The sequence below is a fragment of the Monodon monoceros genome, unplaced genomic scaffold (assembly GCF_005190385.1).
Source record: "Monodon monoceros isolate NGI ecotype Baffin Bay Population unplaced genomic scaffold, NGI_Narwhal_1 Super_Scaffold_10, whole genome shotgun sequence".
NCBI lineage: Eukaryota > Metazoa > Chordata > Mammalia > Artiodactyla > Monodontidae > Monodon > Monodon monoceros.
The window spans coordinates 36,357,309-36,429,397 of record NW_021703766.1 but is presented as its reverse complement, the minus strand read 5'-3'; the positions used below and the strand labels follow the sequence as shown (position 1 = coordinate 36,429,397).

Sequence of the window (72,089 nt, the reverse complement as noted above, 5' to 3'; positions counted from 1 at the left end):
CCAAGTGTCCATCAATAGATGAATAAACAAAATGTGTTATATATATACAAGGGAATATTATTCAGCCTTAAGAAGAAATAAAATTCTCATTCATGCTACAATATGAACCTTAAGTATTATTCTAAGTGAAATAAGCCAGATACTAAAGGACAAATGTATGATTCCACTTATATGAGGTACCTATACTAGGCAAATTCATAAAGACAGAAAGTAGAATAAAGATCACCAGGAGGTGGGGGGAGGAGAGGATGGGGAGTTATTGTTTGATGCATACAGAGTCTCTTTGGGATGATGAAAGAGTTTCAGAAATAGATAGTGGTGATTGTTATACATCATTGTGAATGTACTTTATGACATTCACAAATTATACACTTAAAAATGGTTAAAATGGTAAATTTTGTTATATAGACTTTAACCACAATTTTAAAAAAACATAAATCCACCTCAACCCACATAAAACTAAAATAAGATGTCTAAAGTCCTTGGGCCATGTATAGTGCCACAAAAATGTTTGATAACTACATCTGGCAAGCAGCTCAGCCCAGGAATGTGATACCATAATAGCATAATAAATACCAAAAGGCTCTGAAGCAGATTTCTCTTACTGGTTAAAACAGATGGAATTTTTTCATTAAAAAAAAAGAAGAAAAATATTAGAGCTTTTTGATGGTTATGTTGTTAATAGATTCTGAACAAAGATTAGTTCAGAGACCAAATAGATGGCATGTGCTTTATCACACATCAGGAAAACATGTATAATCAGACTCTAAAGTGTTTTCTATTGATAGCAACTGGTTAAAACCAATATGTGGCCTTTTTGTACATTTTAAAACCTGAGAATAATTATGAGGTAAATAATAGAGGCAGAACACTCCTACTTTCAGCCAAGATGGAGTAAGGACTGGATTTACCCTACTATCAGTTTTTTTTTTTAATTTTAGTTGCGGCATGCGGTATCCTTTAGTTGAGGCATGCAGACTTCTTAGTTGTGGCATGCAGACTCTTAGTTGTGGCATGCATGCAGGATCTAGTTCCCCAACCAGGGATCGAACCCGGGCCCCCTGTAATGGGAGTACGAAGTCCCACCTACTGGACCACCAGGGAAGTCCCTACCCTACTATCTGAAACAACTAAAAATCAGGACAAAGCATATGAAAGAACAGTTCTCAAGACATTAGCCATCAGGCAATAAAGGACAGTGATGTATGAGAGATGGGGAGCAAACAAGGTGAACCCCATGATTGCTCCAGTTTCCAGAAACCTAGAGAAAAAGCAGAATGTATTAAGTAGAGACATGGAAGATATTAAAAAGTCTTAAAATGAAATTCTAGAAATAAAAACTTCAACATCTGAGATGATAGATACACTGGATGGAATTAAAGGCAGGTTAAATGTTGCAGAAGAAAAGATTAGTGAACTTGAAGACAAAGCAATGGAAACTATCCAAAAAGAAATACCAAAAAAAAAAAAAGAGAGAGAGAGAGAGACTAAAAAAGCAAAGAAAGAAAGAAAAGATGAGAGCAATAATGAGATATGGGACTTCAGGAGGCCTAATATGTGTATAATCAGTCTCCAAAGGAGAGGGAAAGAAATAATGGCCAAAAAGTTTCCAAATTTGATGAAAACTGTAAATCCACATATATGAGAAGCTTAATGAACACAAAGGATAAGAAAAATCACTCCTTGTCATTCAGGTTTCAGCTAAAATGGCACCATCTCAGAGAAGCCTTCCCTTACCACCAAACCTTAAGTAGCATTATGGAATTATCTTGTCTTAAAAATTGTTTACTTTTTATTGCATATCCCTAAATCCTCCCCTCAGTGTAAGCTCCACAAGGACAGGCCCTTTTCTGCATTCTTTACTAGAACAAACACATAGGCACTGTGTTCCCAGGACCTAGCAGAGCACCTAGCATTGAGAAGGTACTCAATACATATTTTATGAGTTAATGAATAATTTTATCCATTCCTAACCTTTAGTAAAGAATTCCTGTTTCAAAATCCTTCTCAAATGATCAAAACCATTCTTTTTGCATTCGCAACATTTCCTTTTGCTCCCAGATTAATATAATGTTGCCATTGAACAATAAGGCATTTATTAGTACTAACTGTCTTTCCCTAAAAGTAGTCACCTCACCATTTCTCGAGGAATGACCTATAAGAAAACAGTGCTTCCAGGCCAGATTGACTCCAGGCAAGGTTCTGGCAACACTGCTGCCAAGTTTGACATCCACCTTTCCAGAGAACATATTCTTAGTTCTCCAGTAGAACATCATTCCCATCAAAACAGCGGTTTACTGGACAGCTATTATAGGCAAACATTTTACACTTTATATATATTATTTATTTAATCTATGATGAGATTACAGATAAGGCAACTGAGGCCTAGGAAGGTGAAGTAATGTACCTAGTCACATGACTAGTAAGTAGCAGAATATAAACCTAAGTCTGTTTGACTCCAAAATGTTGTTCTTTATACAACACTGAGATGAAATTTAAAGTGTTACGAAATTGCGGCTAAGTATCAAACAGCATATATCTCTGTAGGAGGGATATAACTTTCAGCCTGCTTTCCATCTAATAAAATGAAAAAGACAAAATTAGTAGCTCAATCACAGAGCCTCTACTATTGTCTGAGATGATAATCAACAACAAACACTTGCCTCAGAGATGATAATCAACAACAAACACTTGCCTCAGCCTAGGTATTTTCTCTTAAAGCTAGGAAGATTTAAAGCTAGGAAGACCTGAAGTCTTGAATAGAGGGAAATTATTTTACAAAAATTCATGTATCAAAGATATGTGACTATACAAAGAAAATGAAGTTTCTACATTCTAGAAGATTGGTTGAAGGGAAACAGAATACCTTTCATTAACTCTAAGATGTACTTTCTCATTTTTCACATTTCAGCATCTCTGAAGTTCATGTGCATCTTACAATCAATAGTGTCTGACCATCACCCAGGCAGCAGTTTATGGTGTGGCTATCAATTTACGTGAGTGAATTCAGCCATAGCCATTCACATTATCATCGTTTCTATGTCTAAATAAGTCCAAAATAACTTTTTCAAAAAGTTGTTCAAAATATATTTTTCCTTTTTTATGGAGCTATAACTGACGTATAACATTGTACAGCTTAAGTTGTACAATGTGTTGGTTTGATTCATTTACATATTGCCATAGGGTTGCTACAGTAGTGCTAGCTAACACCTTTATCATGGCACATATTTATAATTTCTTTTTTTATAGTGAGAATAGTTAAGATTTAGTCTCTTAGCAATTTTGAAGTTTGTAATACAGTATTGTCGACTATAATCCCTATGTTGTGCATCAGATTTCCAGATCTTATTTATCCACTAGTTGTAAGTTGGTACCCTTAAACAGCATCTTCTCAGTGCCCCCACCCCCAGCCCCTGGTGACCACCATCCTCATCTCTGTCAAAATAACTTTTTTTTAACTTCATGCTGTTTTACCTTTATTGGGGTTTGTTTTCTAATAATAAGAACAATTTATATACTTTGTGAAGAAAAAAAAAACGCTTCAGAATATACAGTAAAGTGCAAAGAAGGAAATTGAGATAACACTGTTGATAGGTAATATTTTCCACAATTTTTGCACAGGTGCATATATATGTGTGTATATATATATACATATATATGTGTGTGTGTGTGTACACATAAAACTGGAAAACACATACATACATACACACTGTAATATTACATCTATATCAATTAACTAATCTATACTTTTCACAATATGATACTATCAGATGCAGGTTTGCATTATGCATTTCTAACCTGGCAACAAGTTGTGAACATTCTCTGCATCAGTAAATGGCTTTCCCCAGCGTGGTTTCTAACAATGACAGATTCACTCAACATGTGCTGCATCCCATTTAAGCAATTCCCGGTTATTGGGCATGTATAGGTTGTTCCGTTTCTCTGTCCCTGGCAATGTTGAGATGGGGCATACCTGATGGTCCCATGGTGTCGGATAAGGAAGTGGGGGAGTTGGAACCCTCCTTGCCCATCTGGTCTTGTCTTCTATGTCTGAGGTGGGTGGTCATGTAGCCCAATTTGCCCTGGTAGAGTAATGTCTGATCAGGGTATGAATGAGGAATGCACAGAAGAGGACACCGCCCACTGCTGTCACCATGATGAGAAATACCAGCAAGGATCCTGAGATAGTGAAACCTTTGCTAAAAGCAGTCCTGTGCCAGGGCACCTGGAGCTGGACTTCCTGATATCTGTATCTGCCCATCTGGTCCCAGATCAGATTCAGGAAGGTAATTTTTTCTCTGAGAAGTTCAGGAGGAAGCCGTTGCAGATCCACTGGTACTTGAATTCTGGTCTGGAATAGGAGATACACTCCATCTCCACCTGGGAGCCCATCTCAGCAGGCAGGATGCCATTGAAGTTACGGCGCTTACTCCTGATCAGCACACTGGGGGGACCATAGGTCAATGTCGGAAAGATTACTTCACTTCTCTCAATAATCTGTGGGAGGATTTCTATCCCACACTGAAGTGGTGAGTTGCAGCTACTGATCCTTTGGATGATGAGTGTCTTGTTGTCTGGGGAGACTGTCATGTGGTCATAGCTGGACACCTGTGTGTAACTCACATACCACTTGACGTTGGTGGCACTGGTATGGCAGACAGCAGCCACGGAATCCATGTTTTCTGCCCACGGAGCTAATGTTGACTGAGATGCCTGGGACTTCCAACTCTCGAATCTCAGGCCAGCCAGTTGCTCTCTGGGTCCCTTTGCGGGCTTCTACCCACACAGTGTAGCTCCCTGTGTCACTTAATTGAGACCCCCTGATCAGCAGTCACCTGTCACAAGGACCAGCTCCCCCCAGAGGCTGCATCTATGTCTGGAAAGGTCCATGAGCTGCATACGTCCTCCTGGTGGAGGGGTCTCTCTAGGGACCAGGAAGCCTCTTATGCCCCTTCACAGACCTGCATCAAAATAACTTTTAAATAAGTATAAAATTAAAATTCTAAAGGTTGCTTATTTCTTTCTTAGTATTACATAAAATAAGGGTGTGGCTCACAGTTGATGATGTCTTAGATTTAATGAAGTTCAATATTTCATTTGGGAAGACACTTTTATTGGCCTTTTGGTTATGAACAGGTTGGCACCCCTATCCCTTCAGGCCCCCACCCCCAATATGGAAGGCACAGCTCAACAAAACCACAGGAATTTTCCATTCTTCAACATACATTCAGGCAGCCAAAGGATTGGGGCTCCTGAGAAAGAAAGGTGATGGGACAAAGAGAAAGGGCTCTGTAGGCAAAGGCTTGATGTCAATGAAGAAACAAGCAAGTGCAAGTTTTAAAGCTGAAGTAGTCAGCAGTAGTAGCAACAGCATAATCACACTACCTCTAAGCACCTAAAACAAGTCAGGCACCAAGTGCTTTACGTTAACTCATTTAATCCTGTAACAACTATATGAATTAGGTACAATTATTATGTCCACCTCAGAAGTTCAGAAAGGCTAAGTAACTTGTTCAAGGTCACATGGCCAATAAGAATGACCTTGGTTAATTCCCTAGTCAGTTCCATGCAGTAGTGATGTCTAGAAAGCTTTACAGACCAAGATATATGTGGAGGGCATATTACAGCCAAGTGAAGGGTCTATCAGGTGAACACTCACTGTCAACTGCAAAAAATGTGGAGAGTTGAGTTAGGGACAATCCAGGAGCTTATGTCCCTAGCATAAGATTTAGAGAAGACTTAGGAAATTGTGGGTTACATAAGGAGTACAGTCAATTGATAGAGATAATGCCCAAACAAATGGGATTATCACTAGGGTGGAAGGCTGAATGGAAGTGAAGATATTCAAGCAAGGACCTTACCCCTCTAAGGATCTGATAGATTTTTCTCATTGGGATTCAAGCCTGTCCCAATCATCATACTGTTGTCTTAGGGAGATGAGAAAGGAGGATAAAACTTATATGGAAATAAAAAAGTCCCTGAATGTCCAAATAAGTGCTGAGAAAGAAGAACAAAGCAGGGGGCATCACATTTCCTGATTTTAAGCTATAATATAAAGCTATAGTAATCAAAACAGTATGGTACTGGCAAATGCCAGTGAGCCTATAATTGGCCCCAGCCCTTGCTACCTGCTTTGGCCCCCTCTGGCACTACATAGGCACCTGCAGCTGGCCCCTGCAGCCGAGTATGTGCACACCACTGGCTCCATCCACCACCACTGCCTGCCCTGCTACCAGTCTTGGAGGTGCCACTTAGGAGCCCAAAAGATCTTGAAGCCACAGAATTCCTGCAGTGCTTGCCAAGGACCACACAGTTGTCAATACTGTGGACCCCAATGTCCTGGAGCCAAAGAGACGTCATATACTATTGGACCCAGTGCCACCATGCACCTTTCCACATGGCACTCTGCATCACTAGATCAGGGTCATAGAATAACCAGTATGGGTCCCTATCAGCAGGTAGAAGGCTTCCCTTAACAAAATCAGTCGGTAAAGTCTGGAGGACGTGACTGCTTCTTCAAATGTGCAGACACCTATACAACACTACAGGGATCATGGAGAATCAGGGGAAACATGTCTCCATCAAAAGAATACAGTAAAATTCCAGTATCTGACTGCAAAGAAATGGAAATCCAGGAATTGCCTGACAAAGAATTCAAAAGAATTCTTCTATGAATACTCAGAGAGCTACAAGAGAACACAGATGAAAAATTTAATGCTATCAGGAAAACAATACAAGAACAAAATGAGAACCTCAAAAAAGAGATAGAAAACATAAAAAAAGAACCAAACAGAAAATCTGGAGCTGTAGAATACAATGACTGAAATAAAGAATTGAATAGAAAGCTTCAAGAGCAGACTTGAACAAGCAGAAGAGCGAATTGGTGATCCAGAGGACAGATTGATTGAAATTTTACAAACAGAAGAGCAAAAAGAAAAAAGAATGAAAAGGAGTGTAGAAAGCCTACAGAAGTTATGGGACACCATCAAAAGAAATAATGTGTACTAGGGGAGAAAGGAATAGAAAGCTTATTTCAATAAATAATGGCTGAGAAATTCTGAAATATGGGGAGAGATTAGGCCATCAAAGTTCATGAAGCAAATATGTTGCCTCAAACTCTCAATCCAAAACGTTTTTCTCTAAGACACATAGTAATAAAAGTGTCTAGGACTTCCCTGATGGTGCAGTGGTTAAGAATCCACCTGCCAATGCAGGGGACACGGGTGTGAGCCCTGGTCTGGGAAGATCCCACATGCTGCAGAGCAACTAAGCCCATGTGCCGCAACTACTGAGCCTGCCCTCTAAAGCCTGTGAGCCACAACTACTGAGCCCATGTGCCACAACTAATGAAGCCCACGTTCCTAGAACCCTGCTCTGCAAGGAGAAGCCACTGCAATGAGAAGCCCATACACCACAATGAAGAGTAGCCCCCACTCGCTGCAACTAGAGAAAGCCTGCACACAGCAATGAAGACCCAACACAGCCAAAAATTAATTAATTAATTACGTTTTTTTTAAGTGTCTAAAAACAAAGGCAAAGAGATAATTTTAAAAGAAGCAAGAGAGGGCTTCCCTGGCAGTCCAGCGGTTAAGACTTCCACTCCAGGGAGCACGGATTTGATCCCTGGTCAGGGAACTAAGACCTTGCATGCTGCACATCATGGCCAAAAAAAAAGAAACAAGAGAAAAAAATCTCTCTCATACAAAGGAACCCCCATAAGGCTATCAGTGGATGTCTCAGCAGAGACATTACAGCCCAGGAGAGAATGAGCTAATATATTCAAAGTGCTAAAAGAAATAAACTACCAAAGATTGTGGACTAGGAGGACGTGGAATTCGCGTCTCTGCACAACTAGGGCACCTACCAGGCACTGGTGGGGGACCACAGACACCTAAGGGGATGGGAGGAATCCCCAGCGACCGGGTAGGTTGTGGGGTGGGGAGTGACGGGGGAGGAGAAGTGGAGGGGGGACAGGACCAGTGCCCCTGAGGGGCGGCTGGGGGAGAGGAAGGGATCACACGCCCAGAGGGGGAAAGGGGGGCACCATTGGAAGGCCAGAGGATCAGAAGGGAGTGTAGCCAACGTTTCCCCTGTGCAGTTGGGCCCTGGGGAGCCTGCTGAGATCCCGTGCCTGATCCTCTGCCAACCAAGGTCCCCTCCAACAGCATGGGTTCTGAGGGAGTGGGAGGGAGGGAAGGGGGAGCAAAAGTAAAGGCCAGATGGACAGGACTGGCACCCCTGGGGGGCGGCGGGTGGAGAGTAGAAGTTCCCACACATGGTGGGACCCATCCACGCTTCAGCAGCAAGGGGAGATGCTTGGGAGAGTGGAGGAACGGAAGGGAGCATGGCCAACACTTTCCCTGCTGACTTGGGCACCAGGGAGCCTCTTGGTCTCCTGGGCTTAATACTGTGCCTTCAGAGGCTCCCTCCAGCATTGCAGACCCTAAGCCCTGCCCCTACACCCCCACTCAGAGCCCTACTTCTACAAGCGACACTCAGAGACCACCTCTGAGACCCGCTCCAACCACACTGGGCCTAAACCTCACCCACAAACGCTCACTCACAGCTTACCTCCAAACTCTGGAGCTCCACTCTCCAAGGCCCCCCTCAGAACTGCCTTTCCCCTGTCACCAGGTCCTAAGCCTAGGTCCCACCCCACTCTTGAATGTCGCCCCGCCTAGGCCCCGCCCCCAAGGCCTTTTCCAGCTCCATGGGTCTTGAGCCTAGTCCCCACGCCCACCCTAAACCCCACCTCGCCTAAGCTCTACCCCCCACAGCCAAGGCCTTTTCTGGCATTTTTTTTGCTTTCTTCTTTTAGGTTGTGGTTCTGTTTTAACCCATTGTTGCTGATTCATCTATATTATACTTTTTTCTAATAAATCTTTCATTTTTCTAATTTTATTTTATTATTTATAATTTGTTACTGTTCTGCTCCTTTGGGGATGTTCCCCCCTCTCTTGTTTTTTCTTTTTTTTCTTTCTCTTTTCTATTGTGGTTCTGTTATACCTTGTTGTAGTTCTTTCAATTATATTTTTATTTTTCCTAATATATTTTTTATCTTTCTAATTCCTAAAACTTAAAAATTTTTTTAATATTTATTTGTTTATTTTCTTATTGATCATCCATTTTATACACATCAGTGTACACATGTCAATCCCAACCTGCCAATTCATCACACCCCAACCCCAACCCCCTGCTGCTTTTCCCCCTTGGTGTCCATATGTTTGTTCTCTATTTCTGTGTCTCAATTTCTGCTCTGCCAACCGGTTCATCTGTACCATTTTCTAGGTTCCACATATATGTGTTAATATACGATATTTGCTTTTCTCTTTCTGACTTACGTCACTCTGTATGACAGTCTCTAGATGCATCCACGTCTCTACAAATGACCCAATTTCGTTCCTTTCTATGGCTGAGTAATATTCCACTGTATATATGTACCACATCTTCATTACCATTCGTCTGTCAATGGGCATTTAGGTTGCCTCCATGATCTGGCTATTGTAAATAGTGCTGCAATGAACATTGGGGTGCATGTGTCTTTTTGAATTATGGTTTTCTCTGGGTATATGCCCAGTAGTGGGATTGCTGGGTCATATGGCAATTCTATTTTTAGTTCTTTAAGGAAAGTCCATACTGTTCTCCATAGTGGCTGTATCAATTTACATTCCCACCAACAGTGCAAGAGGGTTCCCTTTTCTCAACACCCTCTCCAGCATTTGCTGTTTGCAGATTTCCTGATGATGCTCATTCTACCTGGTGTGAGGTGATACCTCATTGTAGTTTTGATTTGCATTTCTCTAATAATAAGTGATGTTGAGCAGCTTTTCATATGCTTCTTCACCATCTGTATGTCTTCTCTGGAGAAATGTCAATTTAGATCTTCTGCCCATTTTTGGATTGTGTTGTTTTTTTTAATATTGAGCTGCATGAGCTGCTTATATATTTTGGAGATAAATCCTTTGTCCGATGATTCGTTTGCAATTATTTTCTCCCATTCTGAGGGTTGTCTTTTCGTCTTGTTTATGGTTTCCTTTGCTGTGCAAAAGCGTTTAAGTTTCATTGGGTCCCGTTTGTTTATTTTTGTTTTTATTTCCATTACTCTAGGAGGTGGATCAAAATATTTCTTGCTGTGATTTATGTCAAAGAGTGTTCTTCCTAAGTTTTCCTCTAAGAGTTTTATACTGTCCTGTCTTACATTTAGGTCTCTAATCCATTTTGAGTTTATTTTTGTGTATGGTGTTAGGGAGTGTTCTAATTTCATTCTTTTACATGTAGCTGTCCAGTTTTCCCAGCACCACTTATTGAAGAGACTGTCTTTTCTCCATTGTATATCCTTGCCCCCTTTGTCATAGATTGTTGACCATAGGTGTGTGGGTTCATCTCTGGGCTTTCTATCCTGTTCTATTGATCTATATTTCTGTTTCTCTGCCAGTACCATATTGTCTTGATTACTGTAGCTTTGTAGTATAGTCTGAAGTCAGGGAGTCTGATTCCTCCAGCTCCGTTTTTTTCCCTCAAGACTGCTTTGGCTATTTGGGGTCTTTTGTGTCTCCATACAAATTTTAAGATTTTTTGTTCTGGTTCTGTAAAAAATGCCATTGGTAATTTGATAGGGATTGCATTGAATCTGTAGATTGCTTTCGGTAGTATAGTCATTTTCACCATATTGATTCTTCCAATCAAAGAACATGGTATATGTCTCCATCTCTTGGTACCATCTTTAATTTCTTTCATCAGTGTCTTATAGTTTTCTGCATACAGGTCTTTTGTCTCTCTAGGTAGGTTTATTCCTAGGTATTTTATTCTTTTTGTTGTAATGGTAAATGGGAGTGTTTCCCTAATTTCTCTTTCAGATTTTTCATCATTAGTGTATAGGAATGCAAGAGATCTCTGTGCATTAATTTTGTATCCTGCAACTTTACCAAATTCATTGATTAGCTCCAGTAGTTTTCTGGTGGCATCTTTAGGATTCTCTATGTATAGTATCATGTCATCTGCAAACAGTGACAGTTTTAATTCTTTTTTTCCCAATCTGCAGTCCTTTTATTTCTTTTTCTTCTCAGATTGCTGTTCCAAGGACTTCCAAAACTATGTGGAATAATAGTGGTGAGAGTGGATATCCTTGTTTGTTCCTGATCTTAGAGGAAATGCTTTCAGTTTTGCACCATTGAGAATGATGTTTGCTGTGGGGTTGTATATGGCCTTTATTATGTTGAAGTAGGTTCCCTCTATCCCCACTTTCTGCAGAGTTTTTTATCATAAATAAATAAATATTGTTATCATAAATAAAATGTTGAATATTGTCAAAAGCTATTTCTGCATCTATTGAGACGATCATATGGTTTTTATTCTTCAATTTGTTAATATGGTGTATCACATTGATTGATTTGTGTATATTGAAGAATCCTTGCATCTCTGGGATAAATCCCACTTGATCATGGTGTATGATCCTTTTAATGTGTTTTTGGATTCTGTTTGCTAGTATTTTGTTGAGGATTTTTGCATCTATATTCACCAGTGATATTGGTCTGTAATTTTCTTTGTTTGCAGTGTCTTTGTCTGGTTTTGGTATCAGGGTGATGGTGGCCTCACAGAATGAGTTTGGGAGTTCTTTCCACTGCAATTTTTTGGAAGAGTTTGAGAAGGATGGGTGTTAGCTCTTCTCTAAATGTTTCATAGAATTCACCTGTGAAGCCATCTGGTCCTGGACTTTTGTTTGTTGGAAGATTTTTAGTCACAGTTTCAATTTCATTACTTGTGATTGGTCTGTTCATATTTTCTATTTCTTCCTGGTTCAGTCTTGGAAGGTTATACCTTTCTAACAGTTCATCCATTTCTTCCAGGTTGTCCATTTTACTGGCATAGAGTTGCTTGTAGTAGTCTCTTAGGATGCTTTGTATTTCTGTGGTGTCTCTTGTAACTTCTTTTTCATTTCTAATTTTATTGATTTGAGTCCCATCCCTCTTTTTCTTGATGAGTCTGGCTAATGGTTTATCAATTTTGTTTATCTTTTCAAAGAACCAACTTTTAGTTTTATTGATCTTTGTTATTGTTTTCTTTGTTTCTATTTCATTTATTTCTGCCCTGACCTTTATGATTTCTTTCCTTCTGCTAACTTTGAGTTTTGTTTGTTCTTCTTTCTCTGGTTCCTTTAGGTGTAAGGTTAGATTGTTGATTTGAGGTATTTCTTGTTTCTTGAGGTAGGCTTGTATATCTATAAACCTCCCTCTTAGCACTGCTTTTTCTGCATCCCATTGTTTTTGGATCATCGTGTTTTCATTGTCATTTGTCTCTAGGTGCTTTCTGATTTCCTCTTTGATCTCTTTAGTGATCTCTTGGTTATTTAGTAACGTATTGTTTAGCCTCCATGTGTTTGTGTTTTTTACGTCTTTTTCCCTGTAATTGATTTCTAATCTCATAGTGTTGTGGTCAGAAAAGATGCTTGATATATTTTCAGTTTTCTTAAATTTCCTGAGCCTTGATTTGTGACCCAAGGTGTGATCTATCATGGAGAATGTTCCGTGCACACTTGAGAAGAAAGTGTAATCTGCTGTTTTTGGATGGAATGTCCTGTAAATATCACTTAAATCTATCTGGTCTATTGTGTCATTTAAAGCTTGTGTTTCCTTATTATCTTCTGTTTGGATGATCTGTCCATTGGTGTAAGTGAGGAGTTAAAGTCCCCCACTATTATTGTGCTATTGTTGATTTCCTCTTTTATAGCTATTAGCAGTTGCCTTATGTATTGTGGTGCTCCTATGTTGGGTGCATATATACCTATAATTGTTATATCTTCTTCTTGATTTAATCCCTTGATCATTATGTAGTGTCCTTCCTTATCTCTTGTAACAGTCTTTATTTTAAAGTCTATTTTATCTGATATGAGTATTGCTACTGCAGCTTTCTTTTCATTTCCATTTGCATGGAATATCTTTTTCCATCCCCTCACTTTCAGTCTGTATGTGTCCCTAGGTCTGAAGTGGGTCTCTTGTAGACAGCACATATATGGGTCTTGTTTTTGTATCCATTCAGCAAGCCTGTGTCTTTTGGTTTGTGCATTTAATCCATTCACATTTAAGGTAATTATCGATATGTATGTTCCTATTCCCATTTTCTTGATTTTGGGGGTTAGCTTTTGTAGGTTCTTTTCTTCTCTTGTGTTTCCCACTTAGAGAAGTACCTTCAGCATTTGTTGTAGAGCTGGTTTGGTGGTGCTGAATTCTCTTAGCTTTTACTTGTCTGTAAAGGATTTGATTTCTCCATTGAATCTGAATGAGATCCTTGCTGGGTAGAGTAATGTTGGTTGTAGGTTCTTCCCTTTCATCACTTTAAGTATATCACGCCACTCCCTTCTGGCCTATAGAGTTTCTGCTGAGAAATCACCTGTTAACCTTATGGGACTTCCCTTGTATGTTATTTGTTTTTCCCTTGCTGCTTTCAATAATTTTTCTTTGTCTTTAATTTTTGCCATTTTGATTACTATGTGTCTCGGTGTGTTTCTCCTTGGGTTTATCCTGTATGGGGCTCTCTGCACTTCCTGGACTTGGGTGGCTATTTCCTTTCCCATGTTAGGGAGGTTTTCGACTATAATCCCTTCAAATATTTTCTAGAGTCCTTTCTCTCTCTCTTCTCCTTCTGGGACCCCTATAATGCAAATGTTGTTGCATTTAATGTTGTCCCAGAGATCTCTTAGGCTGTCTTTATTTCTTTTCATTCTTTTTTCTGATCTGCAGCAGTGAATTCCACCTTTCTGTCTTCCAGGTCACTTATCCATTCGTCTGCCTCAGTTATTCTGCTATTGATTCCTTCTAGTGTATTTTTCCTTTCAGTTATTGTATTGTTCATCTCTGTTTATTTGTTCTTTAATTCTTCTAGATCTTTGTTAAGCATTTCTTGCATCTTCTCGATCTTTGCCTCCATTCTTTTTCTGAGGTCCTGGATCATCTTCACTATCATTATTCTGAATTCTTTTTCTGGAAAGAATCTATCTCCATTTCATTTAGTTGTTTTTCTGGGGTTTTATCTTGTTCCTTCATCTGGTACATAGCTCTCTGCCTTTTCATCTTGTCTATCTTTCTGTGAATGTGGTTTTTGTTTCACAGGCTGCAGGATTGTAGTTCTTCTTGCTTCTGCTCTAATTTTTTACTCTTTGATATTGTACGCTCATTTTTTTCCCTTTTGTCTTCTATTGCTGTGCTGCATGGCTTGCAGGATCCTTGTTCCCAGGCTAGGGTCAGGCCTGAGCTCCTGTGGTAGGAGCACTGAGTGCAAACCACTTGTCTAACAGAGAACCTCAGACTCCAGGTAATATTAATTGGAGTGAGGCCTCCTGGAGCTCCTTATAGCAGCAGCAAGACCCAGCTCTACCCAACTGCCTGAAAACTGCAGTGCTGGACACCTCAGGGCAAGCAACCAGTAAGACAGGAATAAAGCCCCGCCCATCAAAAAAAAAAATGAAAAGACAATAAAATATGTTACAGACAAAGGAGTAAGGTAAAAACCTACAGGACCAAATAAATGAAGAGGAAATAGGCAACCTACCTGAAAAAGAATTCAGAGTAATGATAGTATAGGTGATCCAAAACACTCTAGAAGGAATCAATAGCAGAATAACTGAGGCAGAAGAACAGATAAGTGAGCTGGAAGATAAAATGGTGGAAATAACTGCCATGGAGCACAATATAGGGAAAAGAATGAAAACAATTGAGGACAGTCTCAGAGACCTCTGGGACAACATTAAACACATCAACATTCGAATTATAGGGGTCCCAGAATAAGAAGAGAAAAAGAAAGGGTCTGAGAAAGTATTTGAAGAAATTATACTTGAAAACTTCCCTAACATGGGAAAGGAAACAGCCATCCAAGTGCAGGAAGTGCAGAGACTCTCATACAGGATAAACCCCGGTAGAAACACACCAAGACACATATTAATCAAACTAACAAAAATTAAATTTAAAGAAAAAATATTAAAAGCAGCAAGGGAAAATCAACAAATAACATAAAAGGGAATCCCCATAAGGTTATCAGATGATTTCTCAGCAGAAACTCTATAGGCCAGAAGGGAGTAGCAGGATATATTTAAAGTGATGAAAGGGAAAAACCTACAACCAAGATTACTCTACCCAACAAGGATCTCATTCAGATTCAATGGAGAAATCAAAAGCTTTACAGACAAGCAAAAGCTATGCAAATTCAGCACCACCAAACCAGCTTTACAACAAATGCTAAAGGAATTTTTCTAAGCAGGAAACACAACAGAAGGAAAAGACCCACAAAAACAAGCCCAAATCAATTAAGAAAATGGTACTAGGAACATATATATCAATAATCACCTTGAATGTAAGTGGATTAAATGCTCCAACCAAAAGACACAGACTGGCTGAATGGATAGAAAAACAAGACCCTTATATATGCTGTCTACGAGATACCCACTTCAGACCTTGGGACACATACAGACTGAAAGTGAGAGGATGGAAAAAGATATTCCATGCAAATGGAAATCAAAAGAAAGCTGGAGTAGCAATACTCATACCAGATAAAATAGACTTTAAAGACTGTTACAAGAGATAAGGAAGGACACTACATAATGATCAAAGTATCAATCCTAGAAGAAAACATAACAATTATAAATATTTACGCACCCAACATAGGAACACCTCAATACATAAGGCAAATGCTAACAGTGATAAAAGGGGAAAACAACAGTAGCACAATAATACTGAGAAACTCTAACACTCCACTTACACCAACAGAAAGATCATCCAGACAGAAAATTAATAATAAGGAGAAGCTTTAAATGACACAATAGACCAGGTAGATTTAATTGATTTTTATAGGACATTCTACCCAAAAGTGGAAAGATACACTTTTGTCTCAAGTACACACAGAACGTTCTCCAGAACAGATCACATCTTGGGTCAAAAATCAAGCCTTGGAAAATTTAAGAAAACTGAAATTGTATCAAGCATCTTTACTGACCAGAACACTATGAGATTAGAAATCAATTACAGAAAAAAAAAACACAAAACTATAAAACACACAAACATATGGAGGCTAAAGAGTGCACTGCTAAATAACCAAGAGGTCACTGAAGAAATCAAAAAATACCTAGAAACAGGGCTTCCCTGGTGGTGCAGTGGTTGAGAGTCCGCCTGCCGATGCAGGGGACACAGGTTCGTGCCCCGGTCCAGGAAGATCCCACATGCCGCGGAGCGGCTGGGCCTGTGAGCCATGGCTGCTGAGCCTGCGCATCTGGAGCCTGTGCTCCGCAACGGGAGAGGCCACAACAGTGAGAGGCCCGCGTACCGCAAAAACAAAACAAAACAAAAAAAACCTAGAAACAAATGACAATGAAAACGCAACCATCCAAAACCTATCAGACACAGCAAAGCAGTTGTAAGAGAGAAGTTTATAGCAATTCAAGCCCACCTCAAGAAACAAGACCATTCTCAAATAAGCAATCTAACTTTACACCTAAAGCAACTAGAAAAAGAAGAACAAACAAAACCTAAAGTTAGTAGAAGAAATCATAAAGATCAGAGCAGAAATAAATGAAATAGAAACATAGAAAACAATAGCCAAGATCAATACAACTAAAACTTGGTTCTTTGAGAAGATAAACAAAATTGATAAACCTTAGCCAAGCTCATCAAGAAAAAAAGGGAGAGGACTCAAATCAATAAAATCAGAAATGAAAAAGGAGAGATTACAACTGACACCACAGAAATGCAAAGGATATTAAGAGACTACTACAAGCAACTCTATGCCAATAAAATGGACAACCTGGAAGAAATGGATGAACTCTTAGAAAGGTATAACCTTCCAAGACTGAACCAGGAAGAATTAGAAAATATAAACAGATCAATCACAGGTAATAAAATTGAAACTGTAATTTAAAATCTTCCAACAAACAAAAGTCCAGGACCAGATGGCTTCATAGGCAAATACTATCAAACATTTAGAGAAGAGTTAACACTTATCCTTTTCAAACTCCTCCAAAAAACTGCAGAGGGAGGAACATTTCCAAACTTGTTCTATGAGGCCACCATCACCCTGATACAAAACCAGACAAAGATACTACAAAAAAAGAAAATACAGACCAATATCACTGATGAACATAGATGCAAAACTCCTCAACAAAATACTAGCAAACAGACTCCAACAACACATTAAAAGGATCATACACTATGGTCAAGCGGGATTTATCCCAGGGATGCAAAAATTCTTCAGTATACGCAAAACAATGTGATATACCATATTAACAAATTAAAGAATAAAAATCATATGGTCATCTCAATAGATGCAGGAAAAGCTTTTGACAAAATTCAATACCCATTTATGATAAAAACTCTCCAGAAAGTGGGCACAGAGGGAACCTACCTCAGTAATAAAGGCCATATATGACAAACCCACAGCAAACATCATTCTCAATGGTGAAAAATGGATGTCCACACTCGCCATTCTCATTCAACATAGTTTTGGGAGTTCTAGCCACGGAAATCAGAGAAGAAAAAGCAATAAAAGGAATACAAATTGGAAAAGCAGTAGTAAAAGTGTCATTGTTTGCAGATGACATAATACTATACATAGAAAATCCTAAAGATGCCACCAGAAAACTACTAGAACTAATTAATGAATTTGGTAAGGTTGCAGGATACAAAATTAATGTACAGAAATCTCTTGCATTCCTATACACTAAAAACAAAAGATCAGAAAAGGAAATTAAGAAAACAAACCCATTTACCATCGCAACGAAAAGAATAAAATACCTAGGAATAAACCTACCTAAGGAGGCAAAAGACCTGTACTCAGAAAACTATAAAACACTGATGAAAGAAATCAAAGACGACATAAACAGATGGAGAGATATACCATGCTCCTGGATTGGAAGAATCAATATTGTGAAAATGAGTATACTACCCAAAGCAATCTACAGGTTCAATGCAATCCCTATCAAATTACCAATGGCATTTTTCAGAGAATTAGAACAAAAAATTATACAATTTGTACGGAGACACAAAAGACCCCGAATAGCCCAAGCAATCTTGAGAAAAAAAACAGAGCTGGAGGAATCAGGCTCCCCAACTTCAAACTATACTACAAAGCTACGGTAATCAAGACAGTATGGTACTGGCACAAAAACAGAAATACAGACCAATGGTACAGGATAGATAGCCCAGAGATAAACCCATGCACCTGTGGTCACCTAAACTATGACAAAGGAGGCAAGAATATACAATGGAGAAAAGACAGTCTCTTCAGTAAGTGGTGCTGGGAAAACTGGACAGCTACATGTAAAAGAATGAAATTAGCACACTAACACCATACACAAAAATAATCTCAAAATGGATTAGAGACCTAAATGTAAGACCAGACACTATAAAATTCTTAGAGGAACACATAGGAAAAACACTCTTTGATAAAAATCACAGAAAGATCTTTTATGACCCACCTCTTAGAATAATGAAAATAAACACAAAAATAAGTGAATGGGACCTAATTAAACTTAAAAGCTTTTGCACAGCAAAGGAAACCATAAACAAGACGAAAAGACAATCCACAGAATGGGAGAAAATATTTGCAAACGAAACAACAAAGGATTGATCTCCAGAATATACAAACAGCCCATGCAGCTCAATATCAAAAGAACAAACAACCCAATCAAAAGATGAGCAGAAGATCTAAACAGACACTTCTCCAAAGAAGACATACAGATCGCCAAGAGGCACATGAAAAGATGCTCAACATCACTAATTATTAGAGAAATGCAAATCAAAACTACAATGAGGTATCACCTCACATCAGTTAGAATGGTGCATCATCAGAAAATCTACAAACATCAAATGCTGGAGAGGGTGCAGAGAAAAGAAAACCCTCTTTCACTGTTGGTGGGAACGTGAATTGATACAGCCACTGTGGAGAACAGTATGGAGGTTCCTTAAGAACCTAAAAATAGAACTACCATATGATCCATCAATCCTACTACTGTGCATACACCCTGAGAAAGCCATAATTCAAAAAGACACAAGTACCCCAATGTTCATTGCAGCACTATTTACAATAGCCAGGACGTGGAAACAACCTAAATGTCCATCAAGAGACAAATGGATGAAGAAGGTGTGTTACATATATATAGTGGAATATTACTCAGCCATGAAAAGAAATGAAACTGGGTCATTCGTGTAGATGTGAATGGACCTAGAGTCTGTCATACAGTGAAGTAAGTCAGAAAGAGAAAAACAAATATCGTATATTAATGCATATATGTGGAATCTAGAAAAATGGTACAGATGAACCTATTTGCAGGGCAGGAATAGAAAGGCAGACATAGAGAACTGACATGTGGACACGGGGTGGGAAGGGGAGGGTGGGACGAATTGGGAGATTAAGTTTGACATAAATACACTACCATGTGTAAAATAGATAGCTAGTGAGAAACTGCTGTATAGCACAGGGAGCTCAGCTCTGTGCTATGTGATGGCCTAGTTGGGTGGGATGGTGAAAGTCCAAGAGGGAGGGGATGTGTGTATGCATATGGCTGATTCATTTTGCTGTGCAGCAGAAACTAACACAACATTGTAAAGCAATACTCCAATAAAAAAAAAAAAAAAGAAAATGCCAGCCAAGAATACTTAACCCAGCAAAACTGTCCTTCAGAACTGAAGGCAAAATTAAAACTTTCCCTAATAATCAAAAGTAGAGGGAATTCATCACCACTAAATCTACCTTACAAGAAATGTTAAAAGGAGTCCTTCAAGCTGAAAGAAAAGGATGCTTATTAGTAACATGAAAACATACAACACACTGGTAAAGGTTAACAAATAATCAGATTCAGAATACCCTAATACTGTAAAATGGTGATGTGCTAACTACTTAACTGTGGAATAAATGTTAAAGGACAAAAGTATTAAAAATAACTATAAGTTCAACAATTTGTTAATGGATATACAATTAAAATATGTAAATGGTGACATCAAAAACATAAAAGGGGGGAGTAAAAGAATATTTTATATATGATATAGGTGATATAAGTTTAACTATTTTCACCATAAAATAGACTATTAAATCTATTAGATGTTTTATGTAAACCTCATGGTAACCACAAAGCAAAAGTCTACAATACATACACAAAAGATAAAGAAAAGGAAACCATACTATCACTACAGAAAAACATCAACTTACAAAAGAAGACAGCAAGAGAGGAAGAAAATATATGAAACTATAAAACAGCCAGAAAACAATAAGATGGTATTAAGCAAGGTCTCACCTATCAATTACTCTAAATATCAATGGATTGCCTTCTCCAATTGAAAGGCATAGAGCAGCTGGATAGATTAAGAAACAAGAGCCAACAATATGCTGCTTACAAAAGACTCAGCTCCAAGAACACACATAGATTCAAAGTAAAGGGATGGCAAAAGGCATTCCATGCAAGTGGAAACCAAAATAGAAAAGGGGTAGCTATAGTAACATCAGAAAAAATAAGTTTTAGGCCAAAAATGGTAACGAGACAAAGACGGTCATTATATGATGCTAAGAGGGTCAGTTCATGAAGAGGGTATAACAATTATAAATATATATGCACTCAAAATCGGAGTACCTAAATATATATTAAGCAAATACTATCAGATCTGAAGGGAGAAACAGACAACAATACAGTTTAATAGGGGGACTTCGATACCCCACTTTCAACAATGGTTAGATCATCTAGACAGAAAAATCAACAAGTAAATGTTGGACTTGATCATACTTTAGACCAACTGGACCTAACAAACATAAAACATTCCATTGAACAGTAGCAGAATACACATAATTCTCAAGCAGAAATTGAACATTCTACAGAGTAGGTCACATGATAGGTCACAAAACAACATTTAACAAATTTCAGAAGATTAAAATCATACAAAGTATCTTTTTTGACCACAATGGTGTAAAAGTGGAAGTCATTAACAGAGAAAAGCTGAAAATCCACAAATATGTGGAGATGAAACAACATGCTCCTGAACAACCAATGGATCAAAGAAGAAATCAAAAGGGAAATCAAGTAATATCATGAAAAAAAGTGAAAACTGAAGCACAACATATCAAACCTATGAAATGTTGCAGAAGCAGTTCTAAGGGGGCAGTTTATAGCAATAAAAGCCTGTATTAAGGCACAAGGAAGCTCTCAAATAAACAGCCTCACTTTACACCTCAAGGAACTAGAAAAAGAACTAAACCCAAAGTTAGAAGAAGGAAAGAAACAACAAAGATTGAAGTGCAAGTAAATGAAAGAGAAGAAAAAACAATAGAAAAAATAAATGAACTAAGCTGGTTTTATGAAAACATAAACAAAATAGACAAACCTTTAGCTGGACTTACCCAGAAATAAGAGAAAGGACTCATATTTAAAAAAGAAAAAGAAATGATAGAGGAGACGTTACAGCTGATACCACAGAGCTACAGATCATAAGAGACTACTATGAACACTTATACAATCAACAAATTAGACAACATAGAAGAAATATATAAATTCCTAGAAACATACAACCTTGATGACTGAATATGAAGAAACAGAAAATCTGCACAAACAAGTTACTAGTAGGAAATTGAATCATTAAAAACCTCTCAATAGGGCTTCCCTGGTGGTGCAGAGGTTGGGAGTTCGCCTGCCTGCCGATGCAGGGGACACGGGTTCGTGCCCCGGTCTGAGAAGATCCCATATGCTGCGGAGCGGCTGGGCCCGTGAGCCATGGCCGCTGGGCCTGCGCGTCCGGAGCCTGTGCTCTGCAATGGGAGGGGCCACAGCAGTGAGAGGCCCGCGTACCACAAAAAAAAAAAAACACAAAAAAAACAAAAAAAAACTGTCAATAAAGGAAAGTCTAGGACCAGATGGCTTCACTGGTGAATTCTACCAAACATTTAAGAAAGAATTAATACCAATCCTTCTCAAACTCTTCCAAGAAACTGAAGAGGATGGAACACTTTCAAACTCATTTTTACAAGGCCAGCATTATCCTGATACCAAAACAAGTTGAGGACGCTGCAAGAAAATCGAAGGCCAATATCCCTGATGAACACAGATGCAAAAACTCTCAACAAAATATTAGCAAACCAAATTCAACTGTACATTAAAAGGAACAGACACCATGATCAAGTGAGATTTACTCCAGGGATGCAGGGATGATTCAACATCTATAAATCAATCAATGTGATACACCACATTAACAAAATGAAAGGTAAAAGTCATATGATCATATTTGCTGAGTTTGTCTATTAGCTATAGTGGCTTTCTTGTGGATTCTTTTGGATTTCCTATGTATAGGATCATGTTTTATGCACATACAGTTTTGCTTCTTTCCAATTTTCATGTTTTTCTCTTTCCTGTCTCGTTGCTCTGGCTAAAACCTCCATTACAATGTTGAATAGCAGCAGTAAAAGTGGGAATTCTTTTCATGTGCTTTTTAACCAACTGTATGTCTTCTTTGGAGAAATGTGTCTATTTAGATCTTCCACCCATTTCTTGATTGGATTGTTTTTCTGATATTGAGCTGCATGAGCTGTTTGTATATCTTAGAGATTAATCCCTTGTTGGTTGCTTCATTTGCAAATATTTTCTCCCATTCTGAGGGTTGTCTTTTCACATTGTTTATGGTCTCCTTTGCTGTGCAAAAGCTTTTAAGTTTAATTATGTCCCATTTATATATTTTTATTTTCATTACTCTAGGAGGTGGTTCAAAAAAGGTCTTACTGTGATTTATGTCAGAGAGTGTTCTGCCTGTTTTCCTCTAAGAGTTTTATAGTATCCAGCCTTAAAAAGATGCTCAACATCACTAATTATTAGAGAAATGCAAATCAAAACTACAATAAGGTATCGCCTCACACCAGTCAGAATGGCCATCATCAAAAAATCTACAAACAACAAATGCTGGAGGGCATGGAGAAAAGGGAACCCTCTTGCACTGTTGGTGGGAATATAAATTGATACAGTCACTATGGAGAACAGTATGGAGGTTCCTTAAAAAACTAAAAATAGGATTACCATATGACCCAGCAATCCCACTCCTGGGCATATACCTGGAGAAAACTATAATTCGAAAAGATGCATGTACCCGAATGTTCATTGCAGCACTATTTACAATAGCCAAGACAGGGAAGCAACTTAAATGTCTACTGACAGACGAATGGATAAAGAAAATGTGGTACATATATACAGTGGAATACTACTCTGCCATAAAAAAGAACAAAATAGTGCCATTTGCAGCCACATAGATGGAGCTAAAGATTGTCATAATGAGTGAAGTAAGTCAGACAAAGACAAATATCATATGATATTGCTTACATGTGAAATCTTAAAAAGGGTACAAATGAACTTATTTACAAAACAGAACAGAGTCACAGATGTAGAAAACTTATGGTTGCCAGGGGTAAGGAGGAAGAGGGGTAAATTGGGAGATTCAGAATGACATATACACACTAGCATATATAAAACAGATAACTAATAAGGACCTACTGTATAGCACAGGGAACTCTACTCTGTAATGGCCTATATGGGAAAAGAATCTTTAAAAAGTAGTGGCTATATGTATATGTATAACTGATTCACTTTGCTGTACACCTGAAACTAACACAACATTGTAAATCAACTAAACTCCAATAAAAAATTAAAAAAAAAAAACCTATAAGGGAAAAGAATCTGACAAAGGGTGTGTATATATATATATATATATATATATATATATATATATATATATATATAACTGAATCACTCTGCTGTATAATGGAAACTAATACAACATTGTAAATCAATTATACTTCAATAAAATTAAAAATTAAAAAATAAAATAGGGTCATTTCATAGGAAAGTTCAATGTAACTGTAAAATGATGGGAGGAGGAAACATGTCCTTCCTCTTATTTTACATGTAATAAGATTGGACTCAAATAAAACAGATTAAAAACAAACAAACCTCAGCACACAGTGATAGATGGAATTTCCTCAATTTGGTAAGGAGTATTCTGCAACAAAAATCTATAGTTAACATCATACTTAATGCTGTAAGACTGAATTTCACGCCCCACCCTCAATATTGGAATCAAGGCAAGGATTTCTTCTCTCACCGTTCTTTTTCAACACTGTACTGAGTGAAGTCCTTGCTAGTACAATAAGGCAAGGATAAGAAATAAAAGGCATACAGATTGTAAACTAATAAAACATTAAGGAGGTGGCGGCGGGGTGGGGGAGGACGCCTCAACAATAAGAGAATAAAATAGATTCCTTAATAATACAAAAGGAAAATATTTGACTGTGGTAAAAAGAATAATTGTTCCAGTCCAGCCTAGAGCTTCATTATGTTTCTCATACTTTTCATTCCAGAGAGTTTGTTTTGTATGTTAGAATACTCATTATTGTAATTGTAATCCTTGAGCAATAAATACTACTAATAACTAAGTGGGTTAAACAGCACAAAATAACTTTAAAGAAGTATATGCATAGGGAGGGTGGAAGGGAGACGCAAGAAGGAAGAGATATGGGGATATATGTATATGTACAGCTGATTCACTTTGTTATAAAGCAGAAACTAACACACCATTGTAGAGCAATTATACTCCAATAAAGATGTTAAAATAAATTAATTAAATAAAATATACTGTGAATACATTCCAAAAAAAGTGTGTGCATATAGATACTATAAATATACCTCCAAATGTAAAAACAAGGCATATAACAGTAGTAAGAGAGAAACAAAACAAAAAAATACCAGCCACACACAAAAAAAAGTTTAATTAAAATGAGATTAGTTTATAAAAAATGTTTTAAAGGCTAAAAAGATAGAAAATGCTAGTGAAACTTCAAGAAAATAAGGCATCAAACCAAAACCAGAAGGCTGAATGGAAATAACTTTTTTTTTTTAACATTTTTTTCTTTTCTTCTTTTTCTTTCTTGGCCATGCCGGGCGGCATGTGGGATCTTAGTTCCCTGACCAGGGATCGAACCCATGCCCCCTGCAGTGGAAGCACAGAGTCTTAACCACTGGACCACCAGGAATTCCCAAAATAATAACTGTAAAGGGATTTCAAAGAATAATAGACACGTTTTAGGGAAGAACACATTAAATTTGGCAGTGTGAGTGACTACCTGTATCTTCAGCATATTTTGAATGCAGAATCAAACAAATTTGATTAATACTTTTGTATGAAGTTATGTAAAGAGCTTAATTTCTCCAAATTTAAAGGATAAACAACCAGGCTGGGTGGGAGGAAAGTAAAAATTAAATATATTGCTGAGACATTTCTACAGTAAGAATTGGAGAATTAAGTGCAATTACCACAGTTTAGAAAGTCAAGTAGTTTTCCATTGGAATTCTTATCTCAGGAAGAACATTTCTAATAATACTTTTAGGAAGAAACACAGATGTCATGCCATACCGACCATTATTTTTTAAAGTATTTCTGAAATTTAAAGACGTGAATTTACTTTGGCTAAATTTCTAAGTCATGTGTATTTAAAATTTTTATTTCATCATGATATAAACTGCCTCAAGCTGTGTGATCATTTCCACTGATTGGCAAAGAAGTAATCTGCAGTATTTCCCTTACTTTTAGATAATTTTCACCTGCCCATAAAAATATAGGAAATGTTCATACTTTTTTAAAAAAGCACACAAAATCAAATCTCAAGCACTTAAGTGCCCCCCAAAACATTTTGGAATAGTACGGGATTGGGTAAGTAAACACAAATTTGTATAGGTTAGCCTAACAACCCCCAAATAACTTTTATTTAATCTTGCTCACATTTAAGAATGAACATACCTTCAACAGACCTAATCTAATTATGGAATCATTTTAGAACATTTTGAATAATTGTATCACTTATAAATATTAGAGCAGAACAAACTTTGGATTATCTAATTAAATTACTATAATTATGCTTTTAGGACATCTGCTGACAAGAAAGGTTTCTTCAACACCAGTGACAAAGTACTATTTCCTGAGACCACTACCATATACATAGACAAATTCAGCTTTACAAACAAAGAGTTAGCTTATATACATATTTATCAGCAAATATGATTTTTAGAGAAATTGATTAAATAGGTTACATCACATAACAGGGGAAGACTAGTTTGCCCCTCTTTCAAAGAACTTTTAAAATAAGCCAATGATTTGAACATCTGAAACAATTACATTTCTAAGTGGCAAACTCTAGCCTGGTCACCAGTCTCCTCCCTTATTGTATCCAATGACTATTTTAACATGACTTTCCTCTAAGGGTCTTCAGCTTTAAATGGAATGACTCTGACATCAATAATTCTTAAAGAGATGCCTACTCCATAAGCTGTTCTTGCCTTTCCTGGGGACCTCCATAGGCATAGGCATACTTCATATTATTGAGCTTCGCAGATACTTCCTTTTTTTTTTTTTTTTTGTACCAATTGAAGGCTTGTGGCAACCCTACATCAAGCAAGTCTATAGGTGCAATTTTTACAACATCATTTGCTCACTTTGTGTCTGTCATTTCTGGTAATTCTCACAATATTTTGAACTTTCCCATTATTTTTATATTTGTTATGGTGAACTGCAATCAGTGAACTTTGCTGTTACTATTATCATTATTTTGGGGTGCCATGAACTGTGCCAACATAACGACCTTAATAAATATGTGTATTCTGACTGCTCCACCACCAGACATTCCGTGTCTTCCTCCCTCTCCCCTGGCCTCCCTATACTGGGACACAACAATGTTGAAATTAGGTCAATTAATACCTCTAAATGGACTCTAAGTGTTCAAGTGAAAGGAAGTCACGTCTCTCACTTTATATCAAAAGCTAGAAATAAAAAAAATAAATTAAAAAATTAAAAAATTAAAAAAAAAAAAAAAAAGCTAGAAATGATTAAGCTCGGTGAGGAAAGCATGTCGAAAATCAAGACAGGCTGAAAGCTAAGCCTCTTGCACCAGTTAGCCAAGTTGTGAATGCAAAGGAAAACTTCTTGAAGGAAATTAAAAGTGCTACTCCAGTGAACACATAAATGATGAGAAACAGCCTTATGGAGGCTGCTATGAGGATCTTCCATATGGACAGAAGATCAAACCAGCCACAACATTTAGCCAAAACATAATCCAGAGCAAGGCCCTAACTCTCTGCAATTCTATGAAGGCCAAGAGGTGAGGGAGCTCCAGAAGAAAGTTTGAAGGTAGAAGTTGTTTCATGAGGTTTATGGAAAGAAGCTGTCTCCATAAAATAAAAATGCAAGCAGCATGTGCTGATGCAGAAGCTGTAACAGGTTATCCAGAAGGTCTAATTAATGAAGATGGCTACATTAAACAACAGATTTTCAATGTAGACAAAACAGCCTTATATTGGAAGATGCCACCTAGGACTTCCATGCTAGAGAGAAGTCAATGCCTGCCATCAAAGGTTCAAAGGACAGTCTCTCTTGTTAGGAGTTAATGTAGTAGGTGACTTTAAGTTGAAGCCAATGCTCATTTACCATTCTGAAAACCTTAGGACCCTTTAAAATTATGGTAAATTTACTCTGCCTGTGCTCTATAAATGGAAAAACAAAGCCTGGATAACAGCACATCTGTTTACACCATGGTTTACTATTTAGAGCCCACTCTTGAGAACTACTCCTCAGAATAAGATTCCTTTCAAAATACTAACGTTCATTGACAATGCACCTTGGTCACCCAAGAGCTCTGGCGATGTACAAGCAAGATTAATATTGTTTTTGTGCCTGCTAACATAACATCCATTCTGCAGGCCATGGATAAAGGAGTAATTTCAACTTTCAAGCCTTATTATTTAAGAAATACATTTCATAAGGCTATAGCTGCCATAGACAGGTGATTCCTCTGATGGATCTGGGTAAATCGAAAACCTTCTAGAAAGGATTCACCATTCTAGAAGCCATTAAGAACATTTGTGATTCATGGAAAGAGGCCAAAATATCAACATACACAGGAGTTTGGAAGAAGTTGATTCCAACCCTCATGGATGACCTTCAGGGGTTCAAGACTTCAGTGGAGGAAGTAACCAAAGATGTGGTGGAACTAGCAAGAGAACTGGAATCAGAAATGGAGGCTAAAGATCTGACTAAATTGCTGCAATGTCATGATCTAACTTTAACAAATGCTTTGTATGAATGAGTAAAGAAAGTGGTTTCTTGAGATGGCCTCTACCCCTAGTGAAGATGCCGTGAAGACTGTTGAAATCACAACACAGGATCCAGAATATTACATAAACTCAGTTGATAAAGCAGGGCAGGGTTTGAGAGGACTGACTCCAATTTTGAAAGAAGTCCTACTATGGGTAAAATGGTATCAAACAGCAGCACATGCTACCGAGAAATCATTTATGAAAGCAAGAGCCAGTCGCTGAGGCAGACTTCATTGTTGTCTTATTTTTAGAAATTGCCACGGCCACCCCAGCCTTCACCCTGATCAGTCAGCAGCATCAACATCAATGTAAGACCCTCCACCAGCAAAGATTATGACTTGCTGAAGGCTCAGATGATGGGTAGCAGTTTTTAGCAATTAAGTATTTTTTAAATTAAGGTATATACATTTTTTAAAGACATACTGCTATTGCACACTGAAAAAACTACAGTACAGTATAAACATAACATTTATATGCACTGGGAAACCAAAAAATTCATGTGACTTGCTTTACTGCAATATTTGCTTTACTGCAGGGGTCTGAATCTGAACCCACAATATTTTGGAGGTATGCCTGTATTAAGTTCACAAGCATTTTTAGATATTAATCTTAAGTTTTTTTCTCAAAATTTAAACTTTTCTTATATTTCATAGATAAAATCACATTAACATTTCTGGGAATAAACTTTATTACTAGGGCTTTAAAATGCATACAAGATAATTGTAGTAGTACTTGCAGGTAAATATGGGGATTGAGGGAAAAGGAATTCTTAGGAAAATCCTACATCCTACCTAGAGAACCTCTTAAGCTCCCTCTGCTGGCTACCATTTAAATAAAGTAGAAAAAAAGGTAAACCTCTTTTCTTCTGGGAGGTAATGACAGATGCACTCTGAAGCTGACAATGCTGTTGTTGAAATTGAAAGGAAAGTTCTCTTAAGTAAGGGCTAAGTCTAACTGCTGCCTACATTCTGTAGTAAGGCTTCAGGACTTCCAAACAGATGGGGGAGGGGGGTGCGGGGAGGCCACAGTCGACTTAAAATAAGGGAAGTCATTATCAAGTTTGAATATGTTAAGCATTAAATCGATATACAAAAATGCAAAAGCATTTATATAAAATAAATCAAATATAAACAATTATCATTTAACACTAGAAAATTAATAATTTAAATACAGTTCACAAAACTTCACTAGAACAAAAAGCTTATACCAAACTATTTAATCTATTAGTTTCAATATTAAGGTTTATTTTTTTCCTCCAGAGTGAGGTTAAGTAACAATTTAAATAATTTTCAGGATGTATAAATGAACATCCATTCAGAAAGAACATTACTGCTTCAAAGTGGCTATCTAAGAAATATTTTGCATGTAATAAATATATTTTATGTTTAGGTTAACAGGCACCATCTTGAGAGCAAAAAAGTATTTTTTTTAATTAATAAATTACATTCAAGAAAACAAGGTGTTTATATCTGAAGTATGATATATCCTTAAATGTTTTTCTTCATATAGCACCCAAACTTCCAAACTAGAAAGTAGCTTCTAAAATATAACTCATACCTTAAGTTATAAAAATAAAGGCCAAGAAAAAAATCAATTTAAGACAAAATTTACAGTTTATATTATTAATTCCCCATTCAATAAAATATCAATTGCCAATTTACTAAATGAACTGCAAATATGCAATGTTAGTGCTGAAAATCTGAAATATATATTTTTAAAAGTCACTCTTTCTCAAAGTATTTAAAATATTGCATCTCTGGTGGCAAACCTGCAAACTATCATTTTATTTCTCTAGTTTCCTTACTTCCACTCCCAACCCTACCCCTTAATCTTGTAAAAGCCATCCAGCATTTTTTCTTTTTTTCAGTGGGGGGTGGGGGAGTGGGGGTTAACACACTATATCCCAAACACAAAACACTGACAATACTCCTTGGTAAACAAGGAAATCCCAGAAGAGTCCAAGCCTGCAGCTTTGCTCCCAAAGTGTGCCACAGGCTAAATGATAAAGAAAAAAAACAATCAATGGCCCTTATTGATGCAGTCAGAATGCTCCTGGGAGTTCATAACTGTTTGAGAATTTGCTGATGTAATCCTGAAGAAAGTTTCAACACATTTTGCAGACAAATATCAGAGAATAAGTCTTTGATTAATAATTTTTCTATTTATTTCTGCCAAGGCGACTGAAAACACGAAAGCCTTTTCATCAGAGAGGTTAGCATAGATGTCAATTTCCTTTTCCTGTTTCTCTGTTAAAAGAAAAAGGGAAAGCTTTTAATATAAAGGCAGTAGATGCAGTATTTTTTTTAATTTAAAGTATTCCTTTAAATGACAATAAATATAATACATAATACTACAACATACACTAACTGCTATAAAGTATTATGCTACTGAACTGAAATTTTTAAATTACACAAAGGAGTTACTAAAATGCCATGAACTCAATTCTAAGACTAAATGGAGACTGTATATATTTCTATACACACAGTCTAATATCGATATCATTTCTGTAAGAATCTCAAATATTTCTTTCTCCTCACTAGCATGAGCTGTTTCAATCAAAATGAATTTCCTCACCCTAAATATGGTCCCTTCTGAACATCAATGGTGCCTTTATGAATATATTAAGTTCTTCACCTTAGCCCTGCTATGGAAAATGTGAATAACCAACATTTATTTCTACTTTTCCCCACCTGATTACAAATGTAATCCAAGTCCATGGTAGAAACTTTGAAAAATACAGAAAAATAAAAAAGAAAAATCACCTATTATCTTATGAGCCAGCTAAAATCACGATTAACATCTTTTGTGTATATTCTCCCAAATGATTTTTTTCAGGCTCTACTATGATTCCACATTTGTCTCATTTTTTGTTTTGTATTGACTTTTTAATCAAAGTTAAACATGAATATAGTTTAGAGTCAAATTATTTTTACAAAACGTGTTACAAAAAAAACAGAAGTCCTCTTTCCCTCATGCACATTTCCTACTCTTCAAATAAAACTATTTTCCAGGTATTCCTTTTGGTTTTTACCTAAGTAACATATTTATCTGATGCAACATCTTGGATTTTTGGTTATAGGCATTATTAATTGACTTTCCAACATGAAATATTAGGATTTATTGTTTTCTGTCTCTTGCCCCCACCATACTCTTCTTATCACATCTTCCCATTATAGTTATATTACCATTTTGATGAGATCAATATTGTGTTTACATTATTCACTGTGTAAATGATTTCACTTTTCCTGTACACTGTTTTCACTGAAGAGATTCTTTTTTTTCACTTGCTTAGTTTTCATTACTAATTGAACCCAAACTCTCTCCTAGTTGGATAAATCTTTCAGAATGTTTACACATATCAATCTTATCTTCTTGAAGAAATTCTATGCTCCAATGTGAAATGGTTGCTTTCTAGGCCTATTGCACAATTATCATCTGGAGATCTCTCGTCAACATCATGCTGGAGATTCTCCTCATCTCTCTCTTGAGTGGGGACCCCGTGTCGTAGGTCCAGGATACTTTCTTGGTTTACTTCTTCACTGATGTCATATATCTTGTAGTAGCCTCCTGGGAAAGGGAGTATGGGTAGCAAATTTTTTGAGACCCTGAATATCAGAAAGTGTCTTTAGTCTTTCTTCACACTAGTTAATAGTGTGATTGAGTAAAGACTTGAATATTTCCTCTTAGTTTTTTTTTTTTTTTTTTTTTTGCGATACATGGGCCTCTCACTGCTGTGGCCTCTCCCGTTGCAGAGCACAGGCTCCGGACGCGCAGGCTCAGCGGCCATGGCTCACGGGCCCAGCCGCTCCGCGGCATGTGGGATCTTCCCCGACCGGGGCATGAACCCGTGTCCCCTGCATCGGCAGGCGGATTCTCAACCACTGCGCCACCAGGGAAGCCCTCCTCTTAGTATTTTAAAGGCAAAATACTGTCTTCCAACTACTGGTGTCACTGTTAAGAAAACCATATACCACTTTTTACAGTTATTTTTTAAGTTATTGCTAAATTTACTACAGTTAAATATACAGATCATAAGTGTACAACTGGATGACCCATACCACAATCAAGATACAGAAAATCCCTCATGCTCCTCTCCAGTCAATCCCTTCCCACCCCACCAGCAACCATTGTTCTACCACCGTAGATTTATTTTGCCTGTTTTTGAACTTCATATAAGTGGCATGGTATAGTACATACTGTTTTGTGTCTAGCTTCTTTCATTCAACATGTTTTTGAAATTCACTGATGTTGTTCATACATGAGTAGTTTGTTCCTTGCTGGGTAGTATTCCACTGTACCACTTTGATTATTTTCTCTGAACACTTGAAGGACCTTCCCTTTAACCAGAGAGATATGACTTATGATCATATGCTTTGGCATAATATCTAGTTTTAACCATCCATTGGTCTGGGAATTTGGTGAGGCATTTCAATATGGAAACTCAATGTCCTTCCCGTTTGGGAAAACTAGTTGAATTATTTCACTGATGACTTCCCATCTACTTCATCTTCTATGTTCTTCTTCTGCAACATCAATTATTTACAGATGTGGACCTCGAACTGGTCCTCTAAATTTCTTATGTTTCTTATTCATTTTTTCATCTCTTTTCCTATTGCTATACATTCTGGTACATTTCTTCAATTTTGTCTGTAAGGCTTCTGTTAAAGTTTTACATTTCTGCAAATCGTATAGACATATACATACATATATATATATATATTGAGATTCTCATTTTAAAGTTCATTTTCCAGGTACTTTTTTGACATCTGCAATTCCTTTTAAACATCATCTTGTTTTTCTTTCATGACTACCATACCTTCTCTTACAAAGAATATTAATGGTAGTTTTAATTTTTTTCTTCTCCCTGCAAAAACTTATCATATCCAAGTTATTTTTTTATTCCTCTGTGAAAGCCTGACTGGAGAACTCAGTATTTACCATCTCCAATTTTCACCTAATCTTCCTCATCTTAATTTGGTACTCCTGCCCTCAATGATGCCTGGTGTTTCCTAGACCAGAGACTGTGTTTTCCCTTTCAAAGGATAAACTTGCAGGGAGGGGAGGTCAGGGTAAAGAGCCCTAGCAGGCAATTAAAACACAGACTTCAAATGGTCTTGTTTTTAGCCTCACCTTCACCTCTACACTTTCAGACAATAACTGAGGTAAAAATTCCTGACCTTAGGCAGATGTGAAACAAAAATCAGTTTCTTTCTCAGCTTTCCTCAAAGGAGTTTACAATTTGGGTTTCTTGGGTCTGCTAAAGAAGTTAGCACTTTGCAGAATTTTGCTGCTTCTCCCACTCCTTGTCCTTGTGGGACTTGGCCCTTTAAAAAAAAATCCCTTTCATCCTTGTCATTTTACTAGGATTTGGGGAGGGTGCAGAGCTAGATGTGTTTATTCAATCCACCATCTTTAACGTGAAGTCTATATTAACTCTCTATGTTCATTAATAAGGTATTCAGAATTGCCCAATATATTTCAGTCAGTCAAAATGTCACTCCTGGGGCTTCCCTGGTGGCGCAGTGGTTGAGAGTCCGCCTGCCGCTGCAGGCCACACGGGTTCGTGCCCTGGTCCAGGAAGATCCCACATGCCGCGGAGCGGCTAGGCCCGTGAGCCATGGCCGCTGAGCCTGCGCATCTGGAGCCTGTGCTCCGCAACAGGAGAAGTCACAACAGTGAGAGGCCCGTGTACCGCAAAAAAAAAAAAAAAAAAAAAAGTCACTCCTACTTTACTAATAATATCCAGAATAATCATACCCGCCACATATAAAATGAAGACTTATTTTAAACCATCCAAAACTGTTAAGTTTAATGGTTGGCTTTTATCATAATGTTGTTATCTAGATGTCTAAAAAGATTTCCTTTTCATTCCTTATTCTTCCTATTTTTTTCAAAACATAGGAAACAGTAAAGCCAATTAAAAATGTGCTTTTAGACACACTGTCAGGTTTTCCTTATTAGAATAAAGGTAAAGCTTGCTTCAAATTCTTCAAGTGCCCTATGAGCTGGGAATCAATAAATACTGAATTTAAGTAGCTACTTAACACTAAGAAGCATATCAAAGAAGTCTATTCTAAAATATATAGACATTTCAAAAGTTCATATTTTCTATCAGTATTATATTTAGAAAACATGGTCTGCCTTAAGGGTTTGTAAAATACAGCCTGCAAAATTGGTAAAATACAATTGGCAAAATCTGGCCTCCCACCTGTTTTTACAAAGTCTTACTGGAACACAGCCATGCCCATTCATTTACGTATTCTCTATGGCAGCTTTCCAGACACAATGACAGAGCAGACTAGCTATGACAGAGACCCTATAGCCCACGAAGCCTAAAATATTTATTATCTGGCTCTTTACAGAAAAAGTTTGCTGAATGCCCTTGCCCCTGGCCTACATTAAAAGATTCTATTTTATTATACAAAAATTCCTTGAGGTCCTCCCTGTTTGTATTAAAAGCATATCTTACTCTAGAAATACCTTTCTTAAAACTTTTCTATAATAAACTAAAAATACCTGAAACCAACTTATACCAAATAAACACTTTTTTCAAGTTAACATGAAATAAAAGATCCAAACCTGCATATATAGTCCTACCACAACTACAGAGCCTTCGTTTCCCCAAATAAAAGACTGTCATTATCTATTCTCTCATCTCCTCTGACTAGAAGCATTCCTTTTCCATTCTTTGGGTTATATTCCCTTTACTTCAACTGTAAAGAATGTTCTGTTTTCTGGGCCAAGCAGTATTTCCCTCTTTTCTTTTTTCTCCGTTGACTTTTTTAAAAATGTATTTATTTTATTTTTTGGCTGCATTGGGTCTTCGTTGCTGTGCTTGTGCTTTCTCTAATTGTGGCGAGTGGGTGCTACTCTTCGTTGCGGTGTGCAGGCTTCTCATTGCGGTGGCTTCTCTTGTTGTAGAGCACGGGCTCTAGGTGCACGGGCTTCAGTAGTTGTGGCATGTGGGACTCAGTAGATGTGGCTCACGGGCTCTAGAGCGCAGGCTCAGTAGTTGTGGTGCACGGGCTTTGTTGTTCCGTGGCATGTGGGATCTTCCCGGACCAGGGCTTGAACCCGTGTCCCCTGCACCGGCAGGCAGATTCTTAACCACTGTGCCACCAGGGAAGCCCCTCTGTTGACTTTTCTTTACCTAGTTTTCATTCTGAAACAGTCTTTAGCATATATTTTCTGATCATCCCATTGTTAAAGAAGCACCCTCAAGTTGAGAAAACAACTCAAACTCTCTGGAAGATCAGCATAATAGAAGGAAAGAGAAAAAGCAGTAAAATTACCCAAGGAAATTAAGGAGTATAGAAGCACAGTCTTCACAGAATACAGTCAAAGACATTATAAACCTTAGTCCTTTAACCATACAATATTAAAAAATCTTTAACTTTGATAAAAGCTATACCAGTGAAGTTATTTTCCCTAACAGTAGCACTTTTATTCAAATAGAAGCACACAAAGCAGAGAGAAACGGTGAACAGGTAAAAAATTCTCAATGTCTAAAATACATTTATATTTGAATACCTAAGACTGAATACCTGAAAAAGCAAAGCATAACTCACAAATAACGTAAGAAGTTATAAACACATTTCACTGAAGAAATTATTTTAATAGAGGTTTTTGTGGTGCCTAACAACATTGTTATTTATTTTTAATTGAAATATAGTTGATTTACTTGAGAGAGATTTTTAAAGAATTATAAAAAGCAACTCTCTTGTTTTTTCATTTAATTACTGGCTTGAAAGTCCCACTTTTAAAAAGATATTCATGGGCATATGGGGTGCATTATGGCATTCTTTTTACTTTTGTGTAATCTTTTAAATTTTCCACAATAAAAGGTTTTTTAAAAGATGTATGAATCAAAGAAAACGAGAAGTTTTAGTTGATGGTTACAAACAAGTTATTGGTAGACACACTACTTATCAGAAGAAAAGAGAAAATCTATAAGGAGAATATGAATATGTTTTAGACCAAGAAGAATTCACCCTACTATCCAAAAGCTGCCTCAAAATAGGAAACAGAATAGGAGTAATTTAAAAATTCATACTGAAGAACACTTGAGAGTAAATTTTTAAAACTCACAGTATAATAGTTTGAAATAAGTCTTAACAGAATTCAGATTTATCTTTAAAAAAGTATAACTATTTTAACAGACTTATCCAGGATGTCATACACAAATTATCTCTGAACTTTACTATCATCAGTTTATAGCAAGGTGAATTTTACCTAATTTAAGCCTTTAGTTTTCCAATAAGAATTAAATTTATGTGACTTTTTTAAAACAAACATCTACCTGAGAGGAAACGCTTTTACAAACTAAAATATGAGTTGGAATTTTAAGTCCAGGAGTTCAATGCCTACCAAACACTTTCTTCACTACTATCTAATTTAGATGTTAGAAAACTTTAATACCTGAAAAAAAAAAACACAACTGCTTGGATTTACTCATACCTCTTTCTTCCTCATGTTTTTTGGCAGATGCACTTTTAGGTCTTCCTCTTCCTCGTCTGATATGATCTGAATGGCTGTTACTTCGAGACCTCTTTCTGTTTTCTAAATCCTTATTTACTGTAGAATTTATCTTCTCTCGCCTAACTCTCTCTGTTCGCCTCCTCTTGGCCTCATGCTTGTTTTCTGTATGGAAGAATAAAAGTGATATATTTTAGGGCTTAGCAAGAACTGTTTGCCCATGTTCTCATTGCTTTCTTATTTTTTTTTTCTAAATAGCACTAGAGTTTGCTGCCTGGCATATTTTATAAAACTACAACCATAACATCTATATGTCCCTCACACCCATGCAGGAAAAAAAGAAATTCAAAAGAATTCAGATCCACATTAACACATGAGGTAGTAGGAATCTTATAACAGAAGACAAGTTTCTTTATTTGATACTTTTAATTTCAGCCCCTACAAGTTCACACAATTCCACAGCAACCTTTTTCCTTCTCACTGTAACCAAGTTAAAAATGGTGAAGTATTACAAAAGGAAAATAAATATTCCATTCCTTTTTTCCCCCTACCCAAACTACAGATTGAAATATGTCAAATACACAGAAGCAAAACTGACCTTAGCCATAATATTTATATTAAAGTTCCCAATAAAAACCAAACAGAAAGTATCTAGGGAAAACATAAAAATACTAGGGAAGTAAGCAGTTTTCACTTTATCCACAGAAGAGGTCATTTCTGACATTCTAAGAGCATGTTTATCCCAAATAAATAGCAATAGGGGAACCTTACTCAACATGGTGATTTAATTAATGCAAGGAGCCACCCCTCTCACTCCAAACAGATCAAAAGGTTGGATAAGACAAACAACAATTTTTTTTAATTGCTTTCATACGTACCTGAATTCAAAAGAAAGAAAGAAAATTCACCAAATGCCTAAAACCATGGTGGTAAAGGGGCAAAACATATAAGAAAATTCATATCCCAAGAACTAAAGAGAACAATTTAAAAGGCTATACAGGGCTTCCCTGGTGGTACAGTGGTTGAGAAGCCGCCTGCCAATGCAGGGGACATGGGTTTGAGCCCTGGTCTGGGAAGATCCCACATGCCGTGGAGCAACTAAGCCCGTGCACCACAACTACTAAGCCTGCGCTCTAGAGCCCACAAGCCACAACTACTGAGCCCACCTACCACAACTGTTGAAGCCCACGTGCCTAGAGGCCGTGCTCCACAAGAGACGCCACCGCAATGAGAAGCCTGCACACTGCAACTAAGAGTAGCCCCCACTGGCCGCAACTAGAGAAAGACCGCGCGCAGCAGCAAAGACCCAATGCAGCAAAAAATAAATAAATAAAGTAAATAAATTAAAAATAAAATGAAATAAAAGGCTATATAAATTAAGTATGCTTAATAGGCTACTATAAAATAAAATAAATTTAAGTAAAATATTAATAGTTATTTCCAAATACCATATCCTTGGAGAATTAGTTAATTCCAGGTCTCAGATTAACATATACCAGATAATGCAAGAATACCTAGTTATTCCAAACTGTAAGAAAGTTATCTAAGATCACCAGAATCTTGTTAAAGGACTCAAGGGCTAACTTGAAGAGGCTCCTGTTGACTATTATAATTTGAGCATCAATAAAAATAATAACTATAATAGACTGAAACACCTAAAGAACCAACTCACTATTTTGAAAAGTGAAATAAAGGAAAAGAATAAAGCATTTACCCTGCCTTTTCTATTCAAACTGTACCACTCACTGGGTAACGAACGGGTAGATGAAGAGCAATTTCTCATTTTAGAATCACTGTGGCTAAAAAACTGAAGAAGGAATAAGAGTATTACCATTTTCAACTTGAAATGAACTAAATGTAAACATCAACAGCTGCTAACATCACAAAAACAGAGATAAGTAGACTTTGTGCCTCCTTACAGAATACCTACCTAAGTAGTCTTGCCAAAAAAAAAAAAATCAAATCTCATCAAGCCCTTAGATCCGAATTACAATTTATAAGAAAAAGAGAAATCATTCAAAGAATGTGTTAACATACACCATGGAGACACAAACAGTAAATCCAAATGGACAAGTGATAGTTTAACATATAATCTGCAAGGAATAAAAGAGAAAATAATAGATAAAGAGAGAGCCAAAAAAGATATCAGTCATATGCAACGTGTGGACCTTGTTTGGAATCTGTTTTTAAAAACCATTTATGAGAAACCTGAAAATTTCAACACCAGTTGGATATTTGATATTATGGAATTATTGTTAATTTTTTATTGTGCTTAAGTTTTTAAAGGTCTTTTATTTTTTTTTTTTTTAAATTTTATTTCTTTTTGGTTGTGCCGCATGGCATATGGGATCCTAGCTCCCTGACCAGGAATCAAACCCATGCCCCCTGCATTGGAGGCATGGAGTCTTAACCACTGGACCGCCAGGGAAGTCCCAAGGTCTGTCTTTTAGAAACATGTAATGAAATATTTATAATTGAAATTATATGAAATTTGCTTTAAAATAATATACAAGAGAAGGAGTGGATGTGGATGGGACAGAGTATGCTTAGAATTTCTCAAAAAAAAAAGTTGAAAGAAATAGTAACAGGTAAAGCTTTTTATAGTATGCCTTTTAGAGTTTAACACTGAATATAAGTTTGTTCCTTCAGCTACCCACCCATCTCTGCAAACTTCTTCATAGCCAACCTCTCAAAAAAGAAGTATCTGTACTTTCTGCCTTCAGTTTCTCACCTCCCATTCACCCATCAATTCATTCCAGTATAGCTCCCAACTCAATGAAAATGATCATCAAGAAGGACAAAAACCTCTGTCAGCAAATCTAATAGACACCTCTCTTTAATCATCTTAATACCATCTCTCAAAAATTCAACACAGGACTACTCTTTTCCTTGAAATTAATTTTTTTTTTTTTTTTTTGTGGTACGCAGGCCTCTCACTGTTGTGGCCTCTCCCGTTGCGGAGCACAGGCTCCGGAGGCGCAGGCTCCACGGCATGTGGGATCTTCGCGGACCGGGGCACGAACCTGCATCGGCAGGCAGACTCTCAACCACTGCGCCACCAGGGAAGCCCCTACGCCACCAGGGAAGCCCCCTCTTTTCCTTGAAATTAATTTTTTACTTGATTTTCAGGTTCTGCAAATCTCCCATCTCACCAGCCATTCCTCTTTATCGCCTCTGCTGTCTTCTCCTCCCTGCAGGTTCTTTTCCATCTCTAATATTAAAGTCTTAGGACTCTGTCCTGAGGCCAGATAAACCATGGACCCAAAACATTAAAAATTATTGTTATAATCGTTCCAAAATTTCTACTTTCAGCTCTGACTTCTTCCCAAAGCTCTAGACTGCCTACCTAACAGCTTCACTTGTATGACTCACAAGCATTTCAGATGTGCCAAAAAGTAACTCTTGATTTTCCCTCCTCCAACCTTCATTATACTAGTAAATAGCACCAACCAGTTGCAAAAGCCAAATAACTTGTAGTCATTCGTGACTCAGCTTGTTTATTCTATCATCATAGAAGTCCATAGGTACTCCGTGCAAAATACATCCACAATTTCTTCATTTCTCCCACTTCTATGGGCAACCGAACACATTCCCTAAATAGCTGCCAAAATTATCTTTTAAAAAAACTGTATAAATAAGCTTCCTTTCTAAAACCTTTCATTAGCTTTTCACTTTATTTAAAAGAAAGTCAAATTTCCTGACCAAAGACTATAAGTCCCCCTATAAGACCTGACATTTGCCTCTCACCCATCTAATCTCATACCACTAGCCAGTTTGTTCAGTACTCTCCAGATATGCCTTCCTTTTAATAAAACAGGTTCCTTCCTCCCCTTGAGTCTCTGCATTTGCTAATCCTTCTGCCTAGAGCTTTCTTCCTAAGGCTCTTCATGAGACAGGCTTTATTTCCTTCAGATGTCAATTTATAGGTCACCCCTCTGAGTCTCCCAGCCCAAGTTACTTTCTATAATCTTCTACTACTACTACTATAGTCTTTCTATAATTTTCTTCTACTACTACTTCTACTACTACTACTACATTTATTTATATGCTCAATATGTCTCCCCCATCAAAATATAAGCTCTATGAAAGCTGGGGTGCTTTTGTCTGTCTCATTCACAGAACCTAGAATGTTACCTACACATGTTAAGTGGTGCTGAATAAATAATATTAGACTGAACACATGATTTATTTCACTATCTTCTCAAAAATCCTATTGAAATGAGCACAAACATGGGTAAAAAGGTAAAGGGAAAAAGGAAAATAAATCTGCAGTGCTTGAAACAGGAAAGGGTGCTATTAACGATCTGAAATTACAGAATTTCAGCAAACTGGCAAGCTGACAGATTCTAAGTAACCAGAATAGAAAAAATTAAAATTCAAAATAAGAATAAGAGATATCTCCTATAGCAGGGATCGCTCTTCTTCCCAAAGATATTCCCAGGACAGGACGAAAAGTACAGTAAGGAACAGCAGGCCACAGGGTGATCATCAGAATAACTAGAGCTAATGCAGAACAGTTGGGCCTATGTATACAAAGTAACACATAAAGACGTAAAGCTCTTGGGAATCAAGCGATGTTCAAGGGGACTTTGAACCTCCACAACACAGAAAGAAGAAACAAACAAACAAAAAAGGCAGTTCCTCATAAAAATGAAATACTATAAAGGATCTCACATTCTGTCCCAGAATGAAACCTTCCTTATTTTGGCAATCATGGATTTCAATAGCATTCCCCAGCTCACCTAATTTACATCTAAAAGCCTGCCAATAAGCTTCTTCCAATTGTACACTAAAGAGATGTCAAAATAGACTTTCAAAACAGTGTAGGATATTCATGCAAGTTATCTACACTGATAAACCAAGACCTTCATTTATAAATATTAACAGGCAATTAAGGATTACCAGCTATTTGAAGAAAATAAAAAGTGTGAGAGAGAGAAGGAGCAAGATAAAACATGCGGAACAGGGAGTTCCCTAGTGGTCTAGTGGTTAGGATTCTGGGCTTTCACTGCTGTGGCCCGGGTTAAATCCCTGGTCAAGGCCAAAAACAAAATAAAAACAAAAACATGAGGAACAAAGGTAGTTCAGGAAACAAAAAAATCTTAAAACATTTCAAAGCATACCTTCTGAAAGTACTATATCATTAAGATTTTTTTGCAGAAATAGAAAACTCCATCCTAAAATCATATGGAATCTCAATGGACCCCAAATAGCCAAAACAATCTTGGAAGAGAACAGAGAATCACACTTCTTGATTTCAAACCTTTTCTAACAAAACTACAGTAATCAAAAAAATGTAGTACTGGGCTTCCCTGGTGGCGCAGTGGTTGAGAGTCCGCCTGCCGATGCAGGAGACACGGGTTCGTGCCCCGGTCCGGGAAGATCCCACATGCCGTGGAGCGGTTAGGCCTGTGAGCCATGGCCGCTGAGCCTGCGCGTCCGGAGCCTGTTCTCCGCAACGGGAGAGGCCACAACAGTGACACCCCCGCATACCGCAAAAAAAAGGAAAAAAAGTAGTACTGCCTTACCAGAGACATACAGACCAACAGAATAAAATAGCCCAAAGATAAATCCTCTAATATATTGTCAAATGATTTTCAATAACAGTAGCCATGAAAAAACAGTACTTTCAACAAGTGGTAATTGGGAAAACTGGATATCCACAGGCAAAAAAATGAAACTGGACCCTTATCTTACACCATATACAACAGCAGTCCCCAACCTTTTTGGTACCAGGGACTGGTTTCCTGGAAGCCAATATTCCACCACCACCCCCCCCCCGGGGGTGGGGGAAGGGGCGGGGCAGAGGGACGGTTCAGAAGGTAATGCGAGCAATGGAGAGCAGCAGAAGCAGCTTTTGCTCGCTCGCCCACCACTCACTTCCTACTTTGCGGTCCGGTTCATAACAGGCCGCGGACTGGTAGCGGTCCGTGGCCCGGGGATTGGGGACCCTGATATACAAGAATTAACTCAATATGGATTGAAGATCTAAATATAACAACTAAAACTATAAAATGCTTAGGGGAAAAACTTCAAGACAGTGGATTTGTCAATGATTTCTTGGATATGACACCAAAAGTACCGGCAACAAAAGAAAAAATAGACAACTTGGATTTCATCAAAATTAAAAACTTCTGTTCAATGCATGAACAATATGTAGTTAAGTACATACAATCGAATATTATTCAGGAAGGAAATTCTGACACGTCACAGCGTGGATGGAGACATTATACTAAGTGAAACCAGACACAAAAGGACAAATATTGCATGACTACACTTATAGAAGGTAACTACAGTAGTCAAATTCAAGTTCACAAGCACAGAAAGAATAGTAGTGGCCTGGGGCGTGATGGGGGCGGGGAGTGGGAGGAAAATGGGGAGTTATTGTTTTATGTGTATGGAGTTTCAGTTTGGGAAGATGAAAAGAGTTCTGGAAATGGACAGTGGTGATGATTAAGCACATGATATGAATGTACTTAATGCCACTAAACCGTACAACTTAAAACGATTAAAATACTAAATTCTGGGATTTCCCTGGTGGCGCAGTGGTTAAGAATCCACCTGCCAATGCAGGCGACGCAGGTTTGAGCCCTGGTCTGTGCTCTGAGACACGCCTAGAGCCTGTGCTCTGCAACAAGAGAAGCCACTGCAATGAGAAGCCCACGCACTGCAATGAAGAGCAGCCCTCGCTCACCGCAACTAGAGAAAGCCCATGCCCAGCTACGAAGACCCAACTCCGCAAAATAAATAAATTAATTAAATTAAATTAATTTAAAATAAAAAAGAAAAAGTAGGGGACTTCCCTGGTGGCCCAGTGGTTAAGACTTCACCTTCCAAAGCAGTGGGTGCAGGTTCGATCCCTGGTCAGGGAGCTAAGATCCCACACGCCTCATGGCCAAAAAACCAAAATATAAAACAGAAGCAATACTGTAACAAATTCAATAAAGACTAAAAATGGTCCACATCAAAATATCTTTAAAAAAAAGAAAAAAGAAAAAGTAGGATTATCCTTATAGTACAATGGAAAGAAATTTTAGCATGACAGCTGTGCAGCAGATCTAAAATCAGTCTTGATTAGAAGAAATCAGAGGATTCTATGAAAAATATCTTTTAAAGATAAATATAGATATCATTATATAAACTATATGATTAAGAACTTTAAAGAAAGGCACAGAGATGAAGGTATGTATTTTTTCATCAAAAGGCAAAATAAAAACATGTTCCATATATGAATGTACAGCAATTTTAAGTGATTAGCATGTAAGGAACAATGTTTTCTGAAATAACAAAACCAAATCTTCACTGTCAAGTAATTCAGAGTTGAGGATCACTTACTACTGATTAACGTTCAATCATTTTGGGTTTCTAAAAGGTACTGGTGATAATCATTTCCCCATTTTTCTTCCTTAACTACAAAAGTGAGTATGTCATTTATAGACTTTGCTTATTTATCAGCCTTTCCCTGTTAGAGAATAATTTAAAAATTAGGTTTAATATTTTTATCCCTTTTTCCTTCCCCCAATAAAAAATGGAATTTATTTAATTTTGTTATTTATTTGACTAAGCTTAACCCAAAGTTTATACTCACTGAGGAATTAACAGTTAAATACTAATAAGCTATTCAAAATTCTTACCGTTTTTTTTTTTTGCTGTACGCGGGCCTCTCACTGTTGTGGTCTCTCCCATTGCAGAGCACAGGCTCCAGACGCGCAGGCTCAGCGGCCATGGCTCACAAGCCCAGCCGCTCCACAGCATGTGGGATCTTCCCGGACCGGGGCACGAACCGTATCCCCTGCATCGGCAGGCGGACTCTCAAACACTGCGCCACCAGGGAAGCCCCAAAATTCTTACCGTTTTAAACCTTTTTCTTACCTTTAGCGGAAGTCTTGTATAAACTAGTATCTCAGTTAGATTTTCAGTTTACTTTTTCTTTACAGTTTTTATAATGAAAAAATTTTAAAGGTATATCCATTGTTATTAAATGCAAAATAGCACCCTTGATGTCACTAAACCACCCAGAACACCCATTTGGAAAACTAAATTTAAAGATTTGGAACAGAGTTTGTTCTCACCAAAAACTGCTTCTGTCAGTATTTGGTAACTGACCAAATACTTGAATAGATTACTACTACAGTACTGAAGGTTTAGGCCACAGTACAGATACTTTCAATTTTAGGAAATACAGTATTTCCTTTAATTTCTTTTTTTAAAAATTTCTTCAAATTGACAGATGAAGACTCAACCTCAAGGCTACGTTTTAAACTCTCAGTCAACCATTCAATTTAGAAATGAAATCCTACATGAACAACATAGTCAATTTTTAAAAATTTATCTCCATTTAATATTGACCCCCTAAAAAGGATAAAAGAAACAATACTACATTCCTAACTCATTTAGAAAGGAATCAAAGAATAATTAATTGCTTTGAGATTCTATGCACTTGTACAAAACACTGAGCATTAATACAGCTTTATTTGTAACACTCATCTTTTCCTCTCACCGAAATTAATATATTTTTACAATTTAAAATTAACTTCCATAATAGATTTTATTTATCTATATTTTCAGCTAGCAAAGTTCTATATTGTTCTAGCGTCCCACCTCCCTATTTTCATGTATGTTATGAAGATATAAAGATGATTAGTATACTTGCAAAATGTGAGTTTTCAACATTTCAAATCTAGATAAATCTATGACTTAACAGATTATTTTCCTCCTGCATGTCACACAAAGTTACAATAATTAAATAAGAGGTTTCAACCCACTGAAATTTCAAATAATCTTTTATAGCTTTGATTTTAAGATAAGTGCAATCTGAGCTTTAAAGATGTTTCTTTTTTGTTTTAAATGTTTAATTATGCAAATAAAAGCCTTCCTTGGGGACTTCCCTGGTGGTGCAGTGGTTAAGAATCCGTCTGCCAATGCAGGGGACATGGGTTCGAGCCCTGGTCCGGGAAGATCCCACGTGCCGTGGAGCAATAAGCCCATGCGCCACAACTACTGAGCCTACACTCTAGGGCCTGTGCATGCTGCAACTACTGAGCCTGCATGCCGCAACTACTGAGCCTACATGCCACAACTACTGAAGCCCGCCTGCCTAGAGCCCATGTTCCACAACGAGAAGCCACCACAATAAGAAGTCCGCGCACAGCAACGAAGAGTAGCTCCCGCTCGCTGCAACTAGACAAAGGCCGTGTGCAGCAACGAAGACCCAATGCAGCCAGAAAAAATTTTTAAAAAGAAATTTAATTGTAAAAATTAGTAGTTATTGAGTACCTATAACATACCAAGCTTTCTTTATGTTAGACATTTTCATATACACTTCATCTACACTTCAATCCTCTAAGTTGGTACTATAAACCTACATAAACACAAGTAAACAGCAGCTGCCCCTGGAGGTTAATTAACCTGTTAGAGAGTGTCCAAACTGGAATCTGAATCTGAAGCCAGATCTTCATATAATATATAACAACATATAGTACATGGCTGTACTATACCAAACTGATTTCCAGGCTTTGAGTACTCTTAATCCTTCTTAAAACCCTTTCCTCCTTTTGTTCTACAGCACAGTCTATCCCTGATATTTCTCTGTCCTTTCTATTCTTTGTCTTGCTGGTTCTTCTTCCTCCTCCCTAGGATTTCTAGGCTTCAATGTTTCATCTTCACTTCAAGGTCGCAAGTCTACTCTTATTAAACAACAGAACCTTAGGAAACTCCAAACGTAAAATAATAATGAACTGCTTCTCACTCATCACACTGACTTATGTAACACCACCTCTGTTGGCTGTTCTCCTGCGGCTGACATTTCTTCTCAGCTGACATGACCTCCCTACCCACTTCTACCCTTTAAGATTGGAGTCTGCCAGAGTTCAGTCCCTGAACCTGCTTCCTCTTCCTACCCTATAGACTCTATAGAACTGGCTCATCCATTTCCATGATATCAACAACCATGATGATTCAAACCTTTCTCTCCGGCTGAGGCTATTCCCTGAGCTTCAGACTGTATGTCCAACTGGGGAAAAAAAAAAAAAATCCACACGGATGATATTTCACAACTATATCCAAACATAGTTTCTTCATCTTTCCCTCAAAACTTGTCTTCCCTTTTATCTTCCCTTTCTAACCAGTAATCCCAGTCAGAAATCTGGAAGTCATTCTAAAGTCTTCCCTTTCCTTCAAATGATTCTAAATTCTTAACACTTGTAGCATCTGTCCCTTTTCTCTGTCCTCATTTACATTTCTTCCTTACCTCATTTCTCACCTGAATTGTTGGTATATAGAAGGGTCTCAAAAATATTTGTTGAGTGAAAAACTAATAAACACAATTGTCCCACTAATAGCATGGACCATGTCTTATTCATTTTGGAGCCTCAGAACTGAGTTGACATGCCACCCCAGCAAATCTACTGAATGAATCATTCCAAGGTTCCCATACCCAAATCATACTCTTAGGAAACAAGAAACAGGAATTGATTTTTAACAGTTCTCTGGATGACTCCTATATAACCAATCCAGCAACAGCCTTTAAGAACTAATGAATTAATAGTAAGTCCATTACCATGTTGAAAGGGAGCAAACTCAGAGGCAGAAATGGAATTAAAACTGCTTTCCTCCCATCTCTCCACAGACCTAGGATAAACAGACCTCTCACAGACATAAATATATGTAATTCTTGAATCATCTCCTACTATAACCATTCTTCGCTTAACTCGGCATCCTCACTCAGTTAACATACTGCAAAAGCTCACTTCCACCTTGTAACCCCACAAACTATTCTCTAGACAGAAGTCAGAATGATCTTTCTAAAAGGCAAATCAGAGCATGCCACCCTCCCCTCACCTAATTGCACATCCCAGGGATAGTTTCTCCTCACACTGTAAGAACAAAAACCAAAATCTTACTCTAGTTTACAAAGCCTTAAATAAATAATCTGGCCTCTGCTTATCCCTCTGGCCTCATATCGAACACTCTCCTGGTTTTACTGTCTACACTGCAACCACGCTGGCCTTTTTGTTCCTAAAATATACCAAAATTTAACAACCTTAAAATTTTTGCATTTGCTATTTCATCTGTCAAGAATGGTCTTCTTCCTGATCTCATCATGGCTACTACCCCCCTGTTCCTATTCAGCCTCAGCCTAAAATGTCACCTCTCAGAGAAGCTTCCAAACCACTCAATCAAAAGTAGCCTTCCAGTCACACACCTCAGCACTCTATTTTAATTTCTTACAAGGCGTTTATTCACAAGTTGATATTCTCCCTGTTTATCTGTTCTCTATTTCCTGCCTACAAGAATGCATTAAGCTCCATGACAGCAGTGAACCCGCCTTGATAGTAAATTCATTCATTACTTTAGGCCCAAGGCTTAGAACAGTCCTAGCATACAGCAGGTGCTCATATATACACTTGCAATCAATCTACTCTTATTTGGGGATCATGAACATATAAAGTTCTGACTTTATCAAAGAACAAATAACAACATTTCATTTTTTAATAAATATATCTGCTGAACAAATCCAATTTGTCTATATTAATGGGAAGGTAAAATTCAAACAAAAAATTTTTTAGATATTCTATATCAGGGAATTACAAAAAATAACCAATGTATCTAAAAATTATATTCACACCAAAATCAGGTTATATTTTTTCAGTCACCAGTTTAAAAAAAAAAAACAAAAACCTACTTTAAAGTTGTTACACATTGTACCAGCACTATGAGAGGAAAAACCAAAATGTCCATCAAGCAGTAAACAGATAAACAAATTGTAGCATATCCACACAAAGAATACTATTAAGCAATAAAAAGGAATGAATTCTTATTGATATACACAACAATATGGCCGAATCTTAAATTATGCTCAGTGAAAGAAGTCAGGCGATAAAGATTACATACTGTATGATTCCATTTATATAATATAAAGTTCTAAAATAGTGACAGAAAGCAGATCGGTGGTTATCTGGGGGAGTGGGAAACAAGATGGAAAGATTACAAAGGGGAACTAGAGAGCTTATGGGAATGATGGACATGTTCATTATCTTGACTGTGGTGACTGATTGGTGTAAACACATGACAAAACTTATCAAACATACACTTTAAATATGCACAATTTATTGGAAGTCAATTATACCTTTAGTAAACATTTAAATTTTTTTTAAAAAAATCAGATTAGGTCACTCCCTTGCTTAAAACCCTTCAATGGCTCTCCATACTCCAAAAATAAAAAATAGAAAATTTGTTACAAGCGTTATCAGCATTACAAGGGGGTTAACATTTAAATAGAATGAATGGCATACTAATGTCATAAGCTGATTTCCAATAGCTAATAAAAACCAAACACATACTTAAATAGACTTTAATTTTTAACTTCAACAAAAATTGAATAGTAAATTCACAAAAATTAATTTTAAATTTCTACATCAAAAAGCTAAAAATGTGGTAAACTCTCACAATTACCTGTAGAAGATGGTGATTTTTCTGGGTGTTTTGCATTTAAAAGTTTTCTGCTAATAAATATGTAACCACAGGGACATGATTTACATGCAACAGGAACCTGTAGACAAAAAAAAGAAACAACTTATTATTACTATTTTTCTGTTCTTAAACTTCTCAGTGTTTATGTACTCTCCTAAACTGAATGATAAATTACTTGAAGTAGGAATCGTGGATTTATTTAAACCCCACCTCCTGACAACAAATTATGAGATGGGTATTGTGTCCTCTAAATCTTCACATTCTAGTAACACACTACAATAACCATGAATGTAGCAAATGCATGGTAAACATGTGCTGATGTGAGTGAACAACAGAAAACCACAATAGGGTCAGAGCCAAGGAAAATATATGGGGAAAAAGGTAGCATTTCCTAAAATATTAGTTTGAAAGCAGTTTATATAGAATAAATTGGAAAAGGGGGCATGATTGGGAAATCATTAAAGTAATCCCAGCATAATATTATGGGCCCCACTGGAATAGTGAGAATGGAAATGGAGAGAAGGTAGATCTACAAGACATTTCAAAAGGGTAAAGAACTGAAAACAACCCAGGTTCCAACATGAGCAGGTAAGATGCCGATTACTACCAATAGAAAAAAAAAAAGTTTACAACAACCCGTCTGAGGGGCAAAAGTGTTGTACAAACAAAAGAGAATGTGGGACAAAGCAGGAGTTGAGATCTAGTATCTTACAGTCTCAGCTCCAGGAAGGACGTCGGATAAAACACAAGCTCTTCAGGCTTCTGTTTCTAAATCTGTAAACTATTTTTACAAGTGTCTCCTTTCTCCATTTCAAGTCTGTCAATATTTTTCTAAAGCCAAATGTTAGGGACTTCCCTGGTGGCACAGTGGTTAAGAATCCGCCGGCCAATGCAGGGGACATGGGTTTGAGCCCTGGTCTGGGAAGATCCCACATGCCGCGGAGCAACTAAGCCCATGCGCCATAACTACTGAGCTTGTGCTCTAGAGCCTGCAAGCCACAACTACTGAACCCGTGTGCCACAACTACTGAAGCCCGAGCGCCTAAAGCCAGTGCTCTGCAACAAGAGAAGCCACTGCAATGAGAAGCTCGCACATGGCCATGAAGAGTAGCCCCTGCTCACCGCAACTAGAGAAAGCCCGCGTGCAGCAACGAAGACCCAACACAGCCAAAAATAATAAATAAATAAATTTATAAAGCCAAATATTACTGAAAATCATTGAAAAAAGCTTTAGCTTTTCCTCCACAATTGTTTCACTAATATTAACCTTAATGATTCTTGGACTCAGGGCACATTCACTGAAAACCAGAAATTAATCTCAACAAAAAGTACTCACAGAATACTAATTACAATTCCCTTTGTAAGATAAGTTCCATTTGCCCACTGTCCTGCTTATGTAAAAGTTTAATCACTACTATAAAGCTTTCATCCATTTATGTAGAGAATGCCTCATGTTCTAGAGTATAAATATGTGATCTAAATAAGCTAAATCAGAATTTGGCCAGAATTCCTTTTCTTTGCATAAAAATACTGAACAAAGAATTCTAGTTTGTATTTATGAAAAATAACAATGAATCTATAAAAATAATCAAACTCCAGGTATGTCTAACAGCTTGCTTTATCAAGAATGTAACGAGGGCTTCCCTGGTGGCGCAGTGGTTGAGAGTTCGCCTGCCGATGCAGGGCACACGGGTTCGTGCCCCGGTCCGGGAAGATCCCACATGCCGCAGAGAGGCTAGACCCGTGAGCCATGGCCGCTGAGCCTGCGTGCCCGGGGCCTGTGCTCCTTAACAGCAGAGGCCACAACAGTGAGAGGCCCGCGCACCGCAAAAAAAAAAAAAAAAAAAAAGAATGTAACGAGATTCTTCCAAACCATGACAGAAAATGTAATGTTACATTTCTTAATAGTGTAAAATCTGCCTAAAATAGGTATGTTTTGTCATTTTAAAAATTTCACATCTTCAGAGAAACCAAGCTCAAAGGTACTGACTCATTTCCTTTATACTTAAACACATCATTAACGGCATCCACAGCAATATAAATTGTTTTAAGTTAATGCTACCCAAAAAAACACAGAACGTGATGTTCTTATTCAACATACCCTTTGCTACTCAACAACCATTTTCTTTCAGCTATTGAAACTCAACAAATTGAAATTTAATTGTCTTATACACAAAAAAATTATATCAACCCATGTCCAGAATTAACAGTGTGCTACAGTTAGATGAGAAATGTACATTCGGCTTTGGGATGACTAATTCAATTGACAGGCTGATTTACATCCCTTAATGAAAGTGTCTTATGCTCAAGGAACATTCATGCGCCTGAGCTAAGTCACCCTAAGGTCCTTTTGAAAATGTAAAGTTCCTTCCCCTCACACCAACCCTGAAGAAAACCCAACTAACCACCACCACAATACAGATCCTGTAAAAAGAATTATTAAATGAGGTAGACAACTTCAGTTATATTAATCTCTTTAAATTATTGTATAATTTGGATTTTAAACAAACACCTAAACTTCCATGAAATTTCAGTTGTAATGCCAAAGACAACAGTAATGAAAGTTCTAATGCTATACTTGCAGGATTTTAAAATGCAAGGAAAAAACTTTGAAGTGTTGTTTACTGATGGCTTGTGAATCAATTTATTCCTTGAAAAATAGGTATTTAGATTGTAGGCATGTTTTACAAGTAAGACAGGCTTAAAAAACAACTGCAAAAAACAAAATCCTGACCCTATATTGTTTCACTGACTTCAAAAATAACCACAATACAGAGAATCCATCTATACTCTTTGTTGCTAAGAGCATCAGTTACATACAGCAGACATATTTGCTAAATGTCACATAAAATTTCCTAACATTTTTTCCTAAAAGGGGGAAAAAGCTGATGTAATAAAGAAAAAAAAAAAAGCAAAAACAGAAACATACACCAGAGATCCCAGAAAAATAATAAGAATCCTGACTACTACTACACTCAAAATGGCTCAGTAACTTGAGTTAGTGGATGTGAAACCTGTTGAAAATGAAAAGTATTGTGGTTTAGATGTTTCAGAACTATATTTCCAAATGGGGGAATGTAAAAGGGGACGTAATAAAGCAACTGAAAATCTAGGTCTTTCTTGTTTGCTGATCTCTGTACCTGTTTTTAAACTTACACACACATAGACAGAACTTATGTAAATCTACTCAACTGAGGCAATCTCCTCAAACTTTAAAGATTTTATATTTATGTTTATAAACTATATCTAAATTCTAATTTAATATTCATCAGGCAACTTAGAATAACAGCAGTATTCTAAAGCTTTTTTTAAAAATGGCTTTCTGGATTCTAATTTTTTTCTCATTTATAAGAAACTGTACTTTCAAATAACTAGAAAACTAAAATTAATCTATTATTTTCTTCAATTGAGTTACTTTTAGTAAAAGATAAATCGCTTTTAAGAATCACCAAAAGTTTGAATTAGTCACCATGTATGTTATCTTCTCTTAAGTATTTAGAATAAAGAACACTACAAACCAACATTTTAAATTATGTTGTTGTAGCCTGTTATGGAATGAATTGTGTCTCCACCCCGCAAAAACACCCCAGCAACAAATTCGTATGTTGAAGCCCCAACCCCCCAACGTGATAGTATTATTTGGAGATGAGATAATTAGGTTTAGATGAGGTCATGAGGGTGGAGCCCTCAGGATGGCATTAGTGTCCCTGCAAGAGACACCAGAAAGCTCTCTTTTCTGCCAGGATCTTGGGACTTCCAGCCTCCAGAACTGTGACAAAATAAATTACTGTTGTTTGAGCCACCCAATCTATGGTATTTTGTTATGGCAGCTGGAGTGGAGGTTGTGTGTGTAACAACAAAACAGAATGTGATATTTCCAAATAAAATGCTGATCACGTTTTGTTGAATAGTTACAGGGACTCCTACAAGTTTACTATCCTTTCCTCTTTTTTTAACGAGGATATTAAAAACAGGTTATTTTCCCCAAAAGGTTACTGTATGCCAAATACAACAAGGTCAGGATTTGCAATAACTGATGCCCTACAGAAACTGGAATGCATAATGCATACCATGTAAACCTTATACTTCTGCACAATTAAACGGAACAAATGGAAATGATTTAAATATTGAAATAATCTTCAACAAGGAGACTTAAATAGAAAAGTCCAACTTTTTCAGAATTTAACAAATTTAGTTTAATGGTAAGAATGGAAATTTAGGACTTCTCTGGTGGCGCAGTGGTTAAGAATCCGCCTGCCTATTCAGGGGACACAGGTTCGAGCCCTGGTCCGGGAAGATCCCACATGCCGCGAAGCAACTAAGCCCGCGCACCACAACTACTGTGTGTGTGCTCTACAGCTCGCGAGCCACAACTACTGAAGCCCCGCGCGTAGAGCCCGTGCTCCACAACAAGAGAAGCCACCGCAATAAGAAGCCCGTGCACCGCAATGAAGAGTAGCCCCCGCTGGCCGCAACTAGGGAAAGCCCCACGCGCAGTAACAAAGACCCAACGCAAACAAAAATTTTAAAAGAAAAGAAAGGAAATTTAACTCTGTTTTGGAAAACATGGCTAAATTGTTTTTAGAATGCATACTCAGTAAACTCAAACAATCAATAAACCGTAATTCTCCTTGCACAGTCTTCCTCTGATCAGCATATCTATCATTGCCCATAAAAGATACTGAATAAAACATGTAACATTTTCTGTTAAAAGATTTGATCAACCTTTAAGCTTGCTCCTTAAAGTATGCACTAAAATCAGCTTATTAAAAAAGTCTTCAGGGCTTCCCTGGTGGCGCAGTGGTTGAGAGTCCGCCTGCCCATGCAGGGGACGCGGGTTCGTGCCCCGGTCCGGGAAGATACCACATGCCGCGGAGCGGCTGGGCCTGTGAGCCATGGGCGCTGAGCCTGCGCGTCCAGAGCCTGTGCTCCGCAACGGGAGAGGCCACAACCGTGAGAGGCCCGCGTAACGAAAAAAAAAAAAAGTCTTCATCCATTTCAAATTACTCCTGATTTAAAAAAAAAGGAAAGAAAAAGGGAGAAGAGGTAATCATTTTGAAAAAATCCTCTCAGTGGAAAAGAAAAAAACACACCCAGATCTGCATGTTGGCGTGAAATAGGGCCCTTACTAATGCTTTTAACTGAGAGTCTTAACTCATTCGATTATAAGGTTTAGAGGAACTTCTATTATTCTAGTAAAAAATGAGGCATCCTTAAACTAAAACGGTAAGATGAGATTTTTTTAACTTACAGCTATGACACCATTAATTCTGTGTAGAAAGCAGTCATTTAAAATTCATAAAACCACATATATATATTTTAGAAGATCTGGAAGCAGAAAATGCCAAATTTTTAACAGTGGATACCGCGGCGGGTAGGGGCAAGTGAGGAGCGCTCAGGAAGGGCTTCAGTGGGGGCGTCATTCAATAACGTTCCATTTAAAACAATGTACAGAAAGGATTCACGATTATTTACGTCAAAAATATAATAAATATATTTAAGAGAAAAAAATCTCCATATTTCGCCAAAACTTAAAACTATTACACTGCGGGCCTGTCTGTCACATTTAAGCATCCGCCCAGGTCGCGGGGGGACAGTTTTGGGGGTCCACCGTACACATCTGAAACGGGAACAAAGCAACCCTGCCTGGCAGAAGGCGGATTTCGGAGCCAGGAGCCCAGACTCAGAGTCGACACATCGGGGATTCTCTTCGGGGCAGAAGGGGGCTGAGGGACCGAACTCGTCCACTTGGGCTGCTGCCCCACACTCCTGCCGCTGTCACCGGAGCCGGACAGGCGATTCTGGGAGGGTCAGAACAGGGCGCCCCGTCAGCTCACAATAAATCCACGCCCCCTCTCACGCGGCTGGCCACAGGGCAAGATACTCGCCCGTCTGACCGCCGCCAGGTGGGCACCGGCCGGGCAGCGGCCCCGGGCGCTTCCCCGGCAACCCCTGGGCTCTATCCGGCCGGTTACGGGCTCCCATGATGGCCAGAGCTCAAGGGCCGGCCCACACGCTCAGCCGCTGGGACCCCGGCGAGGCGGCCTCTCCACAGCCAGCGGCCGCCGGCAACGGACGCCCGCCCGCGCGCACCCGCCCCACCGGCCCGTGTGCCCGGTGTCCGGCCCCCGGCGCCCACCTGTTGGTCGCACTCGGGGCATGATTTGGTGGCCATCTTCACTTTCTTGGCTCGAGTTGCAGACATGCTCCTCTCTGGTGGCAGCGGCGGCGACGGCTGTGGCGGCGGCGGCGGCGGTAGCGGCAGCGGCGGCGGCGGCGGCGGCCCGGGCTCCGCCCCTCGTACTTCAGCAGCCCAGCCTCCGCCCGTTGGTCCCCGCAGGCCAGAGTGAGGCTCTGAAGAGCGCGCGCGCGCGCGCGAGCTCGCGCGGAGCCTGCGTGCTGAGGGGGCGGGGCGCGGCGTGCGCGGGCTCCGAGGGACCGCGGAACACGCCCCCACCCACGCCGCTCCGGTCCTCTAGGGCGTATCGATTCTCAAGAGAGGAGACCGACTGGATCGTCCGGCGGGACGATGGACACGCCCTCTCTGGGCCAGACGAACGGCGCGGAGGCGTGGTTTGGCCGGGACTCGGCAGTAACGGGCGTCAGGTTCGACCAACGAATGCACAGACAGGGCGGGTCGTGGTGCTGAGCCCTCCCCCTCCCCCGGAGGAAGGAAAACGTGAGTGAAAAAGGCGGTGGGAGGTAGAGCGCTTGGCACAGATCCTGCCGTTTGATAAACTTCAGTAAATGTTAGCGAGTCTAATCATTGAGGAATTGTAATAGACATCTGATGAATCTGCTATATGCCAGCCCTGGACTCGGTTCTGCGAGGTATAAAATTCGTTAAGTCAAATATGTATTGAGGGCCAATTCTGCCACACAAATGTGACTACTAGGAGGTGCCTGCCCTCAAACACGTAGTCTAGAAGTGTAGACGGCCCAACGTTCGAATACAGGAGATTTGGGTTGTTGTTGGAAAGAATAAGTCGGTTGACTAGAGTGTTATATCAAAATTTAAAATTCACCTCGCCTTTGATCTTGCAATCCCATACCTAAGAATTTGGAAAGATACTCTCCATGTGCTCAAATGGATTTGTGCAAAAATGTTGCACTTCGCAGCACTGCTTTTCAAAGCAAAATCAGAAACAGCCCATGTGTCCATCAACAAATTGCTTGAGCAAATTAAGTTATGCATACAACGAAATGTCATTGCAGTATGTATGTATGTATGTGTATGTATGTATGTAAAGTGATATAATGATCTCCAAAATAGTATTAACTAGAAAAACAAAGTATAGTACACCTTGTTTAAGACTGTGCAAAAATAATATGAAAATATATTGCGTATATTTGCGTATACATTAAGAAACTGGTAATAGGAACTGGAGGGCAGGAAGAGGAGGGAGACATATTCCATATCCTATTGTACTATTTGAATTTTCTACTAGGTTAACCTAATATGAACCCCCACCCCCGCAAAAGGGAAAAGGATTTGTACACAGCTAATGAGGTCACCTGACCCACTGTTGAGGGTGTTGGTGGTCCTAGAAGGCTTTCTAGAAGAGTTATCTCCAAAACTGAATCCCTAAGTAAGTCAGGTGGAATTGCCCAATCAAAAGTGAGAACTCACCAGGCAGATGAGACAGTGTAAGCAAAGGCAGAGAGGTCAGGAGTTTAGCGTTGTGAGCACACCAAAGTGCAAGGCAAACAGTTAAAGCTGGAGATGTGGATCATATCCAGCTATGCAGGCAGGGTCTTTGCTACCATGGGAAGGAGTTTGGACTTCATACTGAGTTCAATGGGGCAGTAAGGGTTTTAAATTGGGGAGTAACAGGATTATATTTGAAGTTGATAATGATTGAGCCAGAAAAATACCTCAGGTTTTAGACCTGAGGCATGGGGAGAGGATGGACAATAAAGAGAGGGGCGGAATTTTTTAAATATGAAGGCCATAATATTAGCAAAACTTAAGGAGCTATTTTGCTGGGGGAGAGTGGTGGTCATGGACATTTTCAGGATGACTCTGAAGTTTCCAATGCAAAGAAATGGAGGAATAGAAGTAGCAGTGGAAGATAGTACCTCAGTTTTCCCAGGAGAATGGTGTAGGGCATGAATCGGGAACCCAGGCCCAGCAATCCTGGTCCTGAGGAGTTTTCTGAAAATTTCATTTGACTGGGTCCTTTTTATGGAAATCTCCCCAAAAGGGCACTTGGCTGGTGTGAGTGTTAAGGAAGAGGTCTTCATCTCTGTGGGGCTTTTGAAGTGCTTTACATGGCAGGCACTGACAGCTGTCTGATGCAAACTTCATCCAGGTCCCCTCTTCTCTCTAGCCATCTTCTAAGTAGGAGTGGGTCATGTGGTGTTATCTCTGGCCAATAAGATGTAAACCGAAGTCTGCTAAGTGAGATTTTTGGAAAGGCTCTGAGTTCCTGATAAAAATGAAGTGATTCATGACCAAAAAACCTCTTTGTCCTTTGCCTTTCACACTTTTCTTACTGTCTGGAGCATGAATATGAGGCCCTAGAGGTAAAGCAGCCATCTTATGACAGTGAGACAATGAGGTGTTGTGTTAGTTATCTACCATTTCATAACAAATTACCCCCAAAATTAACGGCTTAAAACAGATGTGGTTCTGCAGTCTCATCTGAATGCTCAGCTAGGCGGAGATCCACTTCTAAGTTCATTCATTTAATTGTTGGCAGCCACAGTCCCTCATCACATGGGCTCTTCACAGATGTGCCTCGAAACATGGCAACTGGCTTCCCCTAGAATGAGTGATCCGAGAAAGAATGACAGAAGCCACATTCTTTTTATAACTTAATCTCAGAAGTGGCATCACATCACTTCTGCTGTATTCTATTAGAAGCAAGTCACTAAGTCCAGCCCACACTCAATGAGAGGAAATTACACAAGGGCAAGAACACCAAAAGGCAGAGATCATTGGGAGCCATCTTAGAGGCTGGCTACCCTAGGTGCCATGCATGGAATTATCATCAATCCACTAAGAAGGATGAATAGAAAACTAGAAAGTGCCTGGGTTGCTCATTGTTGAGTAGCACCCCAGTTGTGACCTGCCTCCCTAGATGCCCTATAATATGAAAGGCAGAAAATAGCTCAAAATAAGATTCAGCTCCACACCCACTAGAATAGATAAAATTAAAGACTAATAACATCAAATGTTAGTGGAAGGGGGTATAAAATACTGTAATTACTTTCGAAAAAGGTCTAGGAAAACTAAATATACACATAGCCTATGACCCATATTTCCAATCTTAAGTATTTATTTGGGAGAAATGAAAATATATGTCCACAAAAAGACTTGTGCAAGAATATTCATAACAGCTTTATTCATAATGGACCCAAAATGGGGGAAAAAACACACAAATGTCTATCAATAGGTAAACATAAATAGATAAACAAATTGTAGTATATTCACTTAATGGAATATGAATCAGCTTTTAAAAGGAACAAATTAATGATACATACAACAAAATGGATGAATCTCAAAAACATTATGCTCAGTAAAAGAAGCCTTACACAAAAGAGCACATACTGTAGTTCCATTTATATGCAGTCCTAGAACAAGCAAAACTATTCCATGGTAGAAAAAAATCAGAGCAGCATTTGCCTCTTGGAGGATAAGGATGGGGATAAAATGAAAAGGGTTATGAGGGAACTTCCTGGGCTGATAGTAATAGTCTGTATCTTAATAGGGGTTTGTGTTACACAAGTACTGGCATTTGTCAAAATGAAAAGTACTCTTAAGATTTAGGCGTTTTATTGAATTTAAATTTTATCTCAACAAAAACCTTAAGCAAATATTGAAATCTAAGTAATGATATGTATGCTGAAGTATTTATGGGGAAATGTGCTAATGCCTGCAACTTATATTGAAATGCATAAAAAAAGATGGCTACGTGGGTAGATAAGTGATAAAGCAAATACAGTATAGTAAAATGTCAGTGGTACAATCTAGGCTGTTGGCATACAGGTGTCCACTGTAAAATTTAAGTATTTTGTATGTCTGAAATTTTTCATAAATTATAGGAAACAAGACCTACTTTTTAAACCACTTTTCATTAGGTTTTCAATTATCTGCTGTCAAACATATTCCTTACTTACACCATTATCAAAACAAGGGCTTTCTACAAAATGGATGATACTGACCCTGACACTTATTCATTCATTTAATACTTACTAGGTACCTACTATGTGCTGGACCTTGTGCTCTTGATGGGGATACAATCTTGTGAGTAAAATAAAGTTCCTGCTGTTGTGAATCTCATACAAACACATACTATTATACAAATAAATATATAACTACAGTGATCACAATTATGAAGGTACTATTCTGGGGCTCTAAGGCCACTGACAAGGAGATCTGACCTGTGGTAGGGTGGGGCTTCCCTGTGGAAGTGGAGACTTCCTGGAGGAAATATGCATGATGGGTAGAGTTAATGAGGTAAAGAGGAGTAGCAAATATTCAGCCAGAAGGAACAGCATGGGCAAATTAACTGAGGTAAAAGGAAATGAAAGGAAGCTATTATGGCTGAAGCACCAAAAGAAAGAGGAAGAGAGAATCTGACATACTGAGGATGGGTGCTGGAAGAGCCCACTTTCCACTGGCTTTCGATGCTACTTCTAACTTTGCTCAAGATCCTCATGTGTGCTGTTGAAGTGGCTGTAGGTGCTCTAGTCTCATAGTAAGCAATTAGACCAGGCAGGAACTTTTTTTTTTTTAATTTCCTTTGATTTATTTATTTTTGGCTGCGTTGGGTCTTCGTTGCTGTGCATGGGCTTTCTCTAGTTGCAGCGAGGGGAGGCTACTCTTCGTTGCAGTGCACAGGCTTCTTATTGCAGTGGCTTCTTGTTGAGGAGCATGGGCTTCACTAGCTGTGGCTCACGGGCTCTAGAGCACAGGCTCAGTAGTTGTGGGGCAGGGGCTTAGTTGCTCCTTGGCATGTGGGATCTTCCTGGACCAGGGCTCGAACCTGTGTCCCCTGCATTGGCAGGCAGATTCTTAACCGCTGCGCCACTGGGGAAGTCCCCAGGAACTATTTTAATATAGGCATTATGTACTTGAGAAACCAAAATGGCTATTCAAAGCCTTTTTCTTTTTCTTTTTTTTTGTGGCCGCACTGCTCGCCTTGTGGGATCTTAGTTCCCCAACGAGGGATCGAACCAAAACCCTTGTCAGTGAAAGTGCAGAGTCTTAACCACTGGACCATCGGGGAATTCTCTCAAAGCCATTTTTTATCCCCTTTTGTAATTACAACCCAAGTTCCTGGGGGGTAAGGGGAGGTGAGATGTAACAGCCTCCATCTCAACTCCTTTATTTTGACACTAAAACAAACCAAAGTTTCTACCAAGGAACCTTTTAAAGCTTTTCTTTCTTTTCTGGGAAAGGATAACAAGAGCACTGGGATGCTTGGGAGGTCTTGGTGTGTATAAAATTTCTCATTTTTCTTGAAAACCCAATATAGCTCCTAAATTAAAGAGTTAGAAGTTTAAAGCTGTAGTTCCTATTTTTCCAAAGCAACAGAGAGATGATCATCACAATGAGGAAAATGTAGTCATTTTGTGTTGATTCTGTTCACATTATACTCCATATTTCCAAAATGGAATGGTCTATGATTTAAAAAAAGAGATACAAATAACAAACAAAGAAGATGCCATCTTTGTCCTGAAAGAGAGCTTTTCTTTCCTTCCTGTGAGGCCAGTAACACACTGGGTCAGGGAACACTCATTGCAGGAAAGCCACAGGCTCAACTCAAGAAGCCAGCCCTCCTTTACAGCTGGGTACCTCTGGACAGTACGAGACAGGTACCAGCCTTCGCTGAGCACTGAACTCAGCCCACTGGCCTGCCCTGAACACAGAGGGGCCTCCAAAGGTGCCCTACGCCTCGCTTTGCCTCCTTTTGCTTTTTCTCTCATAGTATTAAATACTACTTATTGGGCATCTACTCTGTGCCTGTCCTTTACATTAATTGTCCCTCTTCCTCCCCAAGCCCTGCAAAGGTTACAGTTAAATAATGTAAGGCTCAGGGAGCATTATCAGTCAGGAATTTTTTTTTTCCCAAATAGAAACCCAACTCAAAATGGCTTAAGCAAAAAAGGTTACTGGCTCACATAACCAAAAAACACTGATAAGTAGTACCAGTTTCAGGCACAACTGGATCCATGTCCTCACAAGAACCACAGGGCCCGTTTCTGTCTCTTGGGTCTACACCCCTTGTTGGAGATGGTAGGGAAGATGGCTAAGATAGCTCACCATCCTATATTTGCTCCTTTTCCTGTCTCATCATGTTCACTGCTCCTATTTGGGTTTCCTACCCATCCCGGAAACACTGATTTGGGCTGGACAAGGATATCCACTGATAGTTTTAGACCAAAATTCAGCATCCAGCTCTGGAAGTCTGACAAGGGGTCTGAGAATTGAGGGAAGGATAGATGGGTCATAGAACAACTACCATCCAGAAACACCACTTTCTCTCCCATTGGCCAAGCCACTGCCTCTCACCCTGTTACTATTTAGCCTCACCCTTGTGCTGCCTTTGAAGTAAAGTCCTTCCCACACTTCCGGTCTTAGTCCTCTTACCCTATCAGTCTGAACTAATCAGAAGCTTCACTCTCCTGGGAGTAAGCAAGAGTCCACAGAAACTCTGTAGATTCCTTGATAAACCCAAAGATGGAGTAGTAAATGAACACGTGACTCCCAACCAGGGCATCCAGCCAGGGAATAAATTAGGACTGAAAGCACCCTATGCTCTGCTCACCAAGCCATGTGTCATAGTGCAGGGTTGCATCTACCCAAAGGAAAGGACAATTTTTTTTTCTTTTTTGCAGTAATCCATTCCATGGTCCTTAATCCTTGGGCTCATAGTCAATTCTACTTTAGGGAATTTCCATTCCATCTCTCCCTCCATTTCCCTTCTTCCCTCCCTTTCTGTGTCTCTCTCTCCCTCCAGGTAAGATCCATTCCAGGATGTCCTCTCACCTCTTAACCTTGCAAGATTCCTTAACTCTCCTCTCCTTCATGGATTAGACATAGCATGTTGTCATGAGCGAAAGAGGCAGGAAGAGGACCATCCTGGTATCTTTATCCCAACTTAATCCCTAAATGCCACAAAGAGTAACTGCAATCTAGTTAAAAAATCATAAAGAGGCCATTAATTATGGTCTCTGACAGGCCACCTACATTTTAAAAAAATATAAAATCAGAATGGAAAACATATGAAAGAAATGACTGGCTCTGTGTGACAGAGTAAGTATTAACACCCAAAAGCATCACTGAGCCATGTGCGCATGCCTTCTAGTGTTAGAAACATACTTTCATTTCTTTAGTCAAAACATATTCTCTGAGAGGACTTACCTAGTGGTGCAGTGGTTAAGAATCCGCCTGCCAATTCAGGGGACACGGGTTCAAGCCCTGGTCCGTGAAGATCCCACATGCCGCGGAGCAACTAAGCCCGTGCACCACAACTACTGAGCCTGCGCTCTACAGCCCGCGAGCCACAACTACTGAAGCCTGCGCACCTAGAGCCCATGCTCCACAACAAGAGAAGCCACCACAATGAGAAGCCTGTCCACTGCAACGAAGAGTAGCCTCCACTCGCCCCAACTAGATAAAGCCCACATGCAGCAATGAAGACCCAGAGCAGCCAAAAATAAATTAATTTAAAAAAAATTTTTTTTTTCTGAGAGCCCCAGAGCCTCTAATGAGGCAGCTCATTTCCCTGGAACCCACTTTACCCAGACTTTTGCATGGCTGACTCCTAAGCATCTTTCACACACAAATACACTGGGTTGCTCCACATTCCTCCAGTGAAGAAGCCCAAAACTCATGGGCAGCTTGTAGTTTTCCATACCTTAGGTATCTTTCAGTCTTCACATTCTGCCAGGGTCTGGGAAGGTATCAAGTTGAACCACATGAAATTGCCTTTTTATGGGTCAAATTAAAATGTTAAATATTTTGGAGAAAAAGAAAAGCTTTATTCAACCAAAGTATGCACTGTTAGCATTAACTGCATTCCCCAAATATTAAATGGTATGTACCATATTTATAAAATTTAGCATTGTTAATGTTTATTCAAATCCTCCAATTACTGCTTCTCAGTTGGAGGAAGTTTTGTTTCTCAGAAAAGAGTTCCAAATGACAGAAAAGGTGGTAATTGGTTGAAAAAAAGTCAGGTGAATATGATGAATGTGGGAAATTTTCTTAGTTCAATTCAGTTAACTTCTCTATGATGGTTTGTGATTTCTGTGGTCAAATGTTGTTGTGCAACAGTATAGGTCCATGTCTGCTAACCAATACAGAGTGCTTTTAGATCACCTTTTTTGATATATAATTTCAACTTTTTGACAGTTAAGATGCTACTGTTAGTTATACCTGGGTTAAAAAGCGGTAATGAAACACTCTTTGTAGACCACCATACCATTACCAGAACCTTTTTTGGTTGCAGTGATTGAACACATGTTCGGGAACTTCATCAAAATCCAACCATTGTCCCAACCACTTTCAATTTCATTTTTTATCAGAGCTTATGATCCTCTCCAAAATATGTCTCTGTTCTTTCAAATGTAAAGAGATGAGCATACCTCTAACCATCTGAGTTTATGATCGTCCATTAACTGGTGTGGTACCTACCCACTTGTCCAATTTTTTCACCTTTCCTATTGCAGCCAGGTGTCGAGAAATTGTTGTAGCAGAAACTCCTAAGTCTGCTGCAAGACCTCGAATTGCTGTTTGGGGGTTAGCTTCCACCATGGCTCTCAACTGATCTTCATTTAAAACAGATTTGGGTCTCCCTCGAGGCTCATTTTTCAGACTCAGATCCCCAGAACGAAATTTTTCAAACCACCATCGGATAGTCCTTTCACTAACAGAGCCTTCTCCAAAGACAGAATTGATGTTTCTACTTGCCGTGGCTGCACTACGTCCTAGTTTAAATTCATATAAAAAAAAACTCGTAAATCTTTCAAAGACATGGTATTGTTCACTTCTGTAGAGAAAATAAACAATAAAAACTCAATCATCAAAGAAAACCGAATCTGTATAAACTACTATACTTAGATTCTATACAAAACTTTTATTTTAACTCACTAATTTTACTGTCCATCAGTGCATCTTGTCTGCAACAATAATTACTGTTTAGCTAATGCTGGCTTTCTACTTCCTGCAATTCTTCCACAGTTATTAATTGAAATTCTACTATAAAGGAAGAACTGTCTCTTTCCCCCCCCATTTTTAAATTTATATCAGTATGGACTCATGGATATTTACTTTATTAATTCAATGATATCATTATTTCTTTTGCTCAAATTGTTCCAGCTTTGGCCATTAGGAACTCCTTCAGGTTGGCTCCCATGTTCCTTCAACAATATTCCCCCTTTTCTTTTTTTTTTTTTTTAAAGCATTTTGTTATTATCTGGCACACCTAAAGATTTTCCAGGGACCTTTACCCCATCTAAGTCCTGCAGTCGACCACTTCTCTAAGGAGCCCTGGTTCCCTTTATTGGAGAATCATACTTAGAAATAAAAAATTGGATGCTAAGTTTGTTCATTACTGCTGAGGTGTCATCACTTCTAGTTCCTCACAGTGGACAGAGTTAGGAAATATATGTATGCATACTAACCCACACATATAGTGATATCACAGATTCCAATCCAACCCAACAGAGTTCATTTTAGCCTCCTCCTCTCCTTATGAGAAACCCAGTTCTTATTATCTAAAAACATATTTATTTGTTCAGTTAGTACACACATAAAGCATAGATAGAATTGCTAATCTATACCCCTGTTAGAAATACATTTACTGACTAGATTACAGCATTAATGCACAGTTCTTTTATGTCTTTAACATTACAGTATCCAGTCAAGATGATATTTTTCAAAATTACTTGGGTTAGTTCTTTTCTTCCCCATTCTATTCAATGTCACTCCTTCCTCATTCCTACTACCGAATTCCCGCCTCTCCATTTCCTTGCACCCCTTTCCCACCTACCCCCTACAGGTTATCAGTCACTTCATTTTCTGGTTTAACCTGCCGGTACTGATTTTGCACAGATTAACAGATATATGTGTATTGTCTTATATCTCCTTCTTTCTTACATAAAAGGCGTATGCTATAAGTACTATTGTGCTTTACTTTTTTCACTTAACTGTATATTCTTGAAAACACTCCATATCCACATCTCCATTGATAGAGATCATCCTCATTCTTTTTTTATAGCTCCATTATTCCACTGTATGGATACACAATAGTTTAATTACTTTCCTACGTATAGGCATTTAGATTGTGTCCAGTATTTTGTAGTTACATACAATGCTGTAATGAATATCTGCACATGTATTTTCATATTGTTGGAGGTATATCTTCATGGTAGATTCCCAAAAATGGTCTTGCTGGGTAAATAAATACCTATGTAGTATTTTTAGGTATTGCCAAATCTCCCTTCAGAAGGAGAATTATAAAAATTACAACAATTATAACAATTTTTATTCTCACCAGCAATGTATGAGAGCACCTGTTTCCCCACAGCTTCACCAACAAAGAATACTGTCATATTTTTAAATTTTTGCCATTGACAGGTATTGTTTTAATTTGCATTTCTCTAATTATGAGTGAATGTGAACTTTTTTTCATATATTTGAGAGTCATGTTTATGGCTTATTTTTTGTGAGTTGTCTGCTCATGGCTAATTCTCACTTTTATATCTGGTTGTTATAACTTGGTTGTTATAACTTTTTCTCTCAATTTTTAAGACCTCTTTGTACATAAAAAATATTGTTAATAAGGACAATAGCACTGGGAATTCTACTCAATACTCTATAATGACCTATATGGGAAAAGAATCTAAAAAAGAGTGGATATATGTATATGTATAACTGATTCACTTTGCGGTACAGGAGAAACTAACAATTGTAAATCAACTGTACTCCAATAAAAATTAATTTAAAAAAAAGAATTATAGAAGTATTCTCATCTAAAAAAAATTATCCTTTTTTGTGGCATAGATTGTCAATACTTTTCCCCACAAACTTCTTTTATGGGATTCTTTTCATGCAAGAATTTAATTTAGTGAAATTTATCACTTTTAATGCTTCTGGATTTTAAGTCAGAGTTAAATACCTGTATTTTCTACACCAAGATTATAGAGGAATTAGTTCATGTTAGCAGTAGATTAAGGTGAACTTTTAAATAATATTACAGGGACAAATGGGTAGCCATTTGGAAAATGCTAAAAGTAGATCATTCATTATTCCATGATAAAAGTAGATCATTTTCCAAATGGCTACCCATTTGTCCCTGCACTAGTATTAAAAGGTCTATTTTACCCATAGCTAACGTCATACTCACAGATGAACAACTGAAAACTTTCCCCCTAAGATCAGGAACAAGATAAGGATGCTCACTTTCACTGCTGCTATTCAACGTTGTACTTAGAAGTTTTAGCCAGAGCTATTAAACAAGGAAAAGAAAAGGCATCCAAATTGGAAAGGAAGAGGTAAAACTATCTCTATTCATAAATGACATGATCCTATACATAGAAAATTCCAAAGACTCCGTAAGAAAGCCACTAGAGCTAATAAACAAGTTTAGCAAAGTTGTAGAGTCCAAGAACAAAAATCAGTTTTGTTTTATACACCAGCAATGAATAATCTGAAGAGAAAATTAAGAAAGCAATTCCATTTATAATAGCATCAAAAATAATAAAACACTTAGGGATAAATCTAACAAAGAAGGTAAAAGACATATGCTGAAAACATTGCTGAAAGAAATTAAAGAATGAAAAGACAACTGTGTTCATGGATAGGAAGATTTAACATTGTTAACATGTCAGTATTACCCAAAACAATCTACAGATTCAACACAATCCCTATCAAAATTCCAATAGCCTTTTTCACAGAAATGGAAAAGCAGATACTCATTTTCATATGGAATTGCAAGGGACCCTGAATAATCAAAATAATCTTAAAAAAGAAGAAAGCTGGAGGACTCACATTTCCGAACTTTGAAACTTAATACAAAGCTACAGTAATTAAAACTATGGTATAAAAAAAAAAAAAAAAACTATGGTATAGGCATAAGGACAAACATAAAGACCAGTGGAATAGGAAGTCTAGAAACAAACCCTCACACATATGGTCAACTGATTTTTTGACAAGGCAGTCCAGTGGTTAAGACTCCGTGCTTCCACTTCAGGGGGCACAGGTTCAATCCCTGGTGGGGAACTAAGATCCTGCATGCTGCGTGGTGCAGCCAGAAAAAATATATATATATATTTTTTGACACGGTCATGTCAAGACCTTTCAGTGAGAAAGGACAGTTTTTCAACAAATGGTACTGGGAAAACTGTACATCCACATGAAAAAGAATGAAGCTGGACCCTAACCCACACTATATACAAAAATTAATTCAAAATGGATCAGAGACCTAAATGTAAAAACTAAAACTAAACCAGTCTTAGAAGAAAACCTTGGGGAAATTTTCATGACATTGAATTTGGCAACAATTAAAGTAAAAGTAGGTAAACTGAATTACATTAAAATTTAAAACTTCCATGCTAAGGACACAATCAACAGAGTGAAAAGGCAACCTACATAATGGAAGAAAATCATGTATCTAATAAATGGTTAAATATCCAGAATATATAAAGAACTCTTACAACTCAATAACAACAAAAAACAAATAACCTGATTAAAAAATGGCAAAGGACTTGAATAAATATTTCTCCAACGAACATACACACATGGCCAACAAGCATATGAAAAAATGCTCAACATCACTAATCATTAGGGAAATGCAAATCAAAACCACAATGAAATATCACCTCACACCCATCAGGATGGCTGTTAACAATAACAAAACAACAGAAAATAACAAGAGTTGGCAAAGATGCAGAGAAATTGGAACCCTTGGGTACTGTTGGTGGGAATGTAAAATGGTGCAGCTGCTATGGAAAACCGTACATTGGTTCCTTAAAAAATTAAAAATAGAATTACCAGGACTTCCCTGGTGGCACAGTGGTTAAGAATCTGCCTGCCAATGCAAGGGACACAGGTTTGAGCCCTGGACAGGGAAGATCCCACATGCCGCGGAGCAACTAAGCCCGTGTGCCACAACTACTGAGCCTGTGCTCTAGAGCCCGTGAGCCACAACTACTGAGCCCGCGTGCCACAATTGCTGAAGCCTGCGTGCCTAGAGCCTGTGCTCCACAACAAGTGAAGCCACCACAATGAGAAGCCTGTGCAACGCAATGAAGAGTAGCCCCCACTCGCTGAACTAGAGAAAGCCGGCACGCAGCAACAAAGACCCAACACAGCCAAAAATAAATAAATTTATTAAAAAAAAATTTTTTTTAATAAATAAAACTAGAATTGCCATATGATCCAGTAATTCCACTTCTGGGAATATATCCAAAAGAATTCAAAGCAGAGTCTCAGAGAGCTATCTGTAAACCCAAATTCATAGCAGGATTATTCACAATAGCCAAAAGGTAGAAGCAACCCAAATGTCCATCAAACAATGACTGGATAAACAAAATATGGTAAATACACAGTAGAATATTATTCAGCCTAAAAAAGGAAGTAAATTCTGACACATGCTGCAAAATGAATGAACCCTGAAGATATTATGCTAAGTGAAATAAACCAATCACAAAAAGACAAATACTGTATGATTCCACTTATATGAGGTACCTAGAGTAATCATATTCATAGAGATACAAAGTAAAATAGAGGTTACCAGAGGCTGTGGGGGAGGGGAAAATGGCAAGTTGCTTTTTAATGGGTATAGAGTTTTAGATTTGGGAGATAAAATAGTTCTAGAGATCAGTTGCACAAAGATGTGTATATACTTACTACTACTAAACTATACACTTAAAAACGGTTAAGATAGGAACTTGCTGGTGGTCTAGTGGGTAAGACTCTGCACTCCCAATGCAGGGGACCGGGGTTCAATCCCTGGTCGAGGAACTAGATCCCGCAAGCATGCCGCAACTAAGACCCGGCACAGCCGAAATAAAAATAAATAAATAAAATTTTTTAAAAAATGGTTAATGTGGTAAATTTTATATTTTGTGTAAATTTTATATGTTGTGTATTTTACCACAATTAACAATAAAAATTAATGAAAATTAGATAAATTGGACTTCATCAAAATTAAGAACTTTGTGCATCAAAGGACACTATCAAGAAAGTGAAAAGACAACCTACAGAATGGGATAAAATATTTGCAAATCATATATCTGACAGGAGATTAATACTGAGAATATAGGGAATTCCCTGGTGGTCCAGTGGTTACGACTCCACGCTTCCACTACAGGGGGCACACGTTCCATCCCTGGTCGGGGAACTAAGATCCCACATGCTGCGGGGCAACTAAGCCTACGGGCCAAAACTACTGAGCTCGCATTCCTCAATGAGAGAGCCCACATGCTGCAAACTACAGAGCCCACGCACTCTGGAGCCCGCGCGCCACAACTAAAGAGAGAAAACATACATGCCACACTAGAGAGAAGTCCACGCGTCACAACGAAGAGCCCGCCACAACAAAAAAGATCCCACACGCCTCAACAAAGACCCTACGTGCCATAACTAAGACCCAACGCAGCCAAAAATTTAAAAAAAAAAAAAAAGAATTCTAGACTTTGAGGGGTAAATTTAAAAAAAAAGAGAGAGAGATCAGATTTGTGGTTACCAGAGGCGGGGGGGAAGGGGAATTGGATGAAGTGCACAAAAAGTACACATATCCAATTATAAGGTAAATAAGTACTAGGGACGTGATGTACAACATGGTAAATATAATTAACTCTGCTGTATGTTATATATGAAAGTTGTTGAGAGTAAATCTTAAGAATTCTCATCAGAAGGAATTTTCTTTTTCTTTTATTTTGTATCTATATGAGATGATGGATGTTCACCAAACTTATTGAGGTAATCATATCATGATGTATGAAAGTCAAATCATTTTGCTGTACACCTTAAACTTACACAGTGGTATGTAAATTATATCTCAATAAAACTGGAAGAAAAAAAAAATAAACCCTAGTAGACTTTGCACTAACTTCAGAGGCTGTTTACTTAGGGCAAGATTTAAGAATTACCTTGAAGAAGACTATTTAATCCTGAAGACGGCTGGCCAGATCACATGGAATTTTTGGGAAGGCTTGAGAAAAAAACAAATGGAACAAAAAATGATAAAGTGTAATTCAATGGTTTTTAGTATATTCCCAGGGCTGTGAATCTAATTTTAGAACATTTCTTGCTTCACCTCCCACAAGAGAAACTCTGTACCCATTAAGTTATTCCCCATTCTCTCTCTATCCCTTTCCCAGCCCTAAACTATTAATCTATTTTCTGTCTATAAATTTGCCTATGTGGATGTTTCCTATAGTTGGAATCATACAGTATGTGATCTTTTGTGACTAGCTTCTTTCACGTAATATATTTTCAAGTCATTCACGTTGTAACATATGTTACCTCCTTTCTTTTCATTGCCAAATAATATCTCATTATATGGATATACCACATTTGTTTATCATCAAATAGACATCAGGAATCTTTCCATTTTTTATCTATTATGAATAATGCTGCTAATAACAGCATGTACAAGCATGATTCATGTATAAGTTTTTGTGTAGACATAGGTTTTCAATTCTCTTAAGTATATACCTAAGAGAGGAATTGCTGGATCACATTGGATCACTCTGTTTAACCATTTGAGAAACTGGCAGACTGTTTTCAAAGTGGCTGCACCATTTTACATTCCTATCAGCAGTGTATGAGTGTTTCGATTTTCTACTTTCTTTACAATAGTTGTTATTTCCTGTCTTTTTTATTATTGCCATCTTTTTTTGTTATTACCATCAGTGTGTGAAATAGTATCTCACGATTTTGATTTGCATTTCTCCAATGCTGAATATCTTTTCATGTACTTATTGGCCATTTGTATATCTTCTCTAGACAAATGCTATTCAAATCCTATGCCCATTTTTAAAATCGGGTTATTACTATTTTTTTAACATCTTTATTGGAGTATAATTGCTTTACAATGGTGTGTTAGTTTCTGCTGTATAACAAAGTGGATCAGTTATACATATACATATATCTCCATATCTCTTCCCTCTTGCATCTCCCTCCCTCCCACCCTCCCTATCCCACCCCTCTAGGGTGGTCACAAAGCACTGAGCTGATCTCCCTGTGCTATGCAGCTGCTCCCCACTAGCTATTTTACATTTAGTAGTGTATATATGTCCATGCCACTCTCTCACTTTGTCCCAGCTTACCCTTCCCTCTCCCCATGTCCTCAAGTCCATTCTCTAGTAGGTCTGCGTCTTTATTCCCATCTTGCCCCTAGGTTCTTCATGACCATTTTCTTTTTTTTTAGATTCCATATATATGTGTTAGCATACGGTATTTGTTTTTCTCTTTCTGACTTACTTCACCCTGTATGACAGTCTCTAGATCCATCCACATCTCTCAAATGACCCAATTTTGTTCCTTTTTATGGTTGAGTAATATTCCATTGTATGTATGTGCCACATCTTCTTTATCCATTCATCTGTCGATGGACACTTTGGTTGCTTCCATGTCCTGGCTGTCTCTTTTCACTATTGAGGTGTAAGAGGTCTTTATATATTCTGGACACAAGTCCTTCTCAGATATATGATCTACAAATAGTTTTTCCCATTCTGTGCATTGTCTTTTCACTTTCTTGATGATATCATTTGCAGCAAAAAAAGTTTTAAATTTTTATATAGTCCAATTTATTTTTTGTTTTGTCACTTGTGCTTTGGTGTCATATTTAAGAAACCACAGCCTAACCTAAGGTCACAAGGACTTACTGCTGTTTTCCTTGAAGAGTTTTATAGTTTGATTAGCTCTTACATTTAGGCTTATGATCTAATTTGAATTAATTTTTGTGTATGCTGTGAGATAGAGGCCCAACTTCATTCTTTCACATGTAGATATCCAGCAGGGTGTACTAACACTATTTGT

At 38.1% G+C, this 72,089-nt stretch overlaps 2 protein-coding genes across 3 annotated transcripts; both read right to left on the bottom strand.

The window, feature by feature from the left end:
- Positions 1-4,063: 4,063 nt before the first annotated feature.
- Positions 4,064-4,831, bottom strand: CEACAM18 (carcinoembryonic antigen related cell adhesion molecule 18; the record flags this gene model as incomplete). Its single annotated transcript, XM_029235803.1, is given in 3 exon segments — positions 4,064-4,296; positions 4,299-4,686; positions 4,688-4,831. Coding segments are annotated over 3 exon segments (765 nt in total), but the record flags the coding sequence as incomplete, so codon positions are not given.
- A 24,531-nt stretch (positions 4,832-29,362) lies between these two features.
- On the bottom strand, positions 29,363-55,437 carry CUNH16orf87 (chromosome unknown C16orf87 homolog). Of its 2 annotated transcripts, XM_029204889.1 has the most exons (4): positions 55,227-55,437; positions 49,070-49,166; positions 36,599-36,781; positions 29,363-30,387 (listed from the first exon to the last, which is right to left on the bottom strand). In XM_029204889.1, exons 1-4 carry the CDS (start codon positions 55,290-55,292, stop codon positions 30,269-30,271), a joined length of 465 nt encoding a protein of 154 aa, XP_029060722.1. In that variant the 5' UTR covers positions 55,293-55,437; the 3' UTR covers positions 29,363-30,268. The 2 variants fall into 2 exon arrangements, with proteins under 2 accessions (XP_029060722.1, XP_029060726.1); XM_029204893.1 differs by lacking the exon at positions 36,599-36,781 and having other exon boundaries at positions 29,493-30,387; positions 55,227-55,323.
- Between the last annotated feature and the right edge of the window lie 16,652 nt (positions 55,438-72,089).

Excerpts from the sequence above, each read along its gene's own strand:
- CUNH16orf87 (XM_029204889.1), bottom strand. The coding sequence starts at position 55,292 with ATGTCTGCAACTCGAGCCAAGAAAGTGAAGATGGCCACCAAATCATGC. Across the intron at positions 49,167-55,226 it reads GCCCCGAGTGCGACCAACAG|GTTCCTGTTGCATGTAAATC; the intron begins GTGGGCGCCGGG and ends TTTTGTCTACAG. Across the intron at positions 36,782-49,069 it reads AAAATCACCATCTTCTACAG|AAAACAAGCATGAGGCCAAG; the intron begins GTAATTGTGAGA and ends TCTTCCATACAG.